The sequence below is a fragment of the Myotis yumanensis genome, unplaced genomic scaffold (assembly GCF_028538775.1).
Source record: "Myotis yumanensis isolate MYYU_CA2020_CCGP unplaced genomic scaffold, mMyoYum1.0.hap1 SCAF_6, whole genome shotgun sequence".
NCBI classification, from domain to species: Eukaryota; Metazoa; Chordata; class Mammalia; order Chiroptera; family Vespertilionidae; genus Myotis; species Myotis yumanensis.
In genome coordinates this window covers 70,374,682-70,435,629 of record NW_027223757.1, presented here as the reverse complement: position 1 = coordinate 70,435,629, position 60,948 = coordinate 70,374,682, and the positions used below count along the sequence as shown (strand labels likewise).

The 60,948-nt window shown below is 40.7% G+C and overlaps 2 pseudogenes; one reads left to right on the top strand and one right to left on the bottom strand.

The window, feature by feature from the left end:
* Positions 1 to 5,387: 5,387 nt before the first annotated feature.
* On the bottom strand, positions 5,388 to 6,956 carry LOC139013164 (ezrin pseudogene; annotated as a pseudogene).
* Positions 6,957 to 20,176: 13,220 nt separating this feature from the next.
* LOC139012885 (treacle protein pseudogene) lies at positions 20,177 to 22,610 on the top strand (annotated as a pseudogene).
* Positions 22,611 to 60,948: the final 38,338 nt, after the last annotated feature.

Here is a 60,948-nt window from a genome sequence, read left to right as displayed (position 1 = left end):
TTTATGTAAAACACGGCAATCTAAATGCTGTTTGCATCCACAGCCACACGCTCTTTCCTTAATCCTCTAAATTAATAATGAATTCTAATTCTAATATTCAAGATGAAATGGAAAAATTGTTGTGTCATATAACATGGGATTGGTACTTTTCCGACAAACAAATCAGTTAAACAGTTAGATCTTAATAAGTTGTTAGACCTTATTTATTGGTCATTTAGAAGAGTTTTCGTGTCACAAAACCCTTGTCCGCGTATTAGTGGCATGAGCTGCATGCACATCATAACTCAGGGATACTCATTTCCAGTGAACCTCCTCACTGAGCATCTTTCTAATTCTGTGGTCCTCCCTGGACCTAGACCCCATCATCCCTAAATTGTCTTTAGCCTCTCCTCATTATCATTGGACTCCTTCCTGACTCAAAACCTCAAGGTTAGGTGTTTTAAACAAGTTTCCACCAACATCTTCTCCCACCAGTCTAGTTGTATACTTATTAAAAATCAGTTGTACTTATTTCAAAATTGCTTATTCTAGTCACACTGGTTATTGCAAATAAAGTTTAATTAAATATTATGTAAACTAATTAAAAAATATATTGAATATTCTTTAAAACTAAGCTCGATTTTTAAAAAGATTTTAAAATGATGCATGTCTTAGTTTGAGCTACTATAACAAAAAAACCTATAGACTGGGTATCTTATAAACAACAGAAATATATTTCTCACAGCTCTGGAAGTGAGGAAGTCCATGATGAAGGTGCCAGCAGATTCAGTGTCTCACTGTGTACTCTGTGGGAAAAAGGTGAGGAAGCTTTCTGAAGACTCTTTTATAAGGATCCTAATCCCATTCATGAGGGATTCAGTCTATAGCCATACATGTCTAATAATTGTTGTTAAATTCAGTTTAGATGATACAATCATAAAAAATTAAGAAAATTAATTAAAGCTTATTCTTTCAGATTGTCTTACAATGGTCTTTATGATTTTTCATTACAAAAAATTACAAAAATTTTATTCTTATATGATGCACTACGATAACAGTTTATACAAAAAAAAGACAATATGGGATTCAAATCAATGGATACATGCTCAAAAGAGGCATTGTTCAAAATCAATACATTGGCTAATAAATGCAAATCATATGCCTTAATTTAAAATAATATGTGTAAAGGGGGTACTCTTTTTTATGATTTCCTATATCAGCTGGCTTTCTTGATTAACCAATCAAATTTTTGCCTGATTGTTTAAGGGAGAACAGCTTCTTTATTTTTATAAACTTTTCTTTAAAAAGTGGATGAGCCCTTTGGGGAGAGGTATCGGATTTTAACACGTGCACTAACTTTTGACTGCCCTCCCCCCAACCCCCAGAAAAAAAACAACAAGAACCAATTCAGTGTACAACACAGACTTCCCAGAAATAAGTGGGAAAAAGACCAAAAAAAAGAAGAAAAGGAATAAACATCCAAAATAAGAGATTAAACAAGAAAAGAAAACAAAAGACCAGTCTAGGAGATCCAACATATGAATAATAAGAGTTTTGGACAAATATAAGAGAAAAAATAAAGGGGAGAAAATATTCAAATATATTAATTTCCCAGAATTGAAGGTCACAAGTTTCCAGAACACAAGGGTACATTGAGTGCCAAACTGAAAAGATTACAACTAATCCACATCAAGGTTTGCCATCATAAAATATGAGAACACTAACCCATACAATGAATGAGGAATCAGAATGAACTCAGACTTCTTAATGTCAACACTGGAAGCTAGAAGCTGGAAGACAACAGAGAAAGTTTTCAAAATCCTGTGGGAAAATACTTAGCACATAATTCTATACTGAGTCAAAACTTTCAATCAAGTAAAAAGAGAGAGAGATTTCACATACCACTCCTAAACCCTTTCTCAGAAAACTAATGAAGAATATGGTTCTCCAAAATAGGAAACTAATACAAAGAAAAGCCAAAGATCCAAGTACCAGGAGATCTAACATGGGGAGATTAAAGAGAATCCCTCAGAAATTGATAAAGTGGAATCTCAGAACAATAGCTGAATACTAAAAGAAAAGTAGTCAGGTATTTTCAGGACAAAAGGCCCAGAAAATATTTTTCAAGAAAAATAAGTTAATAAAATAACTCTTATGTTGGAATGTTTGGGGAATAATTGAGATTAACTTTCTAATATATACATAGGATACTAAGTAACTGGATAAAAGGTAATTTTTAACTCCATGGAAACCAAAATATGACATGGGCAAGGAAAAATAATAATATAATAATACTACATGGCTCAACTGTGAATAGCTTTACATAATCATAATAATGTAAATACTAAATATTGATCATATTAAAATTACAATATTATTTTATTAGGAGGATTAGGATAATTGAAAGTGTGCATGTGCATTCAAGGAAGAGGGAGGAAAACATGTTAAAGCCTCATTAATTCAATGTGAAAAGTCAATAATAGTAATGTAGGTATAATTTTTAGAGATATTGAGTTAAAACAAAGGAATACAACTAAAGAAATTGAGATGGGTTGCCTTGGGCAGGGGGGAGTGGGAATGGTGGTAGAGTGAGGAAATTTGACTCTTTAAACTATAAGCAAATATAACTTTTATTTTTTTAAATATATTTTTATTGATTTCAAAGAGGAAGGGAAAGGGAGAGAGAGATAGAAACATCAATGATGAGAGAGAATTATTGATTGGCTGCCTCCTGCAGGCCCCCACTGGAGGTCAAGCCCACAACCTGGGTATGTGCCCTATCTGGAAATGGAACCACAACCTCCTGGTTCACAGGTCAATGCTCAACCACTGAGCAACACCAGCTGGGCCATATATAACTTTAATAAACATGAAAATGGAAGGAGGGACATGAATTGTTTATATTCTTTCTTCAAAAAGTTATATTATTGTATTTACTTGATTTTTTTTCTTTCTTTTTTTTAATGTCATATTTAATTTCTTAATATACAGTTAGTCACTCTATCCTCTGGCTTTCACAAAACTTTACACAGTGCTTACCATGTTGTACTGTTTTTTATCTGTCTTTATATCTCCCACCTAAGCTATGAATGCCTAGAGCAGTGGTTCTCAACCTTGGCTGCACATTAGAATCACCTGGGAATCTTTTTAAAATCCTGATTTCTGGGCCTCATCCTCCGGAAGTTCTGTTTCTTTGTTACTAATGTTGTGGCCTCACCCCATAACAAAGAAACAGAATTTCTGGAGGATGAGGCCCAGAAATCAGGATTTTAAAAAGATTCCCAGGTGATTCTAATGTGCAGCCAAGGTTGAGAACCACTGGCCTAGAGAGTTTTGATTCTGTTTTGTAACTCAAGCACCTGGAACACTGCCTGTTTCATAATAAGAGATCAATATACTTCTGTTGAATGAGTGAATGATGTCTGGAAGAGATTAAATTTATTATCTGGGAAAAAATGCCCAGACTTCTAGTATAAGAATTAAGTATGTATTGCCAAAGAACATATAGTCTCTTATGCCATCCTAAATCAAATTTTTATGATGGCTTAGCGTCAAGTGATATCCGCTATGCGCCTGTCAATCAGCGCAGCCACTGAAGCTAACATGAGTGCTTCCTTTCTATTAGATAAAGGACTGAAACATCTATTGTCAGACATCTTCACCCATAAATAACTATTTATATTCATGGTTGTTGTTTTTTAGGTAAAGTCAAAGCCCTTCACATAATTTATATGCCAAACACTTAAGTGTTCTCTGACTAGATTGCTGATTTTAGGATGTAATCTATATTATTTATGCCTGTTTCAGGTTTGTTGAGAATCAGTCTAGGGTTGCTCAATTCAGAATAATTCACACGGAGCACTTAATACATAAAGAATGTGGGAGGGAAGGGCACCATAGAAACTCTGAGGAAACGGTCTGGAAAGCGTCTGAGTTTTGCACCATCCATTATTCTAGCCTTTTTGTATGGATGGACATGAATGTTAGCCATAATTTTAAATAGTGTTTTAAGAAGAAATTGTAAGTAATCTCTGAACCTCCTGGTGGTCTTCCTTCATTGTGTCTCTTTACTTCCTCTTGTTTGTATCTTGGGAAAACGCCTCTTGAATTTTTAAGCAGAATGTGACTCTTCATTTGTAAAATAAAAACAGATTTGAAAACTCAAAAAAAAAAGAAAAAAAGAAAGAATGACTCACAAACTAAACACAATATTCCCACCACATTTCCTCCTAGATAAAAGACAGAATTAAAGATAAGTTGTGATATTAGAATGTGCTGTCTTTCATCAGAACAAGCAAGCACAGTTAACAGAGCATGATTATTATTTCTTATAACTATAACTAGTCCCCAGTATTCCAACACCATGACTGTGTTATGTTACATGGCAAAGTTGATAGAATGACACTCGCTTAGTTACATTAAGTCCTGTTGGCCTTAAAGAAGAAAGCTGCCATATTGTGAACTTCCTGTGAAGAGAGTCGGGTGGTAGGGAACCATGGAAAGCCCCTGAGAGCTGAGACCAGCAACTTTCATATGCAGATGTTGGTTACTACTGATGGGCGTGAGTAAGTTAGATGTTCTATACTGGAGCCTTCTTACAAAACTTTTTTTTTTTTTTTGATGTATCTCTTTTTTTTGGCTTTCATATTCTTTATTATTCTCTAAAAGGTAACAAAATATACAGAACAAAGTTTTCCCTTTTAACTAATGTTACAAACCCATATTATTGCTTATATATAAATATTATACTCTATAGCTGATCATTATTAATCAGGTGTGTGAACCCAACCATGGAGCCTCTAACTGTTAAACCCAGGCGTTTATCTAAACTTGTGTCCTCCTGTGCTGTTTATCCGGAATGAGCGAGGACGCTGCTGCCCGAGGGAGGAAGTCACTGTGGGCACGTGTGTGCTTTCGGCCAGTTTTCAAGCCTCAAAAACATAAATACAGAGATGCATCCTTCACAGAAATCAAGTACAATCAGTCAATCTGAGCTCATTTCAAATACAGACGGAATATGGCACGGACTGCAGCCGCCGAGGGTGCTGTAACCACACGGCTCTCACACATGCCAGCACGGAGCTGCCCCTCAGGCGTGCAGGGGCCCTTTCCTTGATTCGATCGGCCCTGCCCGCAGCACAGACAGGAAGCGATTCAATAACAACAACAGTAGAAATCAGGCCATTGGGCACCATGATACAAATGGGAAGTAACCAGGGAAGCCTCCCGTCCCAGCCCCGGAATCTTCCCGCTGAAACAGCTACTCTCTTTAAAGGAACTGGGTCCGAGGAGGGTCTAGATTAGAGAGCTACGAATAGAGGGTCTAGATTAGAGAGCTACGAATAGAGTTTCAGAGTCCGCGTGCGACCGCGGGGGCCAGGCTCGGGCCGCCCTGCAGTCCCGCTGCCTCACATGGCCTCGAACGCGTCGATGCGCTGCTTGGTGTTGCCCTGCCGGATCCGCAACGTCTTGTACTTGTCGCGGCCTTGCCTCCTGTTCTCCTTGTGGATGATGTCGTTGTGGATCCTCTTGTTCTCGTCTCTGGCCTGGGACAGCTCGCTGGACAGAGTCATCAGCTGCTGCTGCAGGTTCTTCTCGGCCTCGGTGACCCGCTTCTCTTCCTGGTGGTGGTCCAGGATTTCCTCGCTGGACAGCTCGGCGCTGTAGCCCGAATCCTCCGCGCCCTCCTCCTGCAGGTTCTCGCGGACGTGATGGGCCACCGGCTCGTCCACAGGGGGCGGCGCCGTCATCACCAGGTGCAGCTCCTCCTGGGTCTTCACCAGGTCATCCTGGGCTTCCTCGGCCTGGTGCTGCCACTCCTCCACCTCGTCCTCCTTGCGCCTGCGCGCCACGGCCAGCCGCTCCTGGCTCTTTCTCTGATCCACCATCTTCCGCTCCTCCTCCAGCCGCAGGGCCCTCTGGTTCTGGTCCGAGAGCTCTTTCTCGGCCTTCTCCGGCATCATCTGCTCCTTCTCCCTCTCCACGGCCTCTCGCCTCTTCTCCGTTTCCAGCTGCTGCCGCTCCAGCTGCCTCAGGTGCTTCTCCTCGCGGGCCTGGGCCTTCATCTGCTGCACGTCGATGGTGTCGGGCTTCCTGCGGCGCATGTACAGCTCCTGGTTCCCCATGCAGAGCGGCAGGATCCGCTTGTTGATGTGCAGGCAGGGGGCGTAGAAGACAAAGTCAGGCGCCTTCCTGTCGATGAACTTGATGAAAAACTTCTTTTTATTGAAGAAGATGTTCCTGATCTCACCCCACAGGAAGCCAATTTTTGGGGTCAACTTATGATCTTTCTCGTAAATATTGAGTCCCAGGGCATCCACTCCAAGCCACAGGTCTGTTCCTCTCTTATTTTTTATCTCAAAATAGCTGATCCCGTACATTTCCAGGTCCTGGGCGGTCTTCAGGTACTCCAGCATGGCGCTGTCTTTGAGCATCCCGCGGTGCTCGGCGTGCCACACCTGGACCCGGTCCTCCCACTGGTCCCTGGTGAGCTTGTGCTGGTCCATGACTCTCTGGGGGATCAGCCGCTCGGAGCTGAGGTACCCGGGCTTGTGCAGGTCTTTGTCGTAGTCTCCGAACTTGGCCTGCGCGGCGTAGGAGCCGAGGAGCACCGCGGTCTCCGGCGGGCAGTAGATCTCACTGCTCAGAATGCTCTCCTTCACTTGGAGGAAGAAGAGCTTCTGCGTAATGTCCTGGATGAGCTCCTCACACACGTCCTTGGGGTAGAACTTGGCCCTGAACTTGAACTGCAGGGGATTCTCCTTCCTGACCTTCTGGGCTGACACCTTTTTATCAAGCTTCAACCAGGTGGGAAATCCTTTGTTATCTACGTACTGGAGCCCGAAGTACCACACCTCCCGCAGGCCGATCGTCCTCACCACCTGATCAAAAAACTGCTTCCCTGTGGTGTCCCGCTGGATGGCAAACTCCAGCTCCGCATCCATGGTGGTGACTCGGACATTGATCGGCTTTGGCATTTTCGGTTCCGGTCGGGTATCCTTGATCCTTGGGAAGCGGTGCGACAGCCTCGGACACGGCGGTGGGACAGGGGCTGTGGACAGTGTGCTCCGGTACATTGTAGACTCTGGATACATTGTAGGCGCTGGGTACATGGTAGACTCTGGATACATTGTAAACTCTGGATACATTGTAGGCACTGGATACATTGTAAACTCTGGATACATTGTAGGCGCTGGGTACATGGTAGACTCTGGATACATTGTAAACTCTGGATACATTGTAGGCACTGGATACATTGTAAACTCTGGATACATTGTAGGCGCTGGATACATGGTAGATGCTGGATACATGGTAGACTCTGGATACATTATAGGCGCTGGGTACATGGTAGACTCTGGATACATTGTAGGCTCTGGGTACATGGTAGGCTCTGGGTACATGGTAGATGCTGGATACATTGTAGACGCTGGATACATTGTAAATGCTGGATACATTGTAGATGCTGGGTACATGGTAGACTCTGGATCCATTGTAGACTCTGGGTACATTGTAGACTCTGGATACATTGTAGGCGCTGGATACATGGTAGACTCTGGATACATTGTAGATGCTGGATACATGGTAGACTCTGGATACATTGTAGATGCTGGGTACATTGTAGACACTGGATACGTTGTAGATGCTGGATACATTGTGGACGCTGGCATACATTGTAGATACTGGACACATTGTAGATGCTGGGATACATTGTAGACGCTGGATACATTGTAGACGCTGAGATACATTGTAGAAGCTGGATACATTGTAGATGCTGGATACATTGTAGATGCTGGATACTGTTGGGGTCCAACCCCAGCAGGTCCAGGGGTTCCCAAAGGTGTGGATGGAGTCGGCAAAGAAGGAATGTTCAATTGATCAGCAGCCTAACCAGGTTCTGTAGCCAGGTTCTAGCCAGGTTCTGTCTTTATTCTCCTGTTACATCTGTATTTATAACAGTTGATTTTAATCCTATCCATTCTATTCCAAAGGTTAAGGCGTTTCTTATCTCCACTCCAAGGTTACTCGATTGTTCTATTAAGCTACAAGGGAGTAACTGAAGGAGATTATCCTAAGTAAAGATTATGTAGCTTAAGCGTGACTGTTCATAGTTAAAGTGATTAACTACCCGCCTGGCACTTAGTTAAGGGGTTTTATTCCCTCCCTAACTCCAGGGGAAAATCCCCACCTGGGGAAACAACCTTTCTCGGAGAGGTGACCTTGGTTAAAACACATAGTGCCAAGAAGGGGAGCAAACATATGAAGAACAGTATGCCATAGACGCCAGGTCCCTTGAAACATATGCTGTGCAGATGTTTCTTCCCTGCAGCGACTGTGTCCAGCAGCAAGGATGGACCAGCTTCTGGCAGGATACATGGTAGATGCTGGATACATTGTAGACACTGGATACATGGTAGACGCTGGACACATTGTAAATGCTGGACACATTGTAGATGCTGGATTCTGTTGTCGTTTTCTGAATATAATTGTATTTTCTTCTAGCCATTAACTTCCTGGAAACAGTGAAAGCTTCGTTTTAGACCTTGTGGAGGTGGGTCTGTTTGCTTTAGCCCTGTTCCTAGGGCATACGCCTTGGTCCTGGGAGATAGTCCTTATTCTTAAGGCTTGGTCCTTCCAGTTTCTAGGAGAAGCTCAAGGTGTTTACCTTGCATCTCTAACTCCGCAGGACTTGGTGTTTTAGAAACTGCTCCTCAGATGCTTTAGCTTCCAGCATCTTCCCGGGGTTCCCTGGTGCTGACCCGGGACGTGAGGAGGAATTTGTATGCAGGTGGTGGGCTCCTCCCTTTATGAAACTTCCCTCCCTCAGTTCCTTAACTTTTTAAAGATGAATTTGCAATTACCTGGTCTGAGGAACAGAGGTTTTAAAACGCTGTTTTCTATTTTACATAATAAAATCGCCTGGTGTCTGTAGAAACTCTCTCTAAAGCCTCGTCATTGCATTTGCAAAGTCTTCTTACGTCACCAGGAGGCAGGCAGCTTCCAGTTCCTCGTTTGGCTCTCTCACGGGGCTCCTCAGAGTCCATCCTCGGCTCTGCTGTCATCGGTGCTGAGGTCCGCTCTGCACTCGCGAACCCTGTGGGGTTGCCTTGTTGTCTTGTGTGATGTCTCATCACATCCTCCCCTCAGCCCTCGGTTCCCAGTGAGGCTGATACGGTATTTGATTTCCAAAACTGACAAGAGCACAGTCCAGCTTTTGGATTCACACTGATGCTTGAATGTTTGTGGGTTTCAACAACTTGTTTTCATAAGAAATACTGTTTTGATAACCTCCCGTCCGAGGGGAGGACGCATGGAAATTGTGAGTAAGGGGAACCTTGTATTTGACTGTCGGCAAGTGTCTGTTTTAGTAGGAAAAAAAGAGACCCTTGGCTGGGAATCAGTAGGCAGCTCTATGCTTTCTATTTTTTTTTAATTGTTTTTTTTTATTTTATTTTTTATTTTTTTATTTTAATTTTTTTATTGCTTAAAGTATTACAAAGGGTATTACATATGAGTCCTTCCCCCCCCCCTCCCCCCGCCCTTGACAATCCCCTGGCCTCCCCTACCCCACAGTGTCTTATGTCCATTGGTTATGCTTATATGCATGCATACAAGTCCTTCGGTTGATCTCTTACCCCCCTCCCTCCTGCCCCCCAACCCTCCCCGGCCTTCCCCTGCAGTTTGACAATCTGTTTGAGGCAGCTCTGCCTCTGTATCTATTATTGTTCAAAAGTTTATAATGGTCTCTATTATCCATGAATGTGTGAGATCATGTGGTATTTTTCCTTCATTGACTGGCTTATTTCACTTAGCATAATGCTCTCCAGTTCCATCCATGCCATTGCAAATGGTAAGAGTTCCTTCTTTTTTACAGCAGCATAGTATTCCATCATGTAGATGTACCACAGTTTTCTAATACATTCAGCTACTGATGGGCACTTAGGCTGTTTCCAGATCTTAGCTATGGTGAATTGTGCTGCTATGAACATATGGGTGCATATACCCTTTCTGATTGGTGTTTCTGGTTTCTTGGGATATATTCCTAGAAGTGGGATCACAAGATCAAATGGGAGTTCCATTTTTTGTTTTTTGAGGAAACTCTACACTGTCTTCCACAGTGGCTGCACCAGTCTGCATTCCCACCAGCAGTGCACAAGTGTTCCTTTTTCTCCACATCCTCTCCAGCACTTGTCGTTGGTTGATTTGTTGATGATAGCCAGTCTGACAGGTGTGAGATGGTACCTCATTGTTGTTTTGATTTGCATCTCTCGGATGATTAGTGACTTTGAGCATGTTTTCATATGTCTCTTGGCTTTCTGAATGTCCTCTTTTGAAAGGTGTCTATTTAGGTCCTTTGCCCATTTTTTGATTGGATTGTTTATCTTCCTTTTGTTAAGTTGTATGTGTTCCCTATAAATTTTGGAGATTAGGCTCTTATCAGATATGACGTTGGCAAATATGTTTTCCCACGCAGTGGGTTTTCTCGTTGTTTTGTTGATGGTTTCTTTTGCTGTGCAGAAGCTTTTTATTTTGATGTAGTCCCATTTGTTCATTTTCTCTTTAGTTTCAAGTGCCCTAGGAGCTGTATCAGTGAAGAAATTGCTTCGGCATATGTCTGAGATTTTGTTGCCTTTGGATTCTTCTAGAATTTTTATGGTTTCCTGTCGTACATTTAAGTCCTTTATCCATTTTGAGTTTACTTTTGTGTATGGTGTAAGTTGGTGGTCTAGTTTCATTTTCTTGCATATATCTGTCCAATTTTCCCAACACCATTTATTGAAGAGACTATCTTGGCTCCATTGAATGTTCTTTCCTCCTTTGTCAAATATTAATTGAACATATTGGTTCAGGCCGATTTCTGGGTTCTCTATTCTATTCCATTGATCTATATGCCTGTTCTTGTGCCAGTACCAGGCAGTTTTGAGAACAGTGGCTTTGTAATACATCTTGATATCTGGTATTGAGATCCCACCTACTTTCTTCTTTCTCAGGATTGCTGCAGCTATTCGGGGTCTTTTTTTATTCCAGATGAATTTTTGGAGAGTTCGTTCTAGATCTGTGAAGTATGCCGTTGGTATTTTAATGGGAAGTGCGTTAAATTTATAGATTGCTTTGGGTAGTATGGACATTTTAATGATTTTGATTCTACCAATCCATGAACACGGTATGTTCTTCTATCTGTTTGTCTTCTTCTATCTCTTTTTTCAGCGTCCTGTAGTTTTCTGAGTAGAGGTCTTTTACCTCTTTAGTTAAGTTTATTCCTAGGTAGCTTAATTTTTTTGGTGCGATGGTAAATGGGATTGTTTTTATAATCTCTCTTTCTGAAAGTTCACTATTGGTGTATAGAAATGCCTCAGATTTCTTGGGGTTAATTTTGTATCCTGCTACATTGCCAAATTCATGTATTAAGTCTAGTAGTTTTTTGATGGAGTCTCTAGGGTTTTGTATGTATAATATCATGTCATCTGCAAATAAGGACAGTTTTACTTCCTCTTTTCCAATTTGGATGCCTTTTATTTCTTCTTCTTGCCTAACTGCAATGGCTAATACTTCCAGTATTATGTTGAACAGGAGTGGTGAGAGTGGGCATCCCTGTCTTGTTCCTGTTCTTAGGGGAAATGGTGTTAGTTTTTGTCCATTGAGTATGATATTGGCTGTGGGTCTGTCATATATGGCTTTTATTATGTTGAGGAATGATCCTTCTATTCCCACCTTGCTGAGAGTTTTTATCAAAAATGGGTGTTGGGTTTTGTCGAATGCTTTTTCTGCATCAATTGATATGACCATGTGGCTTTTTTCTTTCAATTTGTTTATGTGATGTATCACGTTTATTGATTTACGGATGTTGTACCATCCTTGCACCCCTGGAATAAATCCTACTTGGTCATGGTGTATGATCCTTCTGATGTACTGCTGGATCCGATTTGCTAAGATTTTGTTGAGGATTTTGGCATCTATGTTCATGAGGGATATTGGCCTGTAATTCTCTTTCATTGTGTTGTCTTTACCTGGTTTTGGTATTAGGGTGACGCTGGCTTCATAGAATGAGCTTGGAAGTGTTCCTTCCTCTTGAATTTTTTGTAGTAGTCTGAGGAGGATAGGTTTTAGTTCTTCCTTGAATGTTTGGTAAAACTCCCCTGTGAAGCCGTCTGGTCTTGGGCTTTTGTTTGCTGGAAGCTTTTTGATTACTGCTTCAATTTCTTCCATAGTTATTGGCCTATTGAGATTTTTAGATTCTTCCTGATTGAGTGCTGGAATGTTGTATTTTTCTAAGAATTTTTCTATTTCCTGCAGGTTGTCTAGTTTGTTGGAGTAGAGCTGTCCATAGTATTTTTTAACAATCATTTGTATTTCTGTGGGGTCTGTTGTTATTTCGCCTCTATCGTTTCTGATTTGGTTTATTTGGGTCCTCTCTCTTTGCTTCTTGGTGAGCCTGGCTAGAGGTTTGTCAATCTTGTTTATCCTTTCAAAGAACCAGCTCTTGGTTTTATTGATTTTCTGTATTGTTTTTTTGGTCTCTATGTCATTTATTTCTGCTATAATCTTTATTACCTCCTTCCTTCTGCTCACACTGGGATTTTCTTGTTGCTCTCTTTCTAATTCCTTGAGTTGTAGAGTTAGACGATTTACTAGCATTTTTTCTTGTTTTTTGAGATAGGCCTGTAGAGCTAGAAACTTCCCTCTCAGGACTGCTTTCATTGTGTCCCATAGGTTTTGGATTGTTGTGTTTTCATTGTCATTAGTTTCCAGGATGTTTTTAATTTCTTCTTTGATCTCATTGGTAACCCAATCAATATTTAATAACATGCTATTCAGCTTCCAAGTGTTTGAGTATTTTGGGTTGTTTTTATTGTAGTTTATTTCTAATATTATGCCATTGTGGTATGAGAAGATGCTTTTTATGATTTCAATCTTCTTGAATTTGGGGAGACTTTGCTTGTGACCCAATATGTGGTCTATTTTTGAATCTGTCCCATGAGCACTTGAGTAGAATGTATATTCCGCGGCTTTGGGGTGAAGTGTTCTGAAGATGTCTATTAAGTCCATCTGATCTAGTGAGTCATTTAGGATTGCTGTTTCTTTGCTGATTGTTTGTCTAGAGGACTTATCCAGTGATGTCAGTGGTGTATTAAAGTCCCCTACTATGATTGTATTGTTGTTGATCTCTCATTTGATATCTTCCAGGAGTTTTTTTTTTTTTTTTGTATTTGGGTGCTCCTGCATTGGGTGCATATATGTTTACCAGAGTTATATCTTCTTGTTGTATTGATCCCTTTAGTATTATGAAGTGGCCTTCACTTTGAGGCCTATTTTGTCCGATATAAGTATTGCTACCCCAGCTTTCTTTTCCTTTCCATTTGCCTGAAAGATATTTTTCCATCCCTTCACTTTCAGTCTGTGTGAGTCCCTTCTAATGAGGTGAGTCTCTTGTAGACAGCAGATGTATGGGTCATGTTTTTTTATCCATTCAGCCACTCGATGTCTTTTGGTTGGAGCATTTAGTCCGTTTACATTTAAAGTTATTATTGAAAGGTACTTGTTTGTAGCCATTTTTTTTTTGTGTGTGGCTGTTTTCTTTCTAAGCTTTTTATTTCTTTTTACACCAGTCCCTTTAGCATTTCTTGCATTGCTGGCTTGGTGGTGATAAACTCCCTTAGACTTTTTTTTATCTATGAAGCTTCTTATTTCCCCTTCAATTTTAAATGATAGCCTTGCTGGATAGAGTATTCTTGGATTCAGTCCTTTGCTTTGCATCACTTTGTAAATTTCCATCCATTCTTTTCTGGCCTGATGTGTTTCTGTTGAGAAATCATTTGATAATCTAATGGGAGATCCCTTGTATGTAACTTTCCGTCTCTCTCTTGCAGCCTGTAAGATTCTCTCTTTGGCCGAAGCCGGTTTTGCTCAGTGGATAGAGCATCAGCCTGCGGACTGAAGGGTCCCAGGTTCGATTCCAGTCAAGGGCATGTACCTGGGTTGCGGGCACATCCCCAGTGGGAGATGTGCAGGAGGCAGCTGATTGATGTTTCTCTCTCATCAATGTTTCTAACTCTCTATCTCTCTCCCTTCCTCTCTGTAAAAAATCAATAAAATATATTTTTTAAAAAAAATTACAAAAAAAAAAAAAAAGATTCTCTCTTTGCCCTGAACATTTGCCATGGTGATTATGATGTGTCTTGGTGTGGGTCTTTTCGGGTTCACCTTGTTTGGGACTCTCTGTGCTTGTGTGACTTTTTTCTTCCCCACCTCAGGGAAGTTTTCTGATATTATTTCTTCGAGTAGGTTTTCTAACCCTTGTTCCTCTTTCTGTTGTTCTGGCACCCCTATTATTCATATGTTGTTTCGTTTCATGTTGTCCCAAAGCTCCCTTAGGCTCTCCTCCTGTCTTTTAATTTTTTTCTCCAATTGCAGTACAGTTTGGGTGTGTTTTGCTTCCTTGTCTTCTAATTCACTAATTCGGTCCTCCGCTTCTCCTAGTCTACTGTTGATGCTTTCAATGGTGTTTTTTATTGCAGCTATATTGCTCTTCATTTCTTCTTGGGTCTTGCATAAGTTATTGATTTTTTCATCTGTTTCTTCTTGCTTCTTGCATAAGTAGTTGATTTTTTCCTCCATCCGGTTTATGCACACTAGGACCCTTATTCTGAATTCTTTTTCTGTCATGTTGCATGCCTCTGTCTCACTTAGCTGCTTTTCTGGCAAGTTCTCCTTTTCTTTCCTTTGGGGGTTCTTTGCCTACCCATTTTTGATCTCACTGACATATCTAGATGTTGAGTTGTTCAGTGGCTGCTCCCTGGGCTGTAGTTGTTCCTTGGGTGGTTGCGGTAGCAGCTGCTCCTCAGTTGGCAGCAGCTCCTCTGGTGGGTGCTGTTCACAGCTGTGGTGGCTCTTCTGGCTGGTGGGGGGAAGCTTCACGTACAGCTGCTGTTCCTCAGACAGAGGGTGTGGTGATCAGGAGGCTGCTGTTGCTTTGATCTGCTGCATTGATTTAAAGGCACAAAATACAACACAACAAGGCACAACATACCAGGCACTGAACACAAATATATTCACGATATTAATAACCCCAAATAAAGGTGACCACCCGAATTAAGAGAATTAAGGGATAAGGAGGAAAGAAGAGAAAAAGATAAAAGAGAAAAAGGAAAAGAAAAGAAAAATAAGAAAAAAAACAAAAAAGGAGTGCAAAAATGAAATTGGAAAAAAAAGAGGGGGAAAAAAAGAGCGAAAAGAGAGAATGAAGTTGGAGAGGAGACCAAGATGGCGGCGTAGGTAAACACCGGAGACCGCTGCCGCAAACAACCATTTCAAAAATACAACTAAAAGACGGAACGGACATCACCCAGAACCACAGGAAGGCTGGCTGAAGAGAGACTCTACAACTAGAAGGAAAGAGAACGGCAAATCGAGGCTCAGAGGCGGCGCAGTGTGGAAAATACAAAGGTACCGAGGTGCGCACGCAAAGTGGTCTGGTGGCTGAGGGTGCGGTTGTCGTTTTCTGTCGGGAGTGAGTCTCAGACTCTGGGCTCCGGATCCGGGCGAGTCTCTAGGGACCCAGACTCAAACGGGAGAAGCGCGATTATCCGGCATCAGTTGGAACCTGAGGGCAACTTTCTCTCCGAGGTTTGCAGTGGCTGCCGGGGTTCTGAGAAGCAGAGCCTCTGGGAACGGGACTGAGCGTGGCCATAACTGCTCCCTCCGCCCGCCCTGTTGATCCCGCCCCGCCCAAACCCTGCGCACAGCCATTTGCCGATCGCCTCAGGCAAAGGCTGGATTAGCGCCTCCCCAGAAGGCAGACGTTTTCCATACAGCTGATTCCTATAGCCAGTCGGCCTGGTGGTCAAATCCCTCTAGTGTTAACTACAACAATTAAGGCTTGGCTAGAACAAGACTGTGCACAGAGACCACAAAGGGGTGCACCAAGAAAGCATAAAAGATGCGGAGACAAAAAAACATGACAGAAATGGAGGATATGGAGCTAAGAATCGCAATTTTGAGGGCTTGCCATAAATTTGTGCAGAGCCTCACGAAAACTAATGAGACCCTCGATGCTACGATAAAGAAATTAGAAAGTAAGCATACACGGACTGAAATAAAGAATATTATACCCAATAGCAGACCAGAGGAGCACAATAATCAAACAAAAGATTCCACAAAAAACACCCAATTGGAAAAGCAAAATGAAAAAAGAATCCGAAAGTGTGAAGATAGTGTAAGGAGCCTCTGGGACAGCTTTAAGCGGTCTAATATCAGAATTATTGGAGTGCCAGAAGATGAGAGACAGCAAGATATTGAAAACCTATTTCAAGAAATAATGGCAGAAATCTTCCCCCATCTGGAGAAAGAAATGGACTTACAGGTCCAAGAAGCGCAGAGAACCCCAAACAAAAGGAATCCAAAGAGGACCACACCAAGACACATCATCATTAAAATGCCAAGAGCAAAAGACAAAGAGAAAATCTTAAAAGCAGCAAGAGAAAGAGGCTCAATTACCTACAAGGGAATACCCATATGACTGTCAGCTGATTTCTCAACAGAAACTTTGCAGGCCAGAAGGGAATGGCAAGAAATATTCAAAGTGCTGAATACCAAGAACCTACAACCAAGATTACTTTATCCAGCAAAGCTATCATTCAGAATTGAAGGTCAGATAAAGAGCTTCACAGATAAGGAAAAGCTAAAGGAGTTCATCACCGCCAAACCAGTATTATATGAAATGCTGAAAGGTATCCTTTAAGAAGAAGAAGAAGAAGAAAAAGGTAAAGATACAAATTATGAACAACAAACATGCATCTATCAACAAATGAATCTAAGAATCAAGTGAATAAATAACCTGATGTACAGAATGAACTGGTGATTATAATAGAATCAGGGACATAGAAAGGGAATAGAATGACTATTCTTGGGGGGAAAAGGGGTGTGGGAGATGCAGGAAGTGACTGGACAAAAATCATGCACCTATGGATGAACACAGTGGGTGGGGAGTGAGGGTGGAGGGTGGGGTGGGAGCTGGAAGGAGGGGAGTTATGGGGGGGAAAAAGAGGAACAAATGTAATAATCTGAACAATAAAGATTTAATTTAAAAAAAAAAAAGAGAGAATGAAGTAGAAGAGGGGAAGAGACTATTTGTATGAGGAGAAAACTCCGATAGAACTGCCACTAATTCCATCAAATTCCAGGAACAGATCCCTAAAGATGAATGCAAACTACAGACAACCAATGATATCAAGAGAGGCAAGGGAAAACAGAAGCACAAAAATAGCCAGGGGATGGGGGAGGGGAGAGAGGGGGAAAACCAGCAGAAAAAAAATAAGAAGAAAAAGCAAAACAATCTCACAACCAGTCCTAAAAAAGAAAAAAAAACAAAAAATAAAACAAACAAACAAACAAAAAAACACACAAACAAAAAAAACCAATATATTCAACAATCAAGCAAACAGCAAGAAAACAATAGAAAGATAAGAGAAAAAAATGTTTGGATAGTGAAGAAGGATAAGAGATAGGTGTATAAGGATTTAGAGCAGTGGATTGGAAATAGGATATATAAGTAGGGTGAAATTAGACAGGGGGTAAAAAGAGGGAATAGGGAAAATCTAAAGCAGGAATAGGGTAAGAAAAACAGGACATCAAAAGGGGAAAAGTGAGGAAGAGGGTTTCAGCATAGAGGTAAAATTGAGGTAGGGAAAATTGATGCTAAAGGAATGATGAAAATAGAATGGAGAACACTACTCCCAAAATAAAAAAAAAAAGAGAAAATAAAATGGCACTTTAAAAAATGGTAAAATGGTAGCAGTAATAATACTGGTTAAAATAAAAATGTAGTAATTAAAAGGGTAAAATCAGGTGATGGAAAAAGAAGAAAAAGAAAAAAAATTGGTTTCTTAGTTAAAAGGCGAAAAAAGAAAAAAAAATTGCAGAAGTGAAGGTCTTTCGGTTCTTCTACTCTTCAGCCTGGCTCGCCTTAGTCCTGCCAGGTATTCAGGAGAGTGTTGAATTTCCCTGTGATACACTGTTCCTCCGTGTTGTAAACCACAGTCCTGATTTTAAAGCAGGCCGTATTTGTGTCCCAGACTGCCTTAATTTGTGTTCACCTAAGAGTCAGTTTGTGGCTCAGCCTCTGGGTGGCAGTGTTTTGGGGTTGGCCTCTGAGGCTATACGGCTTCTCTATTCAGCAGCAAGTGTTTATTTTCTCTATTGCACTTAAAACTGGTTTGGGGAGGTCAACTGCCCAGAGCTGGTTCTTAAATAATCGTTACCCTGCTCTGTGTTGTTTGTGGGACTGAAAGTCCCTCTATAGGCCAGACCCTGGTAACTCCCAGGGACTAATCAGATTAATTTAATCCTTTATCTCGTACAGGGTGGAATCTGGGTATGGCTATGCTCCTTGCCTGGGGGGTGGGGGGAGGAATTCCACCCTCCGGAGAGAATGGCTGCCCCAGTCCTGGGCCCACGGGTGTCTCAGCACTCAATTTGCTGCCACCTCTCCCGGCCCCCCCTCTCTCCTCAGCCTCTCCCCAGATTCCACTCATCTGCACCTTCTCCCTCTCTTCAGCACGGGTGAGTGTCTGTATCCGAACTGTCCTATGAGCAGGGTTCAGCGAAAACAAAGAAACAAACAAACAAACACTGGCTGGCCACGGAAACGCTCCTCTCTTACAGGCACTGCATGATCTGGTCCGTTCCTCAGGCTGCCCCCTTTAGGCTCAGTCCTCCGTAATCACAGAATCCAAATCTCAAATACCCCAGCGCCAGGAATCCTGAGGAACTCCTTTCCCCAGTCAGGGGCTGTGTCTGTCCCAAGAGACGCGGCTGTCTGCCACATGGTCTCCCTCCGACCCTCTGGGCTCAGAGGTCTGGCAAAGTTTCCTGCCCAGATCCCTGGTTTTTTACCTTTCCAGGGGAGCTCTGCCCTTCCCGGCTGCAAACCGTCTCACCAGCTGAGTAATTTCGCCAATTCAGGGTGGGTGTTATTAGTTTCAGCTGCTTACTCCATTTGCTCCGGGACAAGACCTGGGATGCGTCTGCCTATATCGCCACCATCTTGCTTCCTCTCTCCTTACAAAACTTTTTATCAGAGGATGAGGAAGGCCAGAGGATCTTAAAAGACTCTTTGAATTCAGAAAGATAATTGGAAATCGAGAAAGATGTCAGAATCTGGTTTCAAGTGATTATCCAGTATACATCGATAAGGTAGTAAAATGAAATAAATGTAATTATAGAAATTCTGTTTTAACATAAATGTGACAAGAATAGGTGGAGGGGCAGGAGCTGGAAGAGATTCACCTAAGAACTTATATGCATATATGCATAACCTGTGGCAAAGGCAGGCAGGGGCAGAATGGAAGACGTCATTTCGGGGAAAAAAGACATCTGTAATGCTTTTAACACTAAAGATAAATTTTTTAAAAGAATAGGTTGAATGTTAAGAGTATAACAGTAAACACTAGAACATGAGTACATGTGGGGAGCCAATATAGGGTTAAGCCTCAGACTGACCTGTTGGCAAAGTCACAAACAAGTCTTCTTCCAAGTCTTAACAACCCAATCCAAGAGGTGGCCACTGATTTGCACGCACTATCATTTAAAAAATAAAAATGGGGGAATTTGCAGGAAGCTGGGCCACCCTTGCTGCTTGACACAGTCGCTGCAGGGAAGAAATATCTGCACACCTTATGTTTCAAGGGACCTGGCATATATGGCATGCTGTTCTTAATATGTTTGCTTCCTTTCTTAGCGCTATGTGTTTTAACCAAGGTCACCTCCCAGAGAAAGGTTGTTTAGGACTAAGGAAGGGAATCAGTAAAGCCCCTTTACTAAGTGCCAGGCGGGTAGTCGATCATTTTAACTACGAACAATCACGCTTAAGCTACATAATCTTTACTTAGGATAATCTCCTTCAGTTACTTCCTTGTAGCTTAATAGAACAATAGAGTAACCTTGGAATAGAGATAAGAAACACCCTAACCTTTGGAATAGAATAGATAGGATTAAAATCAACTGGTATAAATACAGATGTAACAGGACAATAGAAGGAGAAACCAACTATGCTGAAAAACTGAACACTGTCTCCATATCATTCCTTCTTCGAAGACTCAGTCCACACCTTTGGGAACCCCTGGACCTGCTGGGGATGGACCCCAACATATAGTGCCAGAACAGGGATTCCCCTAGGTGAGCCAACCGGTGGCAGGTCATGGGCATGGCTGAGGCCAGGAAGCAGCAGGAGCTGCTTCCCCTGATCTACCAGCATCTGCTACAGGCAGGCTTTGTGCGTGCAGCGCGGGAAGTGAAGGAGCAGAGCTGCCAGAAAAGTTTCCCAGTTCGGCCTGTAACCCTTCTGGACATCTATACGCACTGGCAACAAACCTCGGAGCTTGGCAAGAAGCAGAAGGCCGAGGAAGATGCAGCGCTGCAGGCCAAGAAGGCCCGGGTGTCAGACCCCATTAGCACCTCAGAGAGCTCAGAAGAGGAGGAGGAGGTGGCAGCTGAAACCACCAAAGCTGCCCCAAGACCAGCATCCACCAACTACTCAGTTGTGAGGGCAGTTTTGACATCAAGCATGAAAGGAAAAGCCACGGCAGAGACCAAGAAAGGCAACTCCACACCACAACCTGCCCTTGAAACCACTGCCAAGCCTGGATTAGCATCAGCGGGCCAGGTCGATAGCTCCAGCGAGGAGACCTCCAGCTCGAGCGATGAGACCGATGTGGAGGTAAAGGCCTCGGGGAAACCCCCCCAGGTCAAAGCTGCCTCAGCTCCCACCAAGGAGCCCCCCAGAAAAGGGGCTGTCCCAGCACCCCCTAGGAAGGCAGGACCTGCAACTGCCCAGGCCAAGGCAGGGAGGCCAGAGGAGGACTCAGAGAGCAGCAGTGAGGAATCGGACAGTGAGGAGGAGGTGCCAACAGTGGTACCTGTAACCTCAAACCTGGCTCAGGCAAAGCCCTTGGGGAAAAACTCCCAGGGCAGAGCCCCCTCAGCCACGGGACCCCCTGGGAAAGGCAGCGTCCCAGCACCCCCTGGGAAAGGCAGTGTCCCAGCACCCCCTGGGAAGGCAGGGTCTGCAGCCACTTTGGCTCAGGCCCAGAAGCGGGAGGAAGACTCAGAGAGCAGCAGCGAGGAGTCAGACAGTGAGGAGGAGGCATCTGCAGCCACAACTCCAGCCCAGGCAAAACCGGCTATGAAAACTCAGACCAAAGCCTCCCCAAGGAAGGGCATTCCCATGGCCCCTGCATCTGCCAAAGTCCCCCCAGTGCGAGTGGGCACAGCCACTTCACCAGCCTGCACATCTTCCCCAGCTGTGGCCAGGGCCACCCAGAGGCCAGGGGAGGATTCTTCAAGCAGTGAGGAATCAGAGAGCGAGGAGGAGGCAGCTCCTGCCACAGCAGGGACACAGGCTAAGTCTGTGGGGAAAAGCCTCCCAGTGAAAGTTGCCACAGGGCAAGGGGCCACCCTGGGGCTCCCTGGGAAGGCAGGGCCCATGTTGGCCCAGGTCAAAGCTAAGACGCATGAAGACTCAGAGAGCAGTGAGGAAGAATCAGACAGCGAGGAGGCTTCCTCGGCTCCAGCACAGGGGAAGGCCTCAGTGAAAACCTCTCAGAACAAAGCCCACCCCGTTCCCACCAGAGTGGCTTCAGCCAAAGGGGCATCAGCTCCCGGGAAAGTGGTCACTGCAGCTGCTCAAGCCAAACAGGGGTCCCCGGCCAAGGCAAAGCTGCCAGTGAGAACCCCCCAGAGCAGTGCCCTCTGGGTGAGGGGCCAGGTGTCTGTGCCAGCTGTGGGGAAGGCAGCCCCAGGGCCAGTCCAGGACTCAGAGAGCAGTGAGGAAGCGAGGGACATCGAGGGGGAGGTCCCGGAGGCACCCACTCCGGCAAAACCCTCAGGGAAAGCCACCCGGGTCAGAACTGCCTCGGCCCCTAACAAGGGGTCCCCCAGGAAAGGGGCTGCCCCGCCACCCCCTGGGAAGACAGGACCCACAGTCGCTCAGGCTAGGAAAAAGGAGGACTCGGAGAGCAGCAGCAGGGAGGGGGAGGCACCGGCAGCTGTGACCGCAGCTCAGAAGGAGAGTAGCTCCAAAGCTGCCAAAAGTAACACACTGGCCCCAGCGACCCCAAAAAATGCCGAGGGGTCCTCGGAGAACAAGGCCCAGGTCCAGGCCTCGGTGGTGAAGGTCCTGGCGGAGCTGCTGGAGCTGCTGGAGCAGGAGAGGAAGAAGGTCGCGGGCGCCACCAAGGAGGGCAGCAAGAAGAGCCACAAGCGGAAGCTGTCGGGAGAGCAGGCAGCGGCCAGAGCCCCTAAGAGAAAGAAGAAGAAGAAGCTGGCGGCCGGGGGAGGCGGGGAGGGTGCAGCTTCCTCGGAAAAGGCCCCCGGTACTACCCAGGGGAAATCTAAGAGAGACACAGCAAGTGGTGGCAGCACCGAGAAGGACAAGCCAGAAGGGGAGCCAGAGATGGTTGAGGGTGGAGGCCAAGCCAACCCAAAGAACAAGGAGGAAAAAAAATCTGACAAGAAAAAAAAAGACAAGGAAAAGAAGAAGAAAACCAAAAAGGCCTCAAGCAAAGACCCTGACCCACCAATACAGAAGAAGAAGAAGACAGAGCAGCAGCCTGTCTGAGGAGCACAAGACGTCAGAAGAAGATGGCCAGCCATTAGCAGAGTCGGCGCTGGCCCAGCCCACAAGCCCTGCAGAGGTTGGTCCGAGGAGGAGGAGGGAGTGAGTGTGCCCAGTTCCAAGACCTCCACTCGCTGACCCCGCGCCTGACTTCCGTCCTGACACTGGACACTTCGTATAGATGTGTATAGATATAGATATAGATATAGATATAGATATAGATATAGATATAAATGATATAGATATAGATATAGATATAGACATAGACATAGACATAGACATAGACATAGACATAGATATAGATATAGATATAGATATAGATATAGATATAGGTATAGATATAGATTTTTTTTTAAGTGACATGCCCCTCCCTCCTCAGACCCAACATGCCCAGAGGCCTCAGGACCTTCCACCACTTTACCTTGCAGACCCAGTGAGGCCCGGCCTCCCGCTCCTCCCACGGCCCTGGTCCCTGGCTAACACTGAGGGTTTGTTCTCCTGTTGTCAGTTTTTTTCTGTTTCGTGTTTTTGTAAGAACTCAGAAAATAAAAGACTTGGAGGAAAGGTGCAAGTTGCAGTGCACCTGGGGCAAAGAAATAAATAAATAAATAAATAATACAATGCAGAGGGTTGTACAACAGCCAAAAGGCATCGGACCTCCTGTACAATAGCCTCTGCTGACTCAACCTGGTAGAAGGATACACAAACCAGACAAGAGTTTTACCACATCTAGTAATGATGTAGGAAAGAGGTTGTGTTTTGTATCTTTCCAGAAGGAGCAGTGCAGACAATTTGGGTACCAGAGCATTACATGGGTCACCACAATGGACCCAGAGAAGCTCCTTGTCCCATTGTTCCAAAGACTTAGTTACCCTGATGACAGAAAAGTGAAAAAAAGAAGAAGAGGAAGGCTATGCAAGGGACTGAGGTGCCAACATGTGTTCGGCTGAAGAAGTTAACAACTGAGGCCCAGCAGATGGTAGAAAAGCAAGAAGTGGAAGCTACTCTCTCAGCCAAGTCCGAGGACTCTGAGTAAATCAGCAAAAGAAACTTTCATTTAGCAGAAACTCACTTATTGCTGTTTTGCATTGCCATTGTTTTATTATTCTTACTAGTTTTAAAAATGTTATGTTTAAGTTTTAAAATGTTTTGGGTTTTGCATTGGCATTGTCTTGTTATTGTTTTAATAGCCAGAGTTTTGTTCTTGATGCTTAAGTTTTACTTTCTTTATGGTAGCTTTTTGTTCTTGATGCTTAAAAACTTTCATTATAGTAGCTTAAAAAAAAAGATAAGTTGTATCTTCTACCTGATTATTTTGTATATAGATTATAATTCTCCCTGTTTTACAGAATAAAATTATTCCTAAGTTAGAATAATTTTATTCTGTAAAACAGGGAGAATTATAATCTATATACAAAATAAAACAAAAAAAATCTAATAAGTATATTAGACACTAGAATAATAAGGCCTAAGCTCATTTGAAAAATTGGTTTCCATTATATACTGGCTATAATAAGGGTAGGTAGGTGGTAATCTAAATGGTATATATCTCATTTCCATTGGTATGTTTTATGTTACATCAGAAATAAATAAACTTCTGTTGACATCATACATTTTAAAGTAATATGTCTTTGTTAAGCAAACATACTTTAGAAAAAGAAATAAAAAAATTTTTCAAAATAACTTTCTTTGCCTCATTAATTGAGCTTCTTCAATGAAAGTCCTTGTGCCAAGACAATGTGTATCAATATCTTCACTTTGAACTGTGACCTAGATAAAGCTGGAATGTCCACACCGCTTCCTCTGTTCTACTTGTGAAAGTTTGTAATTACAACAAAAGCTTTACAAAATTTTATAAGTATTTAGCACTGCTGCATTATTCTAGTAGGCAAAATAGTATACACTTATGTGGTTAGTGTGTACAAATGAACTTGTAAGTGCTTCACAGGTACTAACTCAATTAAGCTCCCAAAAATCAATGAGGTACTACTATTAATACTCCCATTTTACAGATGGGCTAACAGAAACCTTAAGTGTCTTGCTGATACCCCACAGCTTAGTAAGTGGACAAACGAGGATCTGAACTCCTATAGGCTGGACAAAGTCCATACTCTCAACCAGAAGGACAAGATGGGAGGGAATTCATGCTTTAAAAAAAAAAATCAGCACTTAAGAAAACATAAATAAATACAGAAATAACATGAGGAAACTTCAATAACCCTTGTCCCTTTGCATTTGTGAGAACCTATCTGATGTTACACAGGATAAAGAAAACTCTGTTGGTCTTATTTCTTGCTCTAAAATTGTCTGATGTGAATGAGGAATTTATTTGACCACTTGCAACAAAAATCAAATTGCCAATCTAATTTAGGAAGGCACAGGTGGTTTATAGTTTTTAGGAGTGGTGTTTGATATCATATATTTAGTATTCCTAAATATTGAACACTTCAGATAAAAGCAACAATGGTTTTTCACCCAGCCAGTGTGACTCAGTAGTTGAGTGTCGACCTATGAACCAGGCAAGAGGTCAAGGATCAATTCCTGGTTAGGGCACATGGGGTGTGCAAGAGACAGCCAATCAATGATTCTCTCTCATCATTGATGTTTCTATCTCTTTTTCTCTCACTCTCCCTCTCTCTTTGAAATCAATAAAAATACATTTTTTAATAATAATCATGGTCTTTCATCAGTAGAAAGTGAGTGATAACTGAAGATACAAGGAAATAGGAAAAACTTTAGAATGATGTTTATAAAGAATTTGAGGCCAATATGTATTTCATATATTTTTCTCATCTTCTTCAAAAATTGGGAATTTGATTTTTTTTCTCAGTTTTTCAAAGAGAAAGAAAAAAATTCTTGGAGGTAAAGGAATGTTTAAAAGAAACTATTGAAATATTATTAACATGCACATGTGACTTTAAGAATAAATCTGAGGAAAGGGAACACTTGTGCACTGTTGGTGGAATTGCTAATTACTGCAGCCACTATGGAAAACAGATGGATGTTCCTCCCAAAATCAAAAATAGAACTACCATATGACCCAGCGATCCCACTTCTGAGTATTCATCCAAACACAAATTCAAAAAGATATACACACTCCTGTTCACTGAAGCATTATTTACAATAGCAAAGATTTGGAAGTAACTTACTAAGTGTCCATCAATCTATGATTGGATAAAGAAGAGGTGGTACATACATACAGTGGAATATTACTCAGCCATAAAAAAGAATGACATCTTACCATTTGTGACAACATGGATGTATCTAGAGAGTATTATGCTAGGTGAAATAAATCAGACAGAGAAAGACAAATACCATATGACTTCATTTATATGTGAAATCTAAAAGTAAATAAATAAATAAACAAATAAGACAGAAACAAACTCATAGATATAGAAAACAAGTTGATGGTTGTCAAATGGGAGGGGGTGGTTGGAGGATGGGTAAAAAAAGGTGAAGGAATTAAGATGTACAATTGGTAGTAAAGCACAACATAAGGAATATTGTAATCTATAATAATAAAAGCATAATATGCTAATTAGACCCAACAACCTTCCAGACAAAGCTGGGCCTGCGAGGGAAGCCCAGGTCCCAGGTGCCTGCCGGCGGCTGGAGAGAAGCCCCAGTCCCGGGTGCCGGAGGGAAGCTAGTGCTGGCAGCCGGAGGAAGGAAGGCCTACTCTTGCACGAATTTTGTGCATTGGGCTTCTAGTAACTATATATGGTAACAGCTGGCTACTAGATTTATCAGGGGATCACTTTGTAAGTTATATAAATGTCTAACCACTATGCTGTACACCTGAAACCAATATAATATTGAATGTCAACTGTAGTTAAATGTTTTTAATTAAAAAATAAATTAAAAAGAAACCTGGGTTTTTTTATTTTGTTGTTTATATTTGTTTTTGTTTGTTTTTTTGTTAATCCTTACCCAAAGATATTTTTTCATTGATTTTTAGAGAGAGTGGAAGGGAGGGGAGAGACAGAGCAAGAGAAACATCAATGTGAGAGAGATACATTGATTAAAAACCTGGGTGTTTTTTTTTTTTTAATCAAGAACACCATCAAACTGTCTTGGTATAGGCCATATAGTAAATATTTTAAGCTTTGTGAGTCATGTGGTCTCCATTGCAAGTACTTAACTCTGTCATTGGAGGATGACAGCAGCCATAGACAATATGTAAACAAATTTCTATGGCTGTGTTTCAATGCAACTTCCTTTACAAAACAGGCAGCAGACTAACCAGTGGCCTCCAACCTCTGATAGAGAGGACTTGATCCACAAATATATACACTAACACTTTATATCTCCCTTGAAACTCCTTATTTTCATTTCTATTAAAGTAAAAGTATGTAATATAGCCCATACATAATATATACCACTTTTAAATAAATGTAAAATGATTAGAGAAGATACATGAATAAAACTAAGTTTGTTTTTTTATAAAATCTCCTTTCATCATGGTCCATATTCCTGGTAGAATTTCTTATTTAACACATTGCCTCACATTCTGTTTAGAGTCAGCAACAGGATATGCTAAATGCAATATCCTTTCTTCTGATATGCTTTGTGTCTTTTATGAGGTTTATACATTTTCCCCCTCAGAATGATTTATAATTTGTTCTTTAAAATATTGATTAAAAATGTATTATTTAGCCCTAACTGGTTTGGCTCAGTGGATAGAGCATCAGCCTTCGGACTCAAGGGTCCAGGGTTTGATTCCCTTCAAGGGCATGTACCTTGGTTGCGGGCACATCCCCAGTGGGGAGTGTGCAGGAGGCAGCTGATCGATGTTTCTCTCTCATCGATGTTTCTAACTCTCTATCCCTCTCCCTTCCTCTCTGTAAAAAATCAATAAAATATATATTTTTTTAAAAATGTATTATTTAAGGTCCAAGAATCAAATTCTCTAGAACAATTATAATTTTAACCAGGAATTTTATTATATTAAGAGTTTATAAAATGTTAAATTTCACTCTTAAAAGTTTTAAAGTAGAGACAAATTGTGTGAATAATAAAGTCTACTATTTTATTACACATTTATGTGCATATATTTTATGACTTTTTGGAAAATTCTTGCCACTTTCTTTGTTTATTCTTCATTGCTTTGTTCATGTTGTCAACGTTGTCAGTTCAGTCTATGCATGGCTTATAACTGCATCATAAACTACACAAGCAGTTATTAGAATCATCGGTTGTGCCTAGACATATGATATGTAACCAAACCCATGATATTAACATGAGATATATTAAAAGTCTTACTGTTATTTAAAATCAGTTTCCAAGAAACCAAATGTCAGTAAAAGGCTTGGGGGAGGGAATAAATTATCAATAAATCCATATTCAATATTTCTCATTCACAAGCATTTGTTCAAAACCTACTATATTCAGGCTGTCTGTCAAAATGATTGAGCCATGAATATAAGATTCAAGTCTTTACCCAGTCTACCACTTCCCAAGAAAGCATATGGGCAGACTGTTAAACTCAAGTACTTCTCTTGCCTGAATATGTAATCTAATTGAATGGATCCAAAGAAGAGTGACTAAAATGATTAAACAAATGATGGGATTCATTTTATGAGAACAGATTGCACAAGCTAAAGTTTACTAAGTACCAACAAGGGGAAACAGTATGTTGTTTAACACAAAGTTACTGCCTTCTGATGAATTATTTAACAGGATTGGAGGAGCAAAGGATGCAAATTAAATAAAAGATTAAACTTTTTCTTTCATTGTAGGAGAAACAGTGGGAGAAAATAAAACCGTAATGACTCTGGTTTTATTTCATGTTTATGTATATTATATGTTACAAAACAATATGTTGAGATGCAAAGTTCAATAGGATAAAACATGCCCAATGGGACTAAGGGTATAAACTGATTTGTGCAAATCAGTCCATAAAAAAGAATGCTCTTTCTCACCACCTCCATCAATCACAGATGCATGATTCAAGGTCAACATAGGCCATGAGAGAAGGATGCCCTCACTTTGTCCTTCTCCAGACCTGTGCTTGCTCTGGAAGCTACATGGGTTTCCTTCTCTTGCATATGTTTCCAGTTGTGACAGACAACCAGAAGACTGCGACTGACAGCCTTTCTTGTAGAGAATATAACAAAACAATTGTGAAGAGTAACTGAGCTCTCCTGGTAGTTCTGGAATGGCTAATGACAAAAGCTTCCAGATGTCCCCTCACATACCCAGCACCACCTCTCCCCCATTCTGCCTAGAAACAGCTTGTTTTCTAAGGAAACAGTAGATCTGTCTACAGGAATGAGATTTAAAATCCATCATTTGAAAAGAAAAAAAAAAAGCTTGGGTGGGGCTGAGGAAGTATCAGTGAATTCATGGATAATACACACTGGCAGAGAACATGAGAAGTGTTTTCTGTCTTGTCTTGTTTTGGTATGTGTGTGTGTGTTTGCCCGTGCCTGTGTTTTGTCCTTTTCATTTCTCCTGTCATCCTTCAATAAACTTAAGCATCGTGTAGAAAACAATGAAACTCCTTGAAAAAAGTACATGACAATTATGCAGAGTTGATCAAATAAATAACTAGTTCAAGTCACCTTACTCTAGCATTTCAATTATTGGCACACATCTACAAGCATTCATGTATTTAGCACAAACTTCATGAAGTTAAATGAAAACAATCATGACTGTAAAAACATGAAATTCTGAGTTCCAAGGCATATAAGGAGTTTGCACTCACTTGTAATGAGTTAAATATTATTCCAAAACAGCCAGAGCTATATTTAGGAAAAAGAGGGAAGTGCCACAGAATACATTTTATAACATCACTAATTTAACAGACTTGATACTTGGTGTCCATATTTCCTTCTCTTTCTGATGACAGCATTCTAATTACTGGCACAGGGCTTAAAAATTATTGAGGACCCCAAAACCTTTCATTTATGTGGGTTATATCAATCAATGCTTACCATATTTTAAAATAGAATAACAATAAACATAGTACATGTTAGCATAAATAACATATTTTTAAGGAAAAATACCTACATTTTTCAAAATGTAAAAAAAGTAATCGAAGCTTAATGCCATTTAAATTTTTACAATTTTTTTAAATATCTAGAAGTAGAAATTCACTAGAATCTTATATCTGCTTTTACAACACCACATGACATGCAGGCTCTGGAAAACTCCACTGTACACTCACGAGAGAATGAAACTGAAAGGCCACGAATAATGTCTTATTATGAAAACAATTTTGGCCACAGTCTCCTCAAAGGGCCTGGGGATCTCCAGGGGACCACACTGAGAACGGCTGCTGTAGTGAACTAGCTAGCAGATTAAAAGCCTGAGTTCTAAATGACAACTTGCTGCTTAAGGGTAAATCACCTAATTTTCTTGATCTCGGTTCCTTCGTGTGTAAAACAAGGTTTAGGGTGAGATGATCTCTCGGGTTCCACCTACTTTTAATATTCTGTGAGTCTGTAAAATATTAAAGAAAGGGAGACACCCCCTCAGTTCTCTCACTTATCTATGCTCCTTGTGGTATTCAAGTTTTATGTGACTTCTACTCCCACGCTGTAATTGTCATAATAGGAATCTGACTTCATAAATTAATTTCAACTAAGCACCTATTTTAGTGATTAGGCCAGGTAAGAATTGCAAGGTTTCTGAGTATAGAGTATCTGAAATAATTTTTTTAAATAATTGCCTTCTTAAAGGTAATGTGAGATTTAAAATAGAAAAAGGACAGTAGTGGGAAACTAGTTGATAGTACTGTGCCAAGATTAATTGCTTAATTTTGATAAATGTTCTATGATTATGGAAGATGTTAACATAAGAGGAAGCTTGGAGAGGAGCATGCTGGAACTCTGCTGTTACTGAAACTCTTCAGTAAGTTCAAAATTATCTCAAAAAAATAAATAAGGTGGCATTCTGGGTACTGTTACATCCAGTACCCAGAATGTAACAGGGTGGTGAGGGTGAGGGTAGAGCCTTCAGATAGCAACTATATGCTCTTCAGGCCCTCACTGTTGCCCAATTATTTTTCAAGAACCCAAAAGAAAAAGGAAACAACCAAGATATTTCAGAATATGATGCAATATCCCACATAGGAATTTAACTTTTAGATTTAGGGTCATTTTAAATTTTATTACCAATGAATATTAAAAATACAAATATTTAATTTGCCACTTGCTTTAGCAATTCAACTAGATTCATAATGAGCCCCTTATTATGGATGGTGGTGCCATCTTATTTTGTTTGTATTATTTTGTTTACTGCCCAGCATCTAAACCCCTTCCTACGTGTGGGGTGGGGGAAAGAAGGAGGACGCCTACGCTGAGAGTCCTGGAGGGAGCAATAAACTGGCTCTCACGGCACAACCTAAAAATATCAGATTCTTCCATTTCTAACACCACAGCCAACCTGTGTGTACCTTATCTAGGAACGGGTTTTTGTCCTCTGATCAGCCAGGCAGAGCAATCAATCAAAAGCTATTGGTGCAAAGGAGCAGGGATGGAGAAGTGGAATTTTTGTTGTTGTTTTTTGTGTGTGTGTTTTTGGTGTGTGTGTTTGGTGTGTGTGTGTTTTTTGGGTGTGTGTGTGTTTTTTGGGTGTGTGTGTGTGTGTGTGTTTGGTGTGTTTGGTGTGTGTGTGTGTGTGTGTGTGTTTTTTGGGTGTGTGTGTGTGTGTGTGTGTGTTTGGTGTGTGTGTGTGTGTGTGTGTGTGTGTGTGTGTTTTGAGGTGGTAGCAGTAGCTGAGTCAGTGTCTAGAAGCAGAAGTGTCAGGGTCTGATGCCAGGGGGTGATGCTGGGGAACAGGTTACATCATGTAATGCTCGGTGGTGGAGTATCTTTGCCTTTAGCCATAGTTCAGTCTGTTCCTCTCCATTTCCTGAGGCCAGTTTCAGCTCCCCTAATTACTGCAAGAAGTCCAGTGTCTTTACAAGTTCATTTTCTGCTTACATCAATCAAAGTCGATTTCAGTCACTAAGAACCCCAACTAATAACATACTCATTTATGTAACTCTAGAACTAGTTCAGTCCAAAGAATATTAGCAATAACATGTTTTAAATTAACCAAAGAACTTCAGTGCTTATATGCATAATCATGGACACAGGCAATAGTGAGGTGAAAGCCAGGGTGCAGTGGGAGTAAGGTGGAAGCGGGTCAAGGGGAGTACATGGGGAACATCTGTAATACTCTCAACATAAAAATAAATTTTTAAAAACTTTACTATTTATTTATTGACATATAAGATGATTTTAAATAGTTAAAGAGGGTTTGAAATAATCATGACATATGTTTTATTATTCAATAAACATGATTTATGCGACAAGAAGTATACAGAGAATTAGCTATGCTTTGTGTCTAAGAAAAATATTAGACCTTATATAAGTATGTATATATGTATTTTTTAATTCAGTCAACCAATTGAACTTCAATGTCAGTAGCCAAAAACTGCCAAACAGAAAATCACTGTATGATCTCATTATATTTATGGTCCATGAGATCTCATTACAGGCATTGAAGTATTATTCTATTTGGGGAAGTTCAATAATCAGCTTTTTAAAATATCACTTGATTATTGTTTTTTTGGTGTTGAATCGTATAAGTTCTTTATAAATTTTGGATATTAACCCCTGCTCAGGTGTATCATTGGCACATATGTTTTTCCATTTAGTGGGTTGTTTTTTCATTTTGTTGATAGTTTCCTTTGCTGTGCAAAATCTTTTTAGTTTGATATAGTCCCACTTGTTCATTTTTGCTTTTGTTTCCTTACCCAAGGAGATACATCAGAAAAAATATATTGCTACAAGAAATGTCCAAGATTTTACTGCCTATGTTTTTTCCTAGGATGTTTATGGTTTTGAGTCTTACATTTAAGTCTTTAATTCATTTTGAGTTTATTGTTGTGTGTGGTGTAAGAAAGTAGACTAGTTTCTTTTTTTCTTTTGCATGTATCTGACCAATTTTTCCAAGCACCATTTATTGAATAGACTAGAGGCCCGGTGCACAAAAATTTGTGCACTTGGGGGGAAGGGGGGGGTCCCTCAGCCCGGCCTGTGCCCTCTTGCAGTCTGGGACCCCTCGGGAGATAACGACCTGCTGGCTTAGGCCTGCTCCCAGGTGGCAGAGGGCAGGCCCAATCCCTAGGTGCAGCCCCTGGTCAGGCTCAGAGCAGGGCTGATTGGGGAGTTGGGGTGCCGCCCCCTGTCATGCACAGAGCAGGGCGGATTGGGAGGTTGTGATGCCACCCTCAGTCACGCTCAGGGTGGGGCAGATTGGGGGGTTGGGGCACCGCCCCCTGTCACACTCAAGGCAGGGTCGATGGGGAGGTTGCGGCACCACTCCCTGTCACACACAGAGCAGGGCCCATCAGGGGGTTGGGCGCTGCCCCCTGTCATGCACAGAGCAGGGCCCATCGGGGTGTTGGGGAGCTCCCTCCTGTCACTCACAGAGCAGGGCCCATCAGGGGGTTGAGGAGCTCCCCCCTGTCACACACAGAGCAGGGCCGATGGGGAGGTTATGGCTCTACCCTGTCACACACAGAGCAGGGCCTGTGGGGGGGAGGGGGAGTTTGGGGCACCACACTCTGTCACACAGAGCAGGGCCGATCAGGGGGTTGGGACGCCCCACCCTGTCACACACAGAGCCGTAGGGTGATCAAGGGGTTTGGGCACTGACCCCTGTCACGCTGATCCGGTGCCAGGAGGCCTCGCTGATCCCGGTGCTGGGAGGCATATTACCCTTTTACTATATAGGATAGAGGCCTGGGGGCAGTCTGGTTTGCCCTGAAGGGTGTCCTGGATCAGGGTGGGTGTCCCCACTGGGGTGCCTGGCCAGCCTGGATGAGAGGATGATGGCTGTTTGCAGCTGGTCACACACCCTTCAGGGTGGGGGTCCCCACTGGGTGCCTGGCCAGTCTGGGTGAGGGGCTGAGGGCTGCCTTAAGGCTGGCGATTGACTGAAGCTCTCAACCGCTCCTTTTTTTCTTTTTTCTTTTTTTTATTCCGGGCCAGCTTTAGCTCTGGCTCTAGCTCTGAGACTTCCGCTGCTGGTTTGTTTGCGTTCTATAATCGAAACAATGTATAACTCCAGCTCTGAGATCCCGGGGTTTTGTTTAGCTTCTATATTTGTTACAAAGTTTCAAACTGCCAGCTCAGAGGCCGGCAGCCCAGGCGGGGAACGTTGGAGTCCTCCTTCACTGAAGCAAGCAAGCCTCATGTTCGCTTCCAGCTGCCTGGCTGCCGGCCGCCATCTTGGCTGACAGTTAATTTGCATATACTCACTGATTAGCCAATGGGAAGGGTAGCGGTCGTACGCTAATTACCATGTTTCTCTTTTATAAGTGTAGATTGTCTTTAACTTATTGTATGTTCTTGACTTTTTTGTCAAATATTAATTGATCATAAAGGTTGATTTCTGGGCTCTCTATTCTGTTCCATTGACCTATATGTCTGTTTTTATGCCAGTGCCATGCTATTTAAATTAGTATGGCCTTTTAGTATATTTTGGTGTCAGATATCATGATTCTTCCAACTTTGTTCTTCTTTCTCAAGATTGCTGTGGCTCTTGGGTGTCTTTTTTGGTCCCATATAAATTTCTGGAATGTTTGTTCTACTTCTGTGAGATACACCATTGGTATCTTGATAGAAGTTGAGTTGAACCTACAGATTGCTTTGGGTAGAATGGACCTTTTAATGATGTTAATTCTTCCTATCCATGAACACAGTACATGCCTCCAAGTATTTGCATCTTCTTCAACTTCTTTCTTCGGTGTCTGATAATTGTCTGAGTACAGGTCTTTTACATCCTTTGTTAAATTTATAAAAACACTCATAGATGCAGACAATAGTATGGTGATTACCAGAGGGAAAGGGGGATGGAGGCATATAGAAGAGGATAAAGGGAGTATAAATGGTGGCAAACGGAGGTGAACACACAATATAATATACAAATGATGTATTATAGAGTTATACACTTGAAACCTAAGTAATTGTATTAACCAATGTCACCCCAATAAATTCAATTAGAATTTTTAAAAGAAATAAATAAATATTACTTGAGAAATAACAGGATTTAATACTATCCCTTTTTACATAACTTAGAACCATGCATTGAGAATCAGACATAATCACTTGCCTTCTAAATTCTGGCCCAGAATAAATCAGTTTGATTGTGCCAAACAGCACTAATTTGTTCTTCATCAAGCAGGTTTCTTACAGTGATATCACTTCAGCTTTCAACCTTTAACATATTGGAGTTAATCTCCTCTGCCTCCTACATTCTCTCAGGCTTATCAGCCCTCATTGAGTGGAAAGTTTCTCCTCATTGATCAAAACATTGCTCCCTCTCAAATATGTAAGAGCCATTTTCAGATGCACATCTTGACTTTGCTAATATAATAAATTTTTTAATATAAAAGGCTTTACATGTCTTCTACTTCAGTTGTAGTAATGCCTTGCCCACTCTTATCGTAGTTAGAAATATAATAAATGGAACAGTGTTAATTATGATTTTATGCCAATAGGATAGTAGAAAGAAAACAGTGAGCTAATTCATTATGTATGCTTGTATAATTTTTTAATTGATTCTTATTCACATTTTAACCTGAATTTACATAAAAGAGTAGGCTTTCAGTTACATGTTTATTATTTCCTATTTATTTTAATAAACCTGATATGATCTGACATTTAAGAGTGCATATTATTTTGAATTTTATGTTTATAAAAATGACCAGTCAAAAGTATGTAACTTAAGTAATGTGTATGTCAAAAAATGGATTACCCACCTCACAATTCCTTTATTTACAAATGCCCAGTTCTTTACACTCTTAGTTGCTCTCCATGGAAACTATAATGGAAACTGGCTCTGGCAATATTGAATTTGAACTGGCAGATGCCCGGGAATAAGGTGAGGAGGGTATTCCCTAATCAGGCAGCAAAGAGGAGTCTCAGAATTTCTAGGAGAGGGAGGGATCTTTTGCAAAGTACAAATGGTTACTGTGGTAGGCAGAATTCTAAAAATGGGATCCCCAAGATTTCCATCCTTGGGTTATTCAATCAAGCACTAATCCATACATGACTATGAAGGGATTTTGCTAAAGCAATTAAAATCCCAAGTTAAAGATTTTAAAATACTGCCACTACCAGGCAGATTTAATCTAGTTTTAAAAGCACTGTGTTTTATCTGATTGGCGGCAGAAGGGAACGTTGGAGATGGAAAGCACCAGAAGGATGCAGAGCACCATTGCTGGCTTGAAGAGAGATATCAGGTGACAAGCAATTTGAGCAGCCCCCAACTGATCACTAGCAAGAAAATGGGATCCTAAATCCTACAAATAAAAGCTAAATTTAGCCTGGCCGGCGTGGCTCAGTGGTTGATCATCGACCTATGAACCAGGAGGTCTCTGTTCAATTCCCGGTCAGGGCACATGCCCAGGCTGCGTGCTCAATCCTCAGTAGAAGGCATGCAGGAGGCAGCCAATCAATGATTCTCTCTCATCATTGATGTTTCCATATCTCTCTCTCCCTCTCCCTTCCTCTCTGAAATAAATAAAAAATATTGTTTAAGTCAAATTTAGCCAAATATCTGAAAGACCTTGGAATTAGATTTTTCCCCAAAACCTTCATAGGAGGGCCCAGCCTGGCTGACACATTGAATTTGATATTTTGAGACCCTAAAAGCAGAGAGTCCTGCCAACCCACTCTAACTTCTGACTTACAGAACTGTAAGATAATTAATAGATATTGTTTTAAGTGCCTACCTTTGTGGTAGAAAATGAAAATACAAAGGACTAAGAGTCAGGGTGATTTGGACTTTTCAAGAACAAAGCTGTAATGTAGAAAAAAATCAGCAATGCTTTTGAAATTCTGAGGAAAGGAAATCTAAAGTCATCTACCTAGTCAAGCTATCAAGAAAGTGTGATGATATACTAAGATGTCGAGAACACATCCTTCATTATCATCCTTTATCATCAGGAGAGGTACAGGATGTGCTCCACCACAATGAAAGCAAACAAAAATATAAGACATCATGTAGCTCAAGAAAGGGGATCCTACTCTTGGGCATGTCAAGAAAGTTCCCAGGGTAACAGCTGTACCCAAGAGAAACCATTCCAGATGGAAGAAGTCCTGAAGATCTGGGAAACATTCTTCAAAATAATGGGCCTTGTATGAACACCTAGTGGGTCTGAAGGTATTAAGAAAAGATTTTGATGCCCTAACCGGTTTGGCTCGGTGGATAGAGAGTCGGCCTGCGGACTGAAGGGTCCCAGGTTCAATTTCAGTCAAGGGCATGTACCTTGGTTGCAGGCACGTCCCAGTAGGGGGTGTGCAGGAGGCAGCTGATCGATGTTTCTAATTCTCTAGGCTGCTCCCTTCCTCTCTGTAAAAAAATCAATAAAATATATTTAAAAGAAAAGAAAAGATTTTGACAATCGATTGAGAGTTTAGGCACAAATTGATGGTTAGTACAAAGAAAGACAAGCAAATAAACTGAAAATAACCCCAGGAAAACAAATAGGTAGCAAAGAAAAAATTATCATAACATAATATTGGGTTGAGCAATAAACATAGCTCTATTCATGATTAGAGGACCAGTGCATGAAATTTGTGCACTCGGCTGGGGGGGGGGGGGGGTGTCTCTCATCCTGGCCTGCACCCTCCCACAGTCTGGGAACCTTCAGGGGATGTCCGACTGACTGACGGCAGTCGGACATCCTTAGGGCTGCCATAGAGTGGGAAAGGCTACCACCACCACCACTGCACTCGCCAGCTGTGAGCACACTGAGAGCACACTGAGCACCAGGGGGCAGCTCCTGTGTTAAGCACCTGCCCCCTGGTGGTCAGTGCACGTCATAGCAACCAGTTGTTCCACCATTTGGTCAATTTGCATATTAGCCTTTTATTGAATAGGATAACATAAACACACAAAATACTTTAACCTTAACAGTGGGATTATATTAGAACAATAGGGGACTAGAAGTGCATACTACTATCAATATTCTAATTCAAAGTCCTGCGTGTTCATCAGAACCAACCATTGTCCTCTGCAGCATTGGCTCATAGAGAACTCAACTATTCTACAACTTAATTTCTTTCTTTCTCTCTTTCTTCCTTTCTGTCTTTTTTCTTCTTTTTGTAGAGAAAGGAAGAGGGGGGGGGAGAAAGAGAGAGAGAGAGAGAGAGAGAGAGAGAGAGAGAGAGAGAGATGAGTTGCCTCCCATACATGCCCTCCCAGGAACCAAACCTGAAACCTAGGTATGTGCCCTGACCAGAAATCAAGCCTTTTGGTGTGTGTACAGGACATTGCTCCAACCAACTGAGCCACATTGGCCAAGGCCACAACTTAATTTCTATAGGAAAATATATTCCAGGTCCTAATCAAGAAACTTCCAAATGAACTTTGGGAACCAACACCATTATCCCACAAAAATAAATAGACATCCCTTTAAAGAATTATTAGATTAGCAATAGATAGATGAAAAACTAGGTTCAAAAATACATGCCTTGGGTTTGGAAATTCTTGCTTTTCTCTTACACAGATTTTAATAAGGTGGTTTCTTTTTAATTTCTTCTCTTTTTGCTTTTTTTAAACTTTAAATTTATTATTTTTTAAATGCATAGTCAATAGTCTTACATCTGGTTCAACTAGAACAGGGTAGTTCAAAGTAATAGAAGCTTAAACAAAATAGAATTTTATTTTCCTCTAAAAATAACATTTAAACATAGGCAAGCCAGGACTTGTAGTGAGGGTCAGGGACCTCTGTTCCTTCTATCTGAGTCCAGTTAAGGTTTTCCCACATGGACAAAATTGCTTTAGATTAGCAGTTGTTGTGTCCTTGTTTTAGCCAGCAGGAAGGATGAAGGGCACCAGTAGCCATGCCCTTCACTTTATGATCACAGCAAAAGTCTCATGCTTACATCCCATTGATGGGGAATCAATCACCTGGCTACCTTGCTGCAAGGGTGGCTGAGAAGCACTGTCTTTATTATGGGCAGCCATACTCCCGGCTGGAAATCATGAGTTCTATTACTATGGAAGCAGAGAAGAACAGGCTGACTAGCAATCTCTGGTTCAATACCATCTACACTAATAAAAGAGAAACATGCAAATTGGTGTCACTCCGCTACACCCACCAGCCAATCAACAAAGATGGTGGTTAATTTACATATGCAGGTGTGGAGCGAAGACTGAAGACAGCGTAGAAGGAAGCCAAGAGCTGCAGAAGGGAGCAAAGCAGCGGAGAAGGGAGGGAGCCAAGGCAGAGAAGATGGGAGCAGAGCTGAGGCAGCAGAGATAGGAGGGAGTGAGGCAGCAGAGAAGGGAGCGAGGCGGGCTTCACTTCCTTCTCCGCTGCTTTGGTTGGGCCACAGGAAGCCCTGTTCTTGCAGGAATAGGCCTGAGGAGGCCCTATTCTTGCAGGAATCTTCCTGCAACGGGCCTCTAGTTTACTTAATAATTTTCCCCACTTAATTAAAGACCATCCCTTTCATAAACTAAATTTTCAAAATAAATGGTCTGCTTCTTAATTCCATATTCCAGTCTGTTGACCTATTTGTTTATGCTTACACTAATTCTGGGCTATTTTATTTGGCATAAATTTAAAGTACACTTTAGATATCTGGTGGGGCAAATCTTCCTTTATGGTTCTTTTTCACAAGTTTCTTGAATTGTGTTCTGCATTTTCCCTTACAGATGAATTTCAAATTATTTTTAGGTTGTTTTTCCAATTGCAGTTTACATTCAAATTATTCTGTATTAATTTCAGATGTACAGGAAATGCCAGTATTCTTTAAAAACAAAACAAAACAATTTGACACTTTGAATTCACATCAATTTGTAGAAAATTTAGGGAAAATCAACATTTTTGTCAATTAAATGATATGATTATTTATTTATTCAGGAGTTCTTTGTGTCTTTTAGTTAAATTATAAGGTTTTAATTGTTGATAAGACGTTCAATTTTAAAGTCTATTTTTTTTCTGCTTCAGTTTATTTTATAATCTATCATTATTCCATAAGTTCATTCACTCATTCAGCCATATTTTTCCAAAACAACTATTCCAATAAAGGTTAGAGGTGTCTCTAAGATAAGGTACTGTTTTTCACAACCATTGAAACACATGCTTCATGAAACAAAATTAGATAATTAATGCCAAAGTCCTTTGAAAATTTGGAAAATTACCAAGTAAATTTCTGTTCTGTTCTTGTTTTCAACGAGTCACTACCTGGAAATGTACAAGCTGAATCTTGCGGTGACTAATCATGTTCTAAAGCCTGTTTAAATAAATGGTAACATTAAAAAATAATTGTTGAGTCACACATGACTCATACAGCAGAGCCCACTAGTCAAGGAATGACTCGAAAAGTGCCTAATATTAGAAAAAGGTTTCTCTGTGAATGAGAAAATAAGATAGAAAACTAAGTCTGTCTCTAGCCCTTGAAAGTTTTCTTAAATTTAAACAGAAAACATTTTTCTCCAGGAGATAACAAAAAACATTTATTATAGAAGAAAAGATAAGTGAGTGATCATGCAATTGATTGCAACTCAAAAGTGATTAGCTAAGCACTGAAGAATTTGGTCTAACTGTTATAAGCACCTCTCACTGACATCAGGGAGGTGTTACCAGACAGGACAGCCCCCTGAGCCAGTGGAGTGGGCTGCCCCCAACCTTGATCCTTGTCTTCTCATGTAAATGAATGTAAAGGAGACATCTTGACTGCATTGTGAAAAGCCAATTTATTAAAGCATGCTTTTCCAACTTTATTGAAAAAGCAAAGCAAGCAACTCTATACATCTGGCTTATGGAAGTGCAGACAGGCTCTCAGCTCATCTGAAGAACAAGTTGGGTGGGGATTTGAGGCATTGCATATCCTCCTGTCTATATGTCTCAGAAGTCCTCTGCTGAATATTTTGGTACAGATTAAGTCTCAAGGCCCCTTTTTACTTGGTTGTGGCCTTCCCAGAAAATCATGAGAAGCACCTGGCGACTTTATCTTGCCAAACTTTGGTACTGCTGGCTTCTCTGCTTAGGGAGTAAAACTGCCCTTTTTCCCTTTCCCTTTTCCGCCTCCCTTTCTCCATTCTCTCATTAGGGAATTGTTGTTTGTTTAACTACTGCTCTCATGTCCTTGGGTGGGGAAGATAATGGCTAGTTACTTACAAGTTGGCTGTAAATTGCCCACAGGGTTTGGCCTTATTTTAACTTTCCTGTCTCAGTTTCCCTATTCCTCCTGCCCTGGAATCCCATAACATAACTTAAAGCAGCAGCTCTGGAATCAATGACCTTGAAGAATGGTAGCCACAAAAGAAAGAACACAGACTATCAACCTGGACTGCAAAAGAGGTGGAACTGTAATTAAGCATTCCCAATGAGGAGCTCTGAACTCGGGGCACATTCTGGTTTCTATTTTGATTTTGAGTTAATGGTGCAACAAATATTTTTAAACATAAAATCTTTACATGGTACTCCTGGAGGTGGTAGAGAGACAAAGATGAATCAAATCCCAATGGGGCCTAGAAGAATCCACCGTTTGATAGGAGCAAGGAGGCATTTATCAATTACCTTAACCCAAGGTGGGGATACAGATTTTTAAAACAAAATTGAACAAACACTTCTAAAGGAGAAGAGGTTAGTACAAAGGTCTTTGGAGAAGTTAGTGTTGGAATGCAGCCTTGAAATAACATTTGGGATTGGCACTTGTGAAAATGAGGGTAAGGATAAAGGGGAGGAGTGAAGGCACTGAGCTGGCTGTGCACAGGACAGACGTCAATTTAATGACGTCTGAGGGAAGGTAGAGAGAAACCGGGGGACAGATCTTGATTTTCAAAGACCTTCCTGTGAATGCAAGAAGAGGCCTTCAAAGCGTTGCTTGTTTTGCTATTGATTTAAGCAAGATATTAAATTTAATCAGAGCTGTGCTTTAGAAAGATTTATTGTGGGGCCACTTTGATTTGTGAACTCATGGGCGTATTAAGGCCGAATTGGAAAATTTTCGTAGCTGCCCAGATGAGAAGCATGGTCAGCAGAATTCTAAACCGGCCCCCATATTCCCAGGCCTTGGTGTACACAGACCTTCTCCAGTTATTGAGTCAAACAATACTCTGGGTGTTGCCATGAAGGGATTTTGCGCTGTAATTAAGGTCCAAAATGAGTTGCCCTTGAGATAAAGAAATCATCCAGGAGTGCCTGACCCAACCACATGAATCCTTTAAATCTGTGGCCAGAGGTCAGAGCCAGGGAAGTGAGATTCAAAGCATGAGAGGGGGTTAGACAAAGGGAAATATTCTTCTATCACTGGCTTTGAAAACGGAGGAGCTAAGGAATGTGAGTGTCCTCTGGAAGCTGATAATGGCCCACAGTCAACTGTCCGCAAGGAAATGGGAACCTCAGTCATACAGCGAAAGGGGGCTGAATTCCGCCGACAGCCTGCATGAGTGTGGGAGTGGATTGCTTTCAGAGTCTTCATGCAAGAAGTCAGTCTGCCCAATGCCTTGCAGTACCTTGAGCACAGGACATCCTGCCAGGGCACCTGACCTACAGAAGCTGTGATGTCATATTTTTGTGTGACTTTAAGCCTCCAAGTTTGTGGTAATTTGTTAGCAGCAATAGAAATAGTAACAGTAGTGAAAAGTATATCAATGTACTTTATATCATCTTAAAGCACCTGCTTTTTACTAAACCAAATATGCAGTGTGCACTTAGAAAAGGCAACATTTGGGGACCTGCTTGGATAAGAATAGGGTAAGAATAACATTTCAATACATTTCAGTTATTAGAGACCCGCCCAAACATTTAGAAGTGAATGGCTTGTTATTTTAAAACACTTTGAAATTATTCACTCAACAAGCAAAAGTTTAAAGAGTCAAGTATCATGTAAATTCAACTAATTCATAAGAAATATTTTTATTTTTTTTATTTTTTAAAAATATATTTTATTGATTTTTTTACAGAGAGAAAGGGAGAGAGATAGATAGTTAGAAACATCGATGGGAGAGAAACATCGATCAGCTGCCTCCTGCACATCTCCCACTGGGGATGTGCCCGCAACCAAGGTACATGCCCTTGACCGGAATCGAACCTGGGACCCTTCAGTCCGCAGGCCGACGCTCTATCCACTGAGCCAGACCGGTTTCGGCAGAAATATTTTTAAAAAGTAAATAAGCTTTGGAATTAAGATAACTATATTTAGAGTTATTTTGGCCATGTAATACTTAACAAGTGCCTTGATTTCTTTTAGTCTCACTTCCTTTATATCTATGTATCTGTAATATGGAAATGATTAGTGTACTAATTACTTTGTAGTATTGTGACTAATACCAAACTTAGAAAAATATACAAAGACATATATAAACTGTCAAGTAGTTCACAGATTTCAATGATGATTATTACTGGGTCTAGTCATAGTTGTTTGTCTCAGGGCATTTAAAGTAGCCTGAAATATGGTTTCAAAGATTTTACAAATTTTACTTTATTTCTGGTTTGAATCAAGAACATACTTAAAATAGTGCTCCATACATATCGCAGGATTACAAAGTAAACAATTCAGAAAACCAATTGGTAAGTAAAGTAAGCAGTATTTTATCCTAACAGTAAAAGCATGGCATGCAACCACTGATAAATATATTTACGGGGGGGGGGGGGGGGGGGGGGGGAGTAGATATTTTCCTCATAGATAGCTTGAATTTGAATCTTTAAACTAAAATAAATCTATTTTGTCTTAACTTCTTTGAATTCAATTGGAGACCAGTGTATTTTTAAAATGGGGTTTTAAAAATTAAAAATTTACATATACTATTGTCTTTTCAATCCTGAAAATGATTTCATCATATTGGGGAAGATTTAAGACAAATCCTTAGGATTTTCCAGTAGATCAGTGGAAGAATTTCTTATAATGACCTTGTAGATGGAGTACTTAAGAGTAAGTAAATGAATTACTTTTTAAAAAGGAATTGAGATAAAGATGGTGACTGCGGAAAAAGAAATGCAGTCATAGGGAAGAGCGTTGTTATATAAAGTGAATTATAATAGTATATTTCCAGGCAAACAGTAGGTGGCAACATCTACACAGTCTTATTTTTTGAAATGATTGTATAACATCAAGATAAAACAGGCTAATGATTCATGAAATATGGGACTTTCCAAAACTCACGAATTAGGAGCGATATTTATGCACGGACACGTTCTTTGTTTTTATTCTATTTTAGACTATCGTGCTGCTGCCGTATCAGAAGGCCTTCGCTGAGATCATTAATCTTTACAATGTTTTATTCATGAGTCATATTAGATTGCTCATCTAAATGAAGGGACAGAATCTTTTTCCCTCACAGGAGTTGGCCAGAGGAAGTGGTTGAATTAGATAAGGGTGAGGATTAATTGAGCCATGCATACATTTTTTTTTTAATGTTTAAAAATAAATAAAAAGCTGTAGCGTGACCTCGATCACTAGAGTTTGCAGCAAGTTGCAGCAGAAGGCACATCCGGTGGTCCAGAGCAGGCGGAAGCTGCCTGAGTTTCCTTTTCTCTGGGGAGCACACACAGCCCACATCTGCCCCTCTCAGCAGCGCTGGAGGCTGAGGACCTGTGACCCTGTGCGCGGTTCTCGCCCATGAACTGCCAAACCTACGAAGCCATTTTTGGAGATAAAGAGCAGACGTCACTGTGGGGTGTTTTTCTTTTCCAGAATGATGAGGTCTGTGATTGAATGTTTTCCAGGTTGGAAATCAGAGAGTAGCCCTGGAGGCGGGCAGAGGCGCTGCGCTGTGACAGCAGAGGTCAGTCACAGCAAAGGGAAGGAAATGGAGCAATCGGCCAGGACTTGCTGTGGCTTTCTTGGAGTTACACAATCCACAGGCAAGAGGCACACACACACACACACACACGCACACAGGATAGCCTAATCCTAAGGGCCCCACGGGGTCCCCAGGGCACACATCTCCATCCCTGGTCAGAGTGCCTTCCTGGACATGCTCAGATGTTTAAGACCCCCCCCTGCCAGAGAATTAGTTACTACCACAGGAGTATGTTTTAGGGAACCATAATAGAATCTAAAGTGAAATTTCCCACTATACTCTTTTACAATTACTGAATTTTTTTTCCTATTTTATTAATCCTGGAGTTCACTTTATCTTTAGAGAGAGAGAAAAAAATATATAGTGGCCAAGAAAGGAAGGGGGAAAGTAAAATATTTTATCCCTACATTCTTTCAGCAAATATTTATTGGATACCAGGCACTGTCCTAAGTACTTTGGGTACAAAACTAAACATAGCAGATCACGTCCCTTTCCTCGTGGAAGGTGGAGTCTGGGAGGGCCAGCAGGAATTAAACAATAGAATGGTATGTTGTGTCAAGTGGTGTGGTGTTTGTTCCCTAGAGCTGCTACAACAACATACCACCTCCGGGTGACTGACAGTAACAGAAATGTATTGCCTCACTGTTCTGGAGGCTAGAAATCAAAAACCAGGGTTCTGCAGGGCCCTGCTCCCTCTGAAACCAGTAGAGGAATCTGCCTTGCCTTCTCCTAGTTTCTGGAGATTTGCTAGCAATCCTTGGCACTCCTTGGCTTGTCTGTGTATACTCCAATCCTCCATCTCCACATGGCGTTCTCTCTGTGTCTCCTCACATGCTCTTCCCTCTATGTATATCTATGTCTGTGCCCACATCTCCCCTTTTATAAAGACACCAGTCATAGATGGACTAGGACCCACCCTAATAATCTCATGTTAACTTGACTATACCTGCAAAGACCCTATTTACAGATAAGGTCACAATCTGAGGTACTGAGGTTTAGGGCTTCAACATAGCTTTTTTAAAAAAATCATTTCAGATGTCCTCCATTTCCTGTCACCCTTTGCCCTCCTCCACCCAGCCCCTATCTCACCTCTTGCCTTCTTGTCTAGCTGCTTCACTTTTTTTCAAGTGTTTTCTAAAATGTTGCCTTCTCAGTAAGCCTTTCCCAGTTACCCCATTTTAAATTAACCCCCACCCCCTGCACCCTACAGCTACCTCCACTGTCCTTATTCCCCTTCCCTGTGTTCTTGTCTCCAAAGCACATTACAATCTAATGTTTAACTCATTTATTTTTATATATCTGTGTGTGTGTGTGTATATATATATATATATATGTATATATATATATATTTGTATTGATTTCAGAGAGGAAGGGAGAGGGAGAGAGAGATAGAAACATCAATGATGAGAGAGAATCATTGATCGGCTGCTTCCTGCACACTCCCTACTGGGGATTGAGCCGGAAACCCAGGCATGTGCCCTTGACTGGGAATCAAGCAGTGACCTCGAATTGAACCATGACCTCCTGGTTCAAAGGTGGACGTTCAATCACACTGAGCCACACTGGCCGGGTGAAAGCAAAGATTTTTATATTTTTTTATTTACTCCCATGTCCTCTGGCATAAGAAGCATGCCTTGCACAGATTAACTGCAAAATGAATGTTTGTTTAAAGAACAATCATTTAAACTTACAATCAATTAGCCCTGGCTGGTTTACTCAGTGGTTAGAACACCGGCCCATGGACTGAAGCGTCTCAGGTTTGATTCCTGGTCAAGGGCATGTACCTCAGTTGCAGGTTCAATCCCTGTGTCTGGTCGGGACACAAGGGAGAGGCAACCAACCCATGTGTCTCTCTCAATGTAGTCACATCAATGTTTTTCTTTCTCTCACTCTCTCTAAAAATCAATGGAAAAAATATTCTCATCCTCGGGTGAGGATTAAAAATAATGATAATAAATAAATAAACTTACAATCAATCAGCAACCCCTGTATCTGTGCTAAAGAAGAGTTGATTAAAAGGCACCAGCCTTTCCCAGATGGGCCACAACTGAATATTAACACGTTGAGCACTATCTTCAATTACAGTTGTGGGAAATTCAGAGAAATTTCTTCAAAATGGTGTTGCTCATATATTTGTTTTTATACAGGTGCGGGTGTATCCTGAAGTCTTAATAAAAAGGGGAAGTGCAATTCAAGTCTGCTGTCTCATGATGAGCTAACTCGCATGAATAAAACTCGGTGAGCTTGATCCAGCGATTTTCTAGTTATTCCACCCAAGATTCAGCAGGATCAGTAGGTAACATAGGTCAAGGGACTATGACAGGTAGAGAGAGAAACCTTGGGGAAATAAGATAACACATTTCCCCTGCTTTTTGAATGAGGAGCCTGAATTTTTATTTTGCGTTGGGCTCTGCAAGTTATATAGCTGTCCCTGCTTGTGAGACATCAATTTTTATTGGACATAATTTTTGTGCAAACAGCAGAAAGAAAACATGAGATAAATAGATTGATTCTGTCAGAGTGGAAAGATTAGGAAACTTCTCAAAATTTTTAGTTCATTCTCTTCATCTTTTTCAATTGTTTCCTTTCAACAATGCAAGTTGTTAAACTACTAGTGGGCACATGTCTATCCAGACTTCCCTAAAAAATTAGAGGATAACCTAGAACATGTCTTGGATGCTTTTCTTCTAATAATTTCTATTTTCTATTTTTAAAAATATATATACTTATTTCAGAGAGGACGGCAGAGGAAGAGAGTTTTAGAAACATCAATGATGAGAGAGAATTATTGATTGGCTGCTTCCTACACCCCCTCCCCCCCGCCCACACTGGGGATTGAACCCAGAACCCGGGCATGTACCCTGACAGGGAATCAAACCGTGACCTTCTGGTTCATAGGTCTATGCTCAAGTCAGCCAGGTCAATAATTTCTATGTTCTAGGTGTTTTGGAGCAGGACTAGGGTGGGTCCCTGCCACAGCAATTAAAGTCAGAGGGCCTTGTTATATAAGGACCAAACTACATCTATAAATCACCAAATTAAGAGGTTTGCTTTGTAAATCAATGGAAATTATATTTCCCCTTAGGGCAGGGATGGGGAACCGTTTTTTATTTTTCTGCCAAGGGCCATTTGGATATTTATAATATCATTGGAGGGCCATATAAAATTATCAACTTAAAAATTAGCCTGCTGTATTTGTTCAAACATTTAATTAACTCACCCCTAACGCCATGGCAGGGCCAGACCAAATGATTTCTCAGGCCTTATACGGCCTGCAGGCCAGACAGTCCCCACCCCTGCCCTAGGGAGACTTATATCCAGAACAATTAGGAGTTTCTACTCTGGAAATTCTTTTTAGAAATAGAGCATAAATTTTAAAAATCAATGTAATCTCCTTTCAAGCCATCTGGTGTTGATTTGTCTGCTGTACCTCCTGAGAACTCAAAAGAACCAAAAAGGGAAGGAAGTAATAATTCTTTCTTCCCTGCAGCTGCTGAAGTAGTCACTAACATTTTTTCTACATCACCTGTAAATGAGAACCAGCATTCAAAACAATACAGTCTAAAGACGTGTTAGCCAAATATGGAATGATTTGTGTTGCTATGATGCAATGCTAATGACTTTTGGTCTTTTTAGTTCCTGTAATTGGGCAATGTAATTTCTCATGTCCAGGATGATGGTGGTGGTACGTAAAATACATTATCAATGCTGAGGGACTCTTTTTGGTAGCTGTGCTATGGTTACATAAGAAAATGGCCTTATTTTTATAACATACACATTGAAGTATTATTTAGTGGTAAAGGGAATCATGTCTTCATGTCTGCAGTTTACTCTCAAATCATAAAAAAAAACCCACATATATTATTACATAAAAATGGATGGATAAAGAAAATGTGGTAACATGTTAACCTTTGTGGAATCAGGATCAAGCTTATATGGGAATTCTTTGTTCCATTCTTCTGAGAGTGTGAAATTATTTCAAAATAAAAATGTTTCTCTGGCATTTTCTTTCAAATGGTTGGCACTCGTTCTGCAAGTATTATTGATGGTGCTTTTAGATCCCCAAAAGAGTGGGTAATGTCTGACTAACACACCCTTTGCTACCTGGCTGACAGCAATTGTGAGATATCATTGATTTTAAGATGCATCACAACCTCTAAAAAGCTAAAATGGGGAAAATGTGCATCTTAGTTTCAGGGACCTATTTTAGTCAAAGCAAATGATGGTTTTCCCATTTAGTATCTGTATCTGTTTCCTGTTGCTGTTGCAACAAATTACTTACCACAGACGTAGTCTGCTAAAAACAACACAAATTTATGATCTTACAGGTCTGAAAATCAGAATCCAAAATGAATCCTCAGGGCTGCATTCCTTACAGAGACTATAGGGGAGCATCCTTTTCATCACATTTCTCAGCCTACATCCCTTGGCTGGTAGGCGCTTCCCATTATTCTATCTGCCACTGTATCTCTGTCAACAAGTCCTACTTATGTTGGTTGTGAAGTGGTCAAAAGGTCAGTTCCCAGGGGAGGGGATATCAATTCAATCATTTGCTCAAACCTCACATGGCTGGGGTATTACATGTGTTCCTCCTTGATTTCTCAATCTCTCATTTAAAGAAATATTGCTGAACAAACATATGACCTTGTGAGTAACAGAAACTTGTGACTGGAAATTAAAAAAAAAAAATAGTTGCTGATGATAGCATGTCAGGAAGACCTAATCTCTCAAGGAAGACAATATGACGCTTTGGAATAAGTATTTCATGGGAGCTCTGTTGAGGCTCTATTGTTTTTTTGTTTGTTTGCTTGTTTTGTTTTTAATTTTATTGTTTAAAGTATTACAGATAGTAGTACATATGTCTCCTTCCCCCCCCCCCCCCATTGATCTTCCCCCAGCCTCCCCTACCCCCTGGCACATGCCCTCACCCCACCCCCACAGTGTCTTATGTCCATTGGTTATGCTTATAAGCATGCATACAAGTCCTTCAGTTGATCTCTTTTTTTTTTTTTAATATACTTTATTGATTTTTTACAGAGAGGAAGGGAGAGGTATAGACAGTTAGAAACATCGATGAGAGAGAAACATCGATCAGCTGCCTCCTGCACATCTCCCACTGGGGATGTGCCCGCAACCCAGGTACATGCCCTTGACCGGAATCGAACCTGGGACCCCTCAGTCCGCAGGCCGATGCTCTATCCACTGAGCCAAACCGGTTTCGGCCTTCAGTTGATCTCTTACCTCTCCCACACACACACAATACTCCCCAGCCTTCCCACTGTAATTTGACAGTCTGTTCCATGCTTCTCTGCCTCTGTATCTATCTTTTTGTTCATCAGGTTACAATGTTCTTTATTATCCATAAATGAGTGAGATCATGTGGTGTTTTTCTTTCACTTCCTGGCTTACTTCATTTAGCATAATGCTCTCCAGTTCCATCCACGCTGCTGTAAATTGTAAGAATTCCTTCTTTTTTACAGCAGCATAGTATTCCATTGTGTAGATGTACCATAGTTTTCTAATCCACTCATCTGTTGATGGGCATTTAGGTTGTTTCCAAATCTTAGCTATGGTAAATTGCACTGCTATGAACATAGGGGTGCATATATCCTTTCTGATTGGTGTTTCTGGTTTCTTGGGATATATTCCTAGAAGTGGGATTACTGGGTCAAATGGTAGTTCCATTTTTAAATTTTTGAGGAAACGCCATACTGTTTTCCACAGTGGCTGCACCAGTCTGCATTCCCACCAGCAGTGAAGGAGGGTTCCTTTTTCTCTGCATCCTCTCCAGCACTTGTCATTTGTTGATTTGTTGATGATAGCCACTCTGACAGGTGTGAGGTGGTACCTCATTGTCGTTTTGATTTGCATTTCTCAGATGATTAGTGACTTTGAGCATGTTTTCATGTGTCTCTTGGCTTTCTGAGTGTCCTCTTTTGAAAAGATTCTATTTAGGTCCTTTGCCCATTTTTTGATTGAGGCTCCATTGTTACTATTGTTGAATTTGCCTGGCAATAAAGAGACATGTTGCTGAGAAATAATAATTTAGTTGTGTGTGTTTTTTCACCATTAAGATGACCCAATGATACAAATGCTAGTAATTAAGAAATTCTTAAAGAAATGTTCCCAAAAAGTCAATAAAAGTGCTGTAGGTTGTTGGTGATACTCATGGTTAGTACAGACTTTCTATAATTATGTTAAATTAACACATGCACACACACGTTAGAAGAATGCCTGACATCATAGGAATTTAATTCTTGTTTATATCAATTAGCCTATGGTAAAATTGGCTTCATTATGCATCATTTTGCATAAAGTCACAGAACCTATGGACGAGGTTGAGGACTTAGAAAAATTTTTATTCATATTCTTTAGGTTGATACATGAAACAAAATATACAAACATTCATTTGTGTGGATATGTACATATTAGTTTGCATATAGTACCAACTTTATAAGCTTTTGGAAGATTAAGTAGGTAATGTATTTAAGGCACTCTGCACTTGGCAGGTACGTTATTTTAATAATACCATTAATTGACTTTGAGTTTTAAAAGTTGTAGAAAGTACTGAATTTGGAAGTGAATTAATTCTAAGTTAGTGATTAATTAATTCTAAATTATGAATTCATCCATTCTAAGTGATTTCAGAAACACTGAGCTATGTTCTCTTTGCATTATATGATTCTTTATTCCACAGGCCCTACTTTATACCCAATTATCTTGCCCATGTTCCTCTGCAGCTTTCTACTTATGCTTGAATTTTCTAGGTGTTGCCTCTGTAATAATTCAGATATTCCTCAAAGGCTGAGAAGAAGTTTTATCTTTCATTTTCACTTACCCAAAGGTCTTATTACTAAGGGCAAACCACAGAGCATTTCTGAAGAGGCACCCTTGGGGCTCTCCGCAGAGAGTGATGCAAATAACAAACACTCAAGAGTACTATTTGAAACCTAAGAAACAGCGAAAATAAGCCCATCCTCACTCCTGTTAATCAGTACTCTCTATTTAGTCAGGGCTAGCTGATGAAGGGTAAAGATTGTCTTGATGAAGAACAAGCCCTCTGGCATCTAGAAAAATCACAAGGCTTGTATTCAATATTCTGCAATATAACTCCCTAATTGACTCAAGCAAATGGTAATAGATACACTCAGCCTTTTCTGAGCTTCTAAAAAACATCCATCCATTGCACTTCTCTTTAATTTCTTTTCTAATTATCTGCCTGTCTCTTACTTGAGCCCAGTAGAATTTTAAATATGAAAAAAAAATTAGAGAATAGGCTTTAAATGAAGGGGAAAGTGGGAAATTGGTATTTTATTTGGTGTTTGTTTGGTGTGTTGTTGTTTTTTTTTATCAACCCATCTACTTTCAGCATTTGAATCAGTTTGCTGGCTAAAACAAGATTGCTGGGTTAACAACTCATTAAAATACACAGGGTGCATTTCAACCACTGTGTACATTCAGAAATGACCGCTATTTTTATCAAAACATCACTTGGCAGGAGAAATTATGTTCCTGGATTGCCAAACCCTGAAGAAAACAGAACAATAGAAAAATATACTATGTGTGGTGCCTTCTTTCAGCTTTTCTAATCTGGAACAGACTGCTCCCATTTTAAGAAAATTACTTGGAGTGCAAAGGATACTTCAAAATGAAGCAGACAGATATGCACTGATTCTTTTTTTTTTTTTTTTTTACATTATAGCAATCAAATTTTAGAGTAATTTTCCTCTTACTTAGAAGCAAAATACTGCTAAGGGAACAGGCTGTCTTCATCTGGCTTATAGTAAACATTTGCCACTTAGGATTCAGGAGCCAGTTGGATTTTTTAATCTTTGCCAATAGACACTAACACATCTCTGATAAATGATGGCAAGCCAACAGGGAAAGAGCAAATTGGGGGGAGCTGGAGGCCCAGCAAAAAAGCAGGCAGCAGAGCAGAGAAGAATAACTATCATCCATGTGCCCCGGGGGCAAATTTTCAGCAGCCTTCCAATTGCTGCCATGCTATCCCCTTCAGTCTGCCTTTTGTCCTGGCTCCCAAAACTCAGCCTGGGTGAGTTTGTTCATTCAGTCACTTATTCAACTATTTTTTATTACATCAAATAAAAATACAGATATTTTAATCCAACCCTTCTATGTCAACAAAGAAATAAATTATATACCTGATTTCAAGTAACTTTACATAATAAATGTTGGCAATGTTCCAGAATTGACTGGTATGAGATCATAACGCATAATCAGCCAAAAATGATATTTTCTTTTTGGCATTTCTAGAACTCATACCTCCTGTTCTCAATAAATAGTCAACAACCCAGCTGGCATGGCTCAATGGTTGAGCATCGACCTATGAACCAGGAGGTCATGGTTCAGTTTCGGTCAGGACACATGCCCGGGTTGTGGACTCGATCCTCAGTGTGAGGCGTGCAGGAGGTAGCCGATCAATGATTCTCTCTCATCATTGATGTTTCTATCTCTCTCCCTTCCTCTATGAAATCAATAAAAATATTTTTTAATAGGATAAATAGTTAATAAATTTTTGTTGAGAATTTACCATGTGGCTGGTACTAGGCTCCATGTTAGGAATACAATGGTAGTCAAAACAGATATAGTGTCTGTCCACACTTGTTTATAGCCCAAAGGAACACCAGGATAACTAATCAGGGAATTACTTTATGGTGTGATAAGTACAGGAGAAATTCAAGTAGCTGATGATAGCATGTTAGGAAGACCTTAATTAGGTCACCTAATTAGAAAGCGTACCTATCTAATTCTCCATGGAACCCACTGTGTGGGATGAAACTTTTTAAATCAAAAACAGTTTCCTGCCTCAAACAGATTGTCAAACTGCAGCGGGAAGGCCGGGGAGGGTTGGGGGGCAGGAGGGAGGGGAGATCAACCGAAGGACTTGTATGCATGCATATGAGCATAACCAATGGACATAAGACACTGGGGGGTAGGGGAGGCCAGGGGATTGTCAAGGGCGGGGGGGAAAAAAAGGACACATATGTAATACCCTTTGTAATACTTTAAGCAATAAAAAAATTTAAAAAAAAAAAACAGTTTCCTGGAAGAAATGATGTCCTGGCTGAGAAAAGAAGGATGAAAATTAGACAAATGAAGAAAAACTGGAAAAGCAATCTAGAAAGGGAACAGTATGTACAAAGGATCAGAGGTAGGCATGGTCAAAGGACCTGAAATTCAGTTTGGCTGCACAGCCTCAAGTGTAAGGAAAAGAGCAGCAAAAGATGAGTGAGAAGTATAGGCAAGTTCTACATATTAATCAGGATTATCTAGGTTATTCTCAGTTAGCAACTAAATGCTAAAATAACAGTGATTTGACATAACTGGTTATCTCTCACTCAAGACACATATTTATTGTAAGTTGGAGTCAAGCTAGTAGTGGTGGGGTGCACACAGCTACTTAGGGATGTAGGATGATGGAGACTCACCATCTCATAGCTGTAATACCTGAGATGCCTGGCTTTCCTGGTCACCTTAGCACGGAAAGAGACATCTGATGGTTTCATTTATTTCAGCCTAGAAGTGATATACATCACTTATACCCACAGCTTTTTGGCTAGCACTAGTTACACGCTCCCCAACACCACTCCCACCCCCACCCAAAATTATAAGGACCTAGAAATCTAGGAAAGCAGATAAAATGTTTATACGAGCTGTGTCTCTGGTATAGTCATGATATTGATGGCCTTTGTAAGTCATGTTTCCATAGTTTGTTATTTGTTCTGAGGGCAATGAAGAGCCAATGAAAAATTTTGAGCAAGATAATCAAGGATTCATATTTTTATCTTTATTTTATAGCACTGCAGGGTTTCCTGCCCCATTGGCCCATTGGCCCTTCTTTTTCTCACCTCTCCTCTAATTGGATAGGGGTTGTTCAGAGTAGTCACCATGGAAGGAATGCTAATTGGAAATTAAGATCCACAGGAGAACAACTGATTACCCTTCATCCCTCAGTAAAAAACATATGCTTTTGAGTGCCTCATAGAGCAAATGCCCCAATAAAAACTGAGCTCCTACTTATGATACAGCAGCTTTGAGAAAGATGGCTCAGTCATGCACAGACATGCTTTGTTAAATAGAACTAAATGAAGGAGACACCATGGGTCCTGAGCTCTGAATATAAAGAGAAACTACTGTTATTGGCATGTCCATTCCTTTCCTCTAGACATCCAGTAGACACCCCATGTCATCAGATCACAGTTAAAGAAGGGCCTCAGCATAGCATCCACAGTCAGTCACAAACCCCTCAGAGGTAACTGCTTGGATATGGGAGGGAAAATTGGAGGGAGAATGGATAAGTAGTTAATGTCATTTCTTTATTTATATTGCCAATAAAACCATGTCTTTTCCATTTTCTCAATGACTGACATTAACAGAAATGTGTCTAAGCAGATGACAGCAGGTCCTCTTGTCCTGTGGTCAATATCTAGTTGATTATCAGAAACTCCTCAGAAGATTTTTAAAAAAATACAAAGCACTCAGTTATGCACTCAATTTACTGAACCAAATTCTAGGAGTAGGACCTATAAAGCTGTATTATTTTTAATTTGCCAGGCTTGGAATATGTTGCTCTAGTGCAGTGGTTCTCAACCTTCTGGCCCTTTAAATATAGTTCCTCATGTTGTGACCCAACCATAAAATTATTTTCATTGCTACTTCATAACTGTAATGTTGCTACTGTTATGAATCATAATGTAAATATCTGATATGTAGGATGGTCTTAGGCGACCCCTGTGAAAGGGTTGTTCGACCGCCTAAGGGGTCGCGACCCACAGGTTGAGAACCGCTGCATCTAGTGAATGTAGGAATAATCCACCATGCAATTATTTTCTATCTGAAGAGCCACTGTGACTTTTAGTCATTTGCAGTTCTTCTCATTATGTAAATGTGGGATGTCTCAACTTACCTCTCCCAAAGAACCAGAGAGCTTACCTCCCCACTGTTGAATTTCTGTGCCACATTGCATGTGGGGAGGCACTCAGCAGAAATCTCAAAAATACAGAATAGAAAGCAGCACAATCAAACTAAACTGGTATTCTGGATAGAGATGAGTCTGATACAGATATCACAAGGAAAGAAAGAGCATTTCTCCCTAGGGCACAAACCTATTTTTATATTCAAGCTATTCTCTTTTGGTAGACAGTGTCATAAGCATCACCAAGCTGAATCTACTGTATGACAGGTAGTCTTATGTGATTGATTTGAGAAGTTTCACTTTTTAGACACATTTTCTCAGCCCTCATAGGGAAGTTATGGAGGGGGTATGACAGGGCTGGCCAGCAGACCCTGAATGACAGATGAATGGATTACTCTGACACAGCATTTGCTGTGAAAGAGAGGGCTAAGGGACGGCCTGGCTAAAGGAACCAGGCAGCCTCAATTGCCTGACTTGTTAGACTTTTATTGCAGCAGCAGTTTGAGATAAAGTTTATCTTTTAGATATAATCAGTAGGGTGAGTAATATTGAGAGGACACATGTTTTTATAATGTCCCTTAAGCAAGGACACCCAAAGATTAAGTATAAGGATTCCAGTAAACACCTAGGAGCCTGCATGTGCCCAGATTTGTTTGGAAAGGTCAAGGAATAATTAGGGGCACCGCCTTCAACACTCCCCTAAGTCAGAATTCAGATAAACAGGCAGGTGGCCTTCCAACGCTTTCCTTTTCTCAGAATGTCCTCTTTACAAACTTTCCAACCAAGTCTCATGTGCTCCCCAACAGGGGTATTTTTATTTGTCAGGTTGGCCACCAAGGTAAAATTGTGTTTTATTGTTGCATCAAGATGAAAAATAGTTGTATTTTTTTTCCTAAATATGTGTGCCCTTTATCCTCATTCTAGCTGTCTCAAGTTCTATTTGCCTTTTACATGTTAAGTTTTTTGCTTTGCATTTCATACACATTTAAATATTTTCAGTAACTTCATGTCAACACAGAAACCTTATTTGGAAATAAATCTCATTTTGCAGGAGGAAAAAGATGGAATTTTTTTGTCCAGTGGAGAACCAAGCAAGTAGCTATCAAAAGTAATGGTTGTCAAATCTGTGTAATAATACTGAAACTTCCTCATATAAAATTTTACTATTTTTCCAATCACAAAGATAATATATGCTCAATGCTGAAAAAGTTAGAAAACACCAAATTACAAAGGATGAGATTGAAATCAGCCTTTGGGTCCACTACCACATACTGGTTCACAACTCCATTCCAATCCCCTGTAGCTACCCTGCAGCATTTTGGAGGATGGACAGCTGAGGAGTAGAAGGCTCATTGAGTCAGTGTCCATGTATATCTTCACTTCCACCAAGCAGATGTACCCACACATATTTGGAAGAAGGAAAGAGGTCGTGTCTGCACTTCTGCTCTCTGCTGTCCAGTGCAGTCCCGCTGGTGTTAGTCCTTCTGCTGCAGTGTAACAGAGATGACAATGTCTGTTCCCTGGCTTAGCCACTGTACCATTTTGCTGGTGTGAATCTCAGCTGAGCTAACTTGGTCCTGGAGCCAGCAATCATGGCAACAGCTTCTAGATCGTGGCAGAGAAAACAGCCAGCCTGGCAAGTCTGCGAGTCATTTCTGGAAACCCAGTCGACAGCCTGCTTCTTTAGCCTTTACAATAATTTTGTAAGCACATACTTCTCTTATAAATTTTCTTTCTAGAATATCTTTTTTTACCTGCAACTGAACTTACATTGTATTAATGATAATCTCATAAATCAGGGTAATCACTATTAACATTTCATTGTCCCTCTTTATAACTATAGCTGTATACTAGTATATGTGCACACATGTAGTTTTTTTAAGTGGAATGGTATAGAATATTAGAATATTATTTGCAACTTAAGAGAAAAGTTTATAATGGAAAATAAAGAGCTGGATGTAAATCAGTTTAAACTCGCCTGTAATATGTGTGCCTGTGGTCACAGGAAAACTGTTTGAATCAGAGTTTACAGTAGTAAGTAGGTGGCCACAGTACACTATGGCCTACTTACTGGCTGAGGAAATACCTTTCTTTGTTCAAATGTAGCCACCACCCTTAATTCCCACATTAGGTTGACTTTGGTACTGAAAGAAGGATGTTCATATCAGGACAAACTTTGCCTTTTTCTCTAGACCCCACTCTTCTGTGAAATAACTTCTTCAGAAAAGCAATGTCAAACAGACTAGCATTTCTTCAGTGAAAATCTCCCAAGGTGAAGTCTTTTCAATACAACTTTTTGATGCTATTTGAAATTGTTTTTCCTAAAAGACAAAGGTTACTACAAATTACCTCATCACCATAGGTTTGCAAAGTAATCCATTCATCTGGAAAATGTTAAGTGGTATCAACATATGACCCATGATAACTCTTATTACAGTAAGAAATCATATAGAAAATGCAGGTGATAGTGGTTATCATCCGTCCATCTTGTCCAAACCTAGACAAGCAAGCAAAGGAACTCAGACTTGCCCGCAGAGTATGGCATTATACCTGAAAGCATAGTGTCATCTAGGGAAAAAGAAAGGTCTCTCTCTGCCATTAGTTGAATGTCAACAAAAAGTCACTGTGGGATAATACTGCTTCTTTAATTCCAAGAAAGATTTTCTTTCCTTACTAGGTGACAGCTCTTAATTAAGTATTATATAATATTTTCACACTCATGCTGGACCTATCAGCACATATATTAAGCTTTCTGGTAACTTAAGAATAAAGGCAATTCCCAAATTGCCATTTTTTTTAAAACCATTACTGTTTCTCTTAATTTTCCAGAGGAAAAGGAAGCATAAAATGGAATTTGCTAATATTGTATTTCCTCTGCAAAATCTATTAAATTGAGTAGGTAAGCATTTTAAAATATATAGAATGCTAGCCACATTGGGGAGAGCTTCATATTTCTAAACGCATTCAGATAAAATATCTCCCCACCATAAATACTTACCAGTAATATTTATTTCAACAGTAAAACTCTGTTTATCCAAAATTATTTGTTTGTATGTGAGCACACACACATACCCTTGTACCCAGGGTGACAAGTATATATTCACCAGGGAAAGTATACACCAGCACAGACTAGACTAAAGTTTAGAGATAAACATTTTGAACAGGCTTTTTTTTTTTTATTCAGATATCCCACATTATCTGAGGATTGTAGTGCAAATCATGCCCTTATGACTAGAAATGAGACATAACAGATTACATTAATTCTGCTAAATGTTTACTGAATTAAACTCCTCTCCTATTTGTGCTGGACACAAGCAAGTCAAAAGTAGTAGAATAGCCCTATCTGGTTTGGCTCAGTGGACGGAGCATCAGCCTGCGGAGTGAAGGGTCCTGGGTTGATTCCAGTCAAAGGCACATGCCTAGGTTTCAGGCTCAGTCCCCAGTAGAAGGCTTGCAGGAGGCAGCCAATCAATGATTCTCTCTCATCATTGATGTTTCTATCTCTCTCTCCCTCTCCTTCCCTCTCTGAAATCAATAAAAATATATTTTTAGTAGGATAAATGCTATAATTATACAGTATAATAACCTCTAATATCCATATAGTAATTTATAGCTTAATACTCCTTTCATCCAAGGTATTATATTTAATTCTCTAAATCTGTGAAATAACTGATTTTTACCATCCCCATTAAAAATAAAGTTCTGAAAAGGGTAAATAACTTATTTAGGGTTCAGTATGCTATCTGTACTATAAACTTAGGATTTGAGAAACTATTTTTTGAGCCACCCTTTCAAATTCTCTCTACCTCATTTTAGCTCTGGTATCCATTACCACCCTCTCTCATACACCAATTCTCTCTTTTTTTCTTAATTTTTTTTATTGATTTCAGAGAGGAAGGGAGAGGGAGAGAGAGAGATAGAAACATCAATGATGAGAGAGAGTCATTGACCAGCTGTATGCCCCCTACTGGGGATGGAGCCCACAACCCAGGCACATGCCCTCACAGGGAATCAAACCGTGACCTCCTGGTTCACAGGTCAATGCTCAAGTACTGAGCCAGGCCGGCCGGGCCACCAACTCTCTCTTAACTACTCCCTGTAACTTAACATTCTAAAAGGCACCCAAATGCCTGGCTTCATTTCCTAGACTCCACTTATGCTTATCATATTCATACTCTTCCCTGCTTCTAACCCTTTAAACTAGCCTTAATTACCCATAAACCACAAGCCCATGATTACTGTGGATACAAATTGGCTGCCTTCCTAACAGTCCTCCTCAGCTACTTCCTTGACTGAATAGTCTTGACTTCATTTGGTGTCTACCTCTTTCCATAACAGGAACCAAAGAGGGGTTACCCCATTCTCAGTTCCAAGGGTAATCCTGATAAGGCTATGCCAATAATTACAACCCCATTTCTTTGGCTAGAGATTGGTTTAAGCATGGTCGCATAACATAATTCTGTCCAATGAGACATGAGAAGAGAGTATACGGGAGAAACTTATGGGGAGGTTTTCCAACCTTGTTTTAGTCTCAATTGTGTTCTCCCAAAATTTATGTTGAAGCTTACGAAAGGGGCCACATGCTAACCTGACAAGCTCAGGGAAGGCCTGCATGGCGGTCTTGCAAACTCAAAGACCTAAAGTAACCACAAAGGATGGTCTAAAATTAAACTTTAACTAAAAGCAGTTATGGTTGGTAGTCGAGTCCTAGGCCGGTATCTTCACTGACAAGGTCAAACTTTACCTTAACTAAGCCTATCTGTCTTTTTGCATCTATGATAACATATCCTTGAAATGTCTGGGTAACTTGTAACTTCCCTTTTTCTGAAACCCTTAGGGCACAACCTAATGTGCCTGGCTGCCAGGACAGATACCATAGATTCCTTCATTGTTATTGTTATCATGTTAATTGTTGACTTTTAACTATCCTGTACCCATCTAAGTAAAAGAAGTACAGTAGAGCCTTGACTTACGAGTGTCCCGACTAGAGTTTTTCGAGATACGAGCCGTCTCTTGGCCGATTTTTTACTTTGAGTTTCGAGCTAAAATTTGGGTTACGGGCCAGCTTCAGATACCCCACCGTTAATTTGTGCAGCAAACATCACAGTGAACGCCACAACATCAGCCCAGCATCACGTGTCATTGTAATGGTGAAAATTGATTTGACATACGAGCTCCGTCACGGAACGAATTAAACTCATAAGTCAAGGCCCCACTGTATGTGTCTATCATTTTACTCTTTATCCAATCCCGAGTTTTCCCTGCTTTGCTTCCTCCCGCCTCTCTAATCTATCAGCAATGGATTTCATGTAACCCACCTACAGCCCATCCTTTGATTGCAATGTATAAAAACAGATGAAAAACTGCCATTCTCTGGAGCATTATCCCAATCCATTGAAATTCTGCCTCTCAGCAATTGTCAACAGTTTGGCTCAAATAAACTCACAAAAATTTACAGGTTTGAATGTTTTTACATTAACAAGCTCTAATCCCCAGTTCCTCAAAATGTGATTATGTCTAGAGATAGGGCCTTTGACAAGGTAATTAAGGTTAAATGAGATCATATGGATGGGCCGTTATCCAATCTGACTGGTGTCATAATAAGAGACAATTTGAACACACAAAGAGACTCCAACAAGAGAAGAAAGCCCATGTGAGGATGCAG